General features: G+C 36.4%; 3 protein-coding genes and 1 long non-coding RNA gene across 4 annotated transcripts in view; 2 read left to right on the forward strand and 2 right to left on the reverse strand.

The window, feature by feature from the left end:
• Positions 1-666, forward strand: part of LOC113336092 (probable protein phosphatase 2C 9) — a 3,977-nt gene extending 3,311 nt beyond the window's left edge. The window contains exons 5-6 of the mRNA XM_026582081.1: positions 1-62; positions 148-666. The exon at positions 1-62 is cut by the window's left edge and continues 93 nt beyond it. Coding sequence (XP_026437866.1) covers positions 1-62; positions 148-288 — 203 coding nt within the window. The 3' untranslated portion in view covers positions 289-666. The remainder of the gene's footprint in view (positions 63-147) is intronic.
• Positions 667-14,952: 14,286 nt separating this feature from the next.
• Positions 14,953-16,416, reverse strand: LOC113336031 (aspartic proteinase CDR1-like). Its single transcript, XM_026582030.1, has one exon. The coding sequence runs from the start codon at positions 16,414-16,416 to the stop codon at positions 14,953-14,955; it is 1,464 nt and encodes a 487-aa protein (XP_026437815.1).
• A 6,175-nt stretch (positions 16,417-22,591) lies between these two features.
• On the reverse strand, positions 22,592-24,055 carry LOC113336032 (aspartic proteinase CDR1-like). The gene has a single exon (XM_026582031.1). The coding sequence runs from the start codon at positions 24,053-24,055 to the stop codon at positions 22,592-22,594; it is 1,464 nt and encodes a 487-aa protein (XP_026437816.1).
• A 3,637-nt stretch (positions 24,056-27,692) lies between these two features.
• Positions 27,693-29,088, forward strand: LOC113336018. The gene is made up of 3 exons (XR_003353596.1): positions 27,693-27,898; positions 28,100-28,276; positions 28,779-29,088. It is a non-coding gene; the product is annotated as an uncharacterized LOC113336018 (long non-coding RNA).
• The last annotated feature ends 43,001 nt before the right edge of the window (positions 29,089-72,089 follow it).

A 72,089-nucleotide genomic window follows, 5' to 3' on the forward strand; every position in this document is an offset into this window, starting at 1 on the left:
AACATGCAGATATCGACTCTGAAACAGATACTCTCATTCTTGCAAGTGACGGTCTTTGGAAGGTGCAACTTTTCTCTGAGATTTTGTGAATTTCATCTGAACCATGTTATAAATTTATATGAGTTTGATGTTCTATCTCTGATCCAGGTCATGAGTAATCAAGAGGCGGTCGATATTGCGAGAAATATCAAGGACCCGCAAAGGGCAGCAAAGCAACTAACTGTCGAAGCTCTGGAAAGAGACAGTAAAGATGATATATCTTGTGTTGTCGTGCGTTTTAAGGGTTAAGACAAGCTGCTAATAAACCCTAGTTCTTCGACTTATATATGTATTTGAGGATTTCATACTATGGGCATTCTAATTTACAAGACTGATACCTCGTGCGGATGAGACTTTCGTTGAAGCCCCAGATAAGTGTGGAATTTTAAAAGTCAAAATAGAAAAGAAAAAAACGAACCAAAATCAAAAACAGGTGACTATATTCTTCACCTCTGTAAATTCATAATTCTCTTCTTTTTTAGGTTGTGTGTTGTTTGATATTTGATTAATTTACCGGAGCATGGCTGCCAGGGGCATGATATTAAGTAATTTTTTTGTGCTAATTTGTATTTTTGTCATTTATTTGTGTTTAACTAAATGTTCCTGCAAAATTGTGCTTTCGAAGTATACCTGTATATTTATCAGAAAGAATTGCTCTTTAGAATGCTTTCTTATTCATGTTACATGATCCTTAAGAGGATGTATATATCTTGCGATTTCGAAAGGAAGTAGATTTCTTGTGCTGCTAATTGGTTGAGAAAAAAATTCCGTTCATAAAATAAGTGGTCAATTGATGCAATGTCTGTTGGAAAGTAAGTGGTCAATTGATGCAGTGTCTGTTGGAAAGTAAAATAAGTTGATACTAGTAGATTTTCGAAAATGACTGGAAAATTTTAAGCAGCTAGTGATCAAAAGAACTATAATTTTGGGCATACCAAAATCTTTCAAGGCATACTCAATAAAGACAAAAAGGTTTGTGAAATAACAAAATCAGATATCCCCTTAACCCAAATTTTTTTAAATTGCAAATCTGTCCTTTACGTATTAGTGTTAGTAATCTGGATTAGTGATAAAATATTTTGATTAGTGGTTAAGATATTTTCAGAATTACAAAGGTTGTTTAGATGATAAAATTTGTGGGAAAAAAATCAAAGTTTTAGTTAAGAAGGAGAGAAAGAGAAGGAGAAAGTGAGAAAATTTTATTCTTGATTCAATGGAGGATGAGGAGGGTCATAATTCATATAAAAAAAACTAGGAAAATACATATCAACTACAACAATGATTCCCAAATGGCTGATTTCTTAGATTATGAGAATGATTTTACACAAACTCAAACTCAAACTCAACTCAAACACAAACTCAAGATGATGATTTTTATGAGCCAAATCCAGATGATGAGCACATATACGAGGAACCCAATGCTTCTAATACTTCAGGTACACTTCTATCTTATGCTCAATCTCACTTCTATAGCTACAAATTATCAAAAGTTTGGATTTTTGCTTCATGGTTCGGCGAACCGGGTTGAGGTTCGACTCACATCTATGAGCCGAATCAACCAAATGATGAACGGTTCGGCTCACTGAATCTGTTTACAGCATGCGCCGAACCTATAATTTTCAATTCTCACCCTTTTGCTACACACTAGTTCGGCTTATATGAAAGTTTCATAGTAAGACGAACAACATCCAGCATAGCCCGAAATAAGAAAATTAATGGTTCGGCTTATATTGATAATAGCGTATAAGCCGAAACCTTTAATTGTTTAAGGTTCGGCACATAATTTCATTATCGTATGAGCCGAACATTAATTTGTTAATTTTTGGGTTAAAATGTTGAGTGTGGTTCGGCACATATTTAGAATATCGTATAAGCCGAAACTTGTAAATGTTCATGATTCGGCACATACTATGATTGTCGAATGAGCCGAACCTTGCTATTATAATTCTTTTCTAGTATTTAACCTTACTATTCTTTGTAGATCGTGGTTGGACCCATGGAAAATCAACCTGATCCAGTAGACATGATTCACTAGGATACCAAGGATCACTTCCAAAATGATTTGGTATGTAAGAACCTTTTGAGCACCTTAATGTTGTCGGAATACTCCAAAGTTTTTCTTACAAATTATTTGTTTTGGAATGAACGTGGACATGGAAAACTAAACTCGAAGTTGTTGATTGGCTTGAGGAACATGCGATGAAGGTAAATTGTGTACTAGTTAAAGGACAACAAAGTCGATGGGATCGGTTTGAAATGATTTGTGAGCGTAGTGGAACCGGCGCTAGCAAGGTTAAAAAGGGTACCGTATATGTTGGGAAGACCGGGAGAAAGAATAGGACGAAGACGAAGAAAAGAAATTGCTCTTTCATGATTGTTTTCAACCTCAAGAATAAGAACATGAAGAAAGAAGATCAATATTGGATAATGAATAAAGATATGGATTGTCATCATAACCACCCACGTCCCAAAGACCTTCACGGACATGCAAAAGTAGCGCGACTCAAACCCAACGAGATGCTAGAAGTGGATAAAATGACACGAGCACGTTTGCCACCTTCTAGGATTCTTAGCAAATTGAAGGCGGACAACAAGAATAACAAGTCGACTATGCAAACTATCTACAATGCAAGACAAAAGATTAGAAGACTCAATTTGCAAGGTAGGATGGTGATGCAACAAGTAATGTAGTTAGGGGTGAAGAATAACTACGCTTTCCAAAAGAAGTTGGATGACTTCGGTCAAGTCACACACCTTATCCTTTCCCACCCGGAATGCGCCCAATTGGCTCTATGTTTCCCACAAGTTATTATATTGGATTACACGTACAAGACTAATAAATATGAGATGTCGTTGATGAACATTGTGGGGCATACTTCGACAAAGGCACCGTTCACCGTGGCTTTTTGTTTCATGAAAAACGAGAAGAAAGAGAGTTATGTTTGGGGGTTAGAACAATTGAAGTCAATCTTCCGGGAGGGCTCTCTTCCTAAAGTGTTCGTTTCCGATCAAGATTCATCGTTGATGTATGCTATTAAGAAGGTATTTCCGGATGCATTCAATTTTCTTTGTACGTTTCACATATAGTGCAATGTGAGGAAAAAATGCCAACCGATAATTCAACAACTTAAGTTGAAAGAATTAGAGAATATTGCTAAGCTACCGTTGGAGACACGAGTAAAGAAAAAGAAGGAATTCTTGAAAGCATATAAACATAATGAGATGTTGTGGGCTTCTTTCCAAGGCAAATGAGAAGCTTTGATATGGTCAATCACCGAGGATGTCTATGAAGAAAATTTTAAAATGCTTATTAAGCATTGGAAGACCGCCTACCCCAATGTCATTACTTACTTGGTCAAAGATGTGTTGGAACCTAATAAAGAAAGGTTCGTGAGTTGTTTAACAAATCGGCACAAACACTTCGACAACCAAGCCACAAGTATGGTAGAGTCGGCTCATTATCGGTTGAAGAATAACCTTTTTGGTTGTGTTGACACTTTTTTCACGGTTTTTGATGCAATTGATGAATATTTCAAAAATGATGTTGTGAGAATTAAATCCGCGTTCGAGCATGACCTTATGTTTAGACACAAGAATTATGGTACTAATTGGCTACGAGAATTAACTTATTGAGTCTCCCATCTATGCATCGACTTGTTGATGATAGAAGTGGATTTGATTAAGACATTAGGCGCCATCTTGGAGGAAGAGTGTGTTTGTACAATGAAGACATCTATGGGACTTCCATGCTACAACGACCTACTTCGATACAAGGATGGTATCATATCATTTGAGGATATTGATCATTTTCGGAAATAATTAAGCTTCGATCCGCTCCCAATCGAAGACGACGAGGATGATCTAGAGATATGGGACACGACAAATGGGAAAAAATTGGCTGAGATGTATAGGAATATGTCCCGACCTCAAAAGGAATTCCTATGGGACAAATTTCGGTCAAGTATCCTTTCACCCAAGAAAATATTTTGGAACCGGAGATGAGTGAACCGAAAGGTAGGAAGAGTAAGAAAATGAATAATTTTCAAACTAAACAAGCCAACAAGGAACTATTTGCTAATAAAAGGGATCCGTTAGGCGTTGACTACCATGATGCAAGGTTTGAAAAGGAAAAGAAAGAAATTGAGAAGTTGATGAAGGAGGAAGAAATCAAAGTTCCAAAAAAACGAGGTCGTCCGAGTATTCAAAAAGCGGAAACAAGTAACAAAGAGGTGAATGATAATGATTGTCCGTCACAAGCAAAGGATAGTAAAGAGGATGTCAAGGGGAAGGATAAGATGTATCCTTCACAAACTAAGAACCAAACTAAGATAAAGGAGAAAAGGACCGTACATGAAATTGGTAGGATGAGAGGATCCAAAAAAGATAAGTCCGGTAAGTATATGAAGCCTATCAATTTTATATACGATAACTACTTGGAAGATCTATCGCCAATAATTCATGAGCATATTATAGCAATGGACGACGTGCAAGGTGATGCAAATTGTGGTTATTACGTAACGGCGGAACAACTTGGTCCTTTTATGGAAGGGAATAATCCGGTGCCCCCTGAAAATGAAGTGAACTATATTCGGAAACGATTGTTAAAAACCCTACGTAAAAACAAAGAATTCTATAAGACAATGATGAGAACAGGTCCAATAAAAGATGCAGGGGTGGCAGCGAAGTATGTTGCATTCGAACGTCGTTTGCATGGGGATTTTATCATTACCGAAGAACATTGGATGGCAATGCCCATTTGTGGGTTTTTAATAGCGGAGACATTCAATCACGTCGTACATTGTTTCGCATGGACGGGTAGTAGCTTTACTTACGCGCCTCAAACAAAACCTTGCAATGATGGTGTAAAGGATAAAAGACTTGTTCTTGGATTTGTTCAAAATTGTCATTTTATCGGACTCAAACTTAGACCTGATTGCCCATTACCACCCTTGATGAGTGCAGCCTTTTGGCATAGATTTGAAAATAATTTTGCGATGGATTGGTGTGCAAATTATGCGACGGAAATGGATCTTTGGAAATCTTTGCATGTGCAAGCTCCAAGTGGACAAGTAACTACGTTTTCAAGTGATGAGGATGAAGATGATAAGCAAGAGGTCAGTGAAGATGATGAGAATGAGGTCAGTGAAGAGGATGAGAAAGAGGTCGGTGAAGATGATGAGAAAGAGGTCAGTGAAGAGGATGAGATTCGTTTAGGATCTCCATAAAAAATGTTTCATGGATTTATCCGTTTATTTTGTGTCTTTTGATTTTCGTGTATGATGAGGATGATATTTTGACAAGAATTGCAGTTACATGTACCCATCAAAACGAAATAATTGAATGATTTACTTTTTAGTTACGGAACGTGTCGTTTTCTGCAAACTGGAACCATGAACACAGGAGGAGGTTCGGCTTATCACATAACGAGTAATATAAGCCTAACCTGACAAAAAAAAAACGAGTTTTTTTGTCAGGTTCGGCTTATAATAATATTTCACTGCAAGCCGAACCTAACAACAAAAAAAAAAACCAGAGTTTTTTTGTCAGGTTTGGTTTATAATAATATTTCACTGCAAGCCGAACCTAAAAACTTTAAAAAAAACAGAATTATTTTGTTAGGTTCGGCTTGTAGTATATTTTTAAAGAAAACCTAACCTTTCATGATTCATGAACACAAGAATTATTATATCATTCCAAATAGACTTTTCAAATTCATAGAAATTATGGATTACATCCTGCTACATAGTAGGCTTGCAATTAATTTCTAATATCCTAAACGGGTAATGAGAAACCTTCTAAGAATGTGGTAGTGATCTTTGTATTTGAAATTCTTTCTCTTACATCGTCGTCATTCCTCTAGAGATCAAACTTCAATCTCAGAGTTTGTGTCACCTTTGGGTCGATATCGACTCACAATCCGAACTAAAGCTATGAAGTCTGTGACTTTTTTCTTAATACTTTCAATTCTGCAAAACAAGTTCGCACTATCCCGGTTGTGAGCATTACCTGTTTCCACGCTGAAGGATTCATGAATTCTAACCAAGTAGTGCATACTCATCAGACCATTTACTCGTCGTTCTTCACCCTTCTTTGGATAGTATGCTATATAATTAGTGCAAAGAGATAAATCTTCTTCTAGATTAAACTTAGGAGTGCCATTTTTTGAGTATATGTGGTTAAGAATATGAAAAAACATGTAGGTATATATATAATATAGTTTTACAACGGCTATATCTTTCAAAAAAAGAGTCGTTCCTACATTTTCGTGAAAAAAGTAAAAGTTCGGCTTATAGAAATTTTAGAACATAAGCAGAACCTACATAAGTAACGGCTATTTTTTAAAAACATTTTACAGGTTCGGCTCACCATATTGGTGAGATTTAAGACGAACTATATACTGGATTACACCAATAATGATTTTTAAGGCTCGGCTTATAACTCAAATTATAGAGAAAGCCGAACCTGAAGGACAAATAAGTTGGCGCGTAACTAACATTACAGGATAAGCCGAACTATATAAATTCGGCGCATAACTCAAATTTCAGGATAAGCCGAACTTTATAAATTTCAGGTAGTAAGTAGCTAATTAACTGTTAAGCTATTCATTAAAACATGAACTTGAAGGTGTCCATAACCCAATCCCAGCACCATTAAAAACAAAGTTCAGCACCTAAAAGCAAAGGTGTTTACAACACCATAAAAGTGTACTTAAAACGTAAGAAAAGCATTAAAAGGAACTTGGAAATATAAAAGGGCATTTAACCACGACCCCTCTTCTTAGTTGCACGACCACCTCTTCTTCCACCTTGGTCTTCATCTTCCGACGCATCATTACCGGGTTGGCCGGTAGCACCACCTTGGCTTGTACCTTCACCAACTTGTCGAGACCTCTTAGTGGTATGCCTTTGTTCGGGTTCCTCGGGTCCTTATCCTTTGTTGATGATTGCAGCCCACTTGTTGATGAGGTATTTTTGTTCTTCCACGGTCATTGGTGTTTTGCAACCAAGTTTGGCTTTCATTTTTTTCAACATCTCCCTACCCGCAACAACCTATTTTTTCATTTGTCAACAACTTATAACTATGAGGTTGAAGACATTTTTACCATAACTAATATATGAAAATAGTATAAAGTGAAGTCATTCTTACCATCATCTTGAAAGCCTTGACTACATCTTCAGAAGTAGACTTGTTGGTGATCTTGATTGGCTTCGCCTTCCCCTTATCAGCTATCTTTTGCCTTTTCTTATTGATAATGAAGGGATGAGAAATTTGGTTATACCAATCCATATAGCCCTGATCCTCTTCACATGGATCATCAAGTAAAGGTGTTAACTTGGACGCATCTAATCTGTGATTGTTTAAATTACTCCAAAACTCAAGGGTGGGATCAAGATCATATTTTGGTTCCCAAGATGAAGTGGTGCTTTTCGTTCCCTTACCACTATTTGGTAACAACTTGAATTTCTCGTCAAATAAATGAACCTTTTGGACGCATCCTAATTGACGGAGTACTCGCCTAGGATCGTATATAACATAACCACCGGGATACCTCAGTGTCCCATGATACATACCTACCGACATATCCTCATCTTCAACAACTTCATATTTTTCATCTTCCTTCTCATATGGTTGAAAAGTGACATCATCAACACCAAGACGATCTAACGTCTCTCTCAAACTTGCCACCAACTTCTTTTTGTTCCTTTTCTTGGAGTCCTCGTACGCGTGTCGTGCTGCAGTTGGATCTGTATAGAAATAATAGACATCTTTCTCAAATACTTTGGCCAAGTTCAAAATTGGGAAATGGTCATATATCCACACCTACATCCAAAGAACCACATTAAAAAATCAAAGAAATTGAATTGATAGAAACGAGTTTTACTTGGAAACATCAAAGTAAGAATAAAGTTTGCAAACTCAGAGAACTTTTCGGCTTATATGGATCAAGTATTATAAGCCTAACCAAGTAAGTTCGGCTTAAAAGATCTTATGATTATAAGCCGAACCATACTCTAAACTCCCAAAAGTTACCTGGAGCAAAGTGAAGTTCCCTCCGATGTTTGTACTTGTCAACCTAGACGCGATGGAAAGTTGGTCCAGCAGGTAAGCGAGCGTAGCCGTTCCCCAAGCAAACTTGTTACAAGTTTGAAGATACTTTAGCAATTGGAGATAATTAGCATTTACCTTGTTTCCGGTAGTGTCGGGAAAGATGTCTCTACCAAGAGTATAAAGCAAGTAGGTAGTTCCGGTTTGTTTCACTTTGACGGGATCCATTACCAACTAACCTTGTTGAACTCTTTCCTTTGTGTTCTCAAACACCTTTTTCAAGTTAGTCAACTTGATCTTCTTATTCTTCTCATTTCTGCCACCTGGTATGCAAACGGTATCGACATCTTTAACTGATCGACAAAACTCCAACTCAATTTTGTGTGAACCCCAACCAAGACTTTCCTTGTACAAATTGTATAGCTCATCCCAACTCATGTCATAAAAACCATCATTCACACTTACACCCCTTTCTTTAATGCCTGTAATCTTACTAGCCTCATCAGGAGTGATTGTCATCTCTCCAAAAAGGTAATTGGAATGTGTAAGTTTCTGGACAAAAGCGCTTGGTAAAGGCAGAGGCTGAGACACTTTCATATTCCTTATGTACATAATTGATGATAGGCCATAAAGCACTGCATTGTACGTAAGCAATCACCTCAGGAACCTCTTCATCAAGACTCCATTCCGCTGCCCTCTGGTGTCTCAATACTCGGACTGCACGGTTGTGATCAGAAGTCTCATAAATTTTCTTCGCCCAAGAATCGGAATAACCAATCGACACATTTCCTCCATCTTCCGGAAGACCATGAGGCGAACCATCTGATCGAGGTGTAATTACGTCATCTTCATCAGGAATGTGTAAACCAGTGATCCGTCGATCATCATCGTCCTTCTCTTTCTCGGGTTCTGCCACCTTCTTACCTATCTTGTCTTTCTTGGGGTTTCCCTTGGGGTTGTGTTTCTTGATAAACTTCTTCATGTTCTTCTTGATTATCATCAACTTCTTCTTGTCATCCAACTCTTCCTTGTTCAGCTTCTTCTTCTAAAATGTCTCCTTTACCTCCCGCTCCCAATCTTTTCTTACCTCCTCCTCGAGGATCAGGAGTTTTAGAAGTAGAAGGTGTTACCTCCATCTTCTTCCTCTTATTAGCTGCATTAGGCCTGACACAAGTATGAAAGTAAGAAGTATGCTTTGAACAACAAAGTGATACAAAATATATGAAATATGGATTTGAAAAGCAAAAAACTTGTCAACCGATAAGAAGGCTCGGGTTACCCGAAATAACACATATGAGCCGAATCATGTCTTTAAATTTTTATTAGCTTACACAGAGAGTGGATCGGCTCATACCACAAAACAATTATAAGCCGATCCTATATATTCGGCTCACAACTGATACTTTCGAATAAGCCGAACCTATGATTATGAACTCAAACATGTATTCGGCGCAATATGATATCATATAAATAAGTCGATCTTATACACTTGTAAAATTTATGGAATTTTTACAATGATATTCGGCGCAACCCTAATACTGTCGAATAAGCCGAATCTAGACTTATGAATTGAAACATTTATTCGGTGCAAAATGGTGTTATAAAAATAAGACGATCCTACACATGAAGAGTTCATGAATTTCAAACAACATTAATCGGCGCAAAACTAATACAACCATACAAGCCGATCCTAAGCACATGCAAATATTCTGAAATTCAAACAACATTTATTCGACACAAAACTTATACTACCATACAAGACGATCCTACGCAGATGCAAAATTTATGAAATTCACAAAACATATTCGGCACAAAACTAACACCATCGAATAAGCCGATCCTAAATATAAGTCTCTGTGTCATTAAGTTCGGCACAAAACTAATACTACCATACAAGCCGATCCTACACACATGCAAAATTTCTGAAATTCACAAAACATATTTGACACAAAACTAACACCATCTAATAAGCCGATCCTAAATATAAGTATCTATGTCATTAAGTTCGGGATAAAACTAATACTACCATACAAGCCGATCCTACGCACATGCAAAATTTCTGAAATTCACAAAACATATTCGGCACAAAACTAACACCATCGAATAAGCCGATCATAAATATAATTCTCTGTGTCATTAAGTTCGGCACAAAACTAATACTACCATACAAGCCGATCCTACGCACATGAAAAATTTCTGAAATTCACAAAACATATTCGGCACAAAACTAACACCATCCAATAAGCCGATCCTAAATATAAGTCTCTGTGTCATTAAGTTCGGCTCCAAACGGATTTCAGATCTACGCCGACCCGTTCATATGAACTTTCAGGGTTCAGTTTCAAGAACATCTCGGCTCACATCTAAGATTTTTTTTGCGCCGAACTATACACTGTCACCGCCGCAGAAACATGATTTTGACGAATTAAATCGACCAAACCAATCAAAAACTTCAAATACGAGATGGGCTTGTAGAACTAACCTTCTTATTCTCATTTCTGGAGTTGGTTCTTCTTCAATCTCATCTTCCGGTTGATTTTGTGGTTGATTTTGAGTTTGTTCTTCACTCCCTAAATCTTCTTCTTGGTCAATAGGTTGTTCAATCGATCGATTTGAACGAGATACTGCCTCATATAGATGAGTTTAATCGTCGATTAAATTTTCACGAATCGACGATTAAATTTCCGCGATAATATGATGAAAAAAAAAGGAAGAAGAAGAAGGGTTCGGCTGCTGTGGAGGAGGAAGAAGAAGGGGTTATGAAGCTGATTTTAGGTTTATTGATTATAGGTTTTGTATTATGGTTAGGGATAGATTAGTAATTTAAAGGATTTAAGGGCATATAGGTAATTGAACTACCCCATAGGGTACTCCTTATAAGGTCACCCAAGTTAGGACTAGTGCTTTGTATACCTAGGAAGATTTAGATATGCCCAAAATCAGGATTCGATCAAAATGTGAGTGATCACAATCTGGGCCATGGTAATACTTTTAGGCCCACGATATGTAGCCCAGCAGTTTGTAATTTCAAAGTTCTAAGTTCTAACGACCAAGTAACGAGTCTATGAGAATCTATGATTGAGTTTGTGACAATAAGTACCAAAAAAAAATCAACTTGCATCATTAAATTCAAATTAGTATAGTTTTTAATTCCGTATGAATTTTGCTTAGAAAATATCAAAAGGATATAAAAGGATTTGTATAATTGTGTATTCCGGTCGTTCTGATTATTATTGTTAAACTGTCTACTTATTTTTACATTACGACTTATTTAAGTCTAAATTAAATGTCAAGCATAATTATTGAATAAACATTTCTTGAAACTTGATAAGTAAAATATCCAATGAAAAAAGCCAGACCCTTCTGTAGATGAGATATTTTCCTCTAAATTTTGATTGCAGTTTCACTTGCATAATTCTTACGGAAAATGGGTCATTTGTCCAAAAAAATTTAAAACATGGTTCAAATGGACGAGTAAAAAATAGTATGGGTGAAATGGACACAAAAAAAAATAGCAAGGATGAAACTGGCTTCATCGCGGCTTAAACTTAAAAAATAGCAAGGATGAAACTGGATGCATCCTGATATAAATTAAAAATAAGAAAAAATATTTGAAAATGGGTAGGTAGGATGAAACTGGTTACATCCTGGCTATTTTTATATTTTTGTCCATTTGAACAGTATCTTTTAAATCTTTGTCCATTTAAACAGTATCAAAATGTACAAGACTTTTTCACCCAAGAATTGTTGATTTTGGTCTATTTAGCCAATTTTGTGTATTCGGAAAATGGGGAAAAATTTTCCGGCTGCTAGCAGGTAGGTCCGGAAGGGATAGCAGGACAAGTGGGGCTTTGGGGTAACAAGGGTGGGGACAATCAAATATATCTTTTATTTTAGGAGTTCCTTGTATAGTAAATAATTATTGGGGACCTACGTATAATTTACAAAAAATATAAGGGAAAAAATAGGTTAATTAGTACTTAAATAGTCATACTCCTTTTGTCCTAATTTGAGTGCATCTTTTGTTTGCATTTTTTCAGTTTTTCTATACATATTATTAATTTTTGATTATAATTGAATATATTTTTTTTATAAAATATAAATTCTTGATTATTACAGAATCATTTTCTTCTATAAAATATTAATTTTATATAGTCGATTGAATTTTTTCTTAGAAAATCAAAATTTTAATTTACTTATAATAAATTGATTCCGTCTAAGAAATTACATACATAGTCTTATTTTCTGTTTAGAAAAACATATATAATTTACTGTATTTTTGTTAGCATACATGATGTTTTGGTGAGTATTTTAGATTTGGGTTATAAATATTTTTCTATATCCATACGTTTAGTTGGTTGTCTGCCAATATAAGATTACTAAACAATATGAAATTAATACTTGTCGTTAACGAATTTTTTTTTAAAGCGGACTTAGGCCGCCTAGTTTGATTTATGTACCAACCTTGTATACAAAAAATTATTCGCTGCATACTAAAGCATTTTGAAAAAGCTTATTTTGAAGCTCTTAAAAACAAATGTGATAATGATAATGACTCACACTGGTAAAATGATATGAATGTAACCAAGTTACTGTTTAATATTCTTTTTAGCGTGGGCAAAACATAATATATTGACTTTGGGCAAAAAATTCCTAGAAACGGCCCTGATACTACCAACGAGTGATGATGTTCACTGGTTATGATGATTTTATAAGTTATAACCTTGCATGCATACAAAGAATCTCATGACCGGAAAATAGCCCATAAATTAAGAAATTGATTATGCATTACAAAAACCTCAAAAGTATATTCCAATATCTTTCTCATTCATGCATGATACTAAAAATTCTTATTGTTACACTAATGGGATTTTTGTATAACACTGGGGGTGTGCAAGACACTACATATTTATCAGCCATGGAAGTCTGAATGAAGGAGAAGTTCAAGAGCAGAGCTACAAATAACAAAGCTGCAAGGACGGTCTTCAAGGTGCCCATATTCTTGAATGTATATATTTCTTTCTTAGGTTGTAAAGGTTGAATGAGAATGTTAGAATGTGAGTTATAAGAGCTTCTCCAATGGCATGTGTGTGGAGATAAATATCAAAATCCACCTAGGATGACCTATTTTCTCTAAAAACGTTTTCCAACCCGGATGTCATTAATCAATGTATGCATGACTTTAGGTAGAAAATGTCAAGGGAAATTCTAGTTTTCCACATTTCCCTTACATTGTCTACCATCCTAGTCAGTTTTTTTTTAAATAAAAATATATTTTATTTACTAAAATTAATTCCAATATAATGAATAACCATTTTAGCCCTAATAAAATTTTAAAATTACTAAACATAAAATTTACATTTAATAAGAAAATGATCACAAACAACACCATTGGAGATGAATGACTTTTTTCACCTAAACTTAAGAAAAAATGGAATAAAAATGTTTTGCTTGTGTTGCCACATAGAAAATACATACAACAACCATTGGAGAAGCTCTAAAGAGATGTGGTTCAGGACCTTCAGGTTTTTATAGTTAGAGACTGGTGAAAAAAATCTACAACATTAATTTCAAAATAAGCATAATTTCCTTCTATTGTAAATATCTCTTATTACTTCTGAATTTTGTCTTGTATTCTCAAAAATCAAAATGATATAAAAAACTATCCCATAAATACAAAAAAATGATATATTTATAAAACTTTTATACTCTTGAAGAGGATTCTTAGCCTTGTATAATTCAATTACAAAATTTATTGTTTATTCCCTTTTCTTCTTCCGCATTCTTGCCTCTGTATTATTACGCTGCCAACTAAATTTTATTTTTATTTATCTAGTTATTTAAAACTGTAGCTACTTATTCCATTTTATAAAAGTTGTCATCGGAGCATATGCAGCGATGGAAATTCACATAATAGAGACTTGGGCAGTTCATGAAGGTTTACGTCTTACCGCTACAGCAGAACTTAGAGTTGTTCTCATGGGAACCGATGCAACAATTGCTGTGCGCTCAATCAACACAGTTGCTGCAGCCTATTCGATCTGCTCAACGAATGCAGGATTAACTACCATAATTACCTAAAAGAGTCGTCAAGAGTACTTAAAGTTGTAAAGTTCCTTGCAAGGTGGACCAAGAGTGGACAACTACAAGGAAGCTTGTAAAGTTGCTTTCTTGATGGACCATTTCTCGTGTACTGCAATATGACTCATTAGTTTGCATCATTTAGTGATTTTTGGTTTTCCTCCACCGATTTTTCAGCTTTCCCCGACATCTCAAAATTGACTTCCATTTTGAATAGTTTAATGACACTGTGAAATACTCACAAATTAACAATCTTGTAACGGTACCACAGATTTGAGGATACAAATTTATACAACCACGATATTTTAGAAATGTGCATGTATATGCGTGCTCTTTAGAATGCTTTCTCGAATAATTCACATTACATGATCCTTAAGAAAAGGCAGGTGTCTCGTGTTTCTAAAACCAAATAGATTTCTTGTCGAGCTAATTGGTTGAGAAAATAGCATGATTATAAAAAGATACATCTTTTTTAGCTTTCCTTTGTTTAACAAAATTACATGTCTCGCTACACTTCATGTAACGAAGGTTTTATGTGTAACCTCATAAGTGAGACTGAGGTTGGAACTTTTACAACAATCATGGAAAGATTTTACACATTGATTAAAGAATAGAATTCAAAACCTATGATCCACGGAATTCATGGATATTCATACCCCGCTCCTAAACCGAAGAATGATAACATCATATTTTATTAAGATCTAAATGAATGATGGTAGCAATCGGGGACACACTTATTTCATTTATATGTGAAGAACCTAGGTATTAGCTGAATTTCTTTGTCTTTTATGAACCCAATTGGCATTCCTCTTTAGCAAATAAGAGCGACCCTTCCCCAACATCATGTACGATCCTTTTGCGAGCCTGTTGCATTGCTCCAAAAACGACATCAAATGGACCTACAATTGGCACTCGAAGAATACCTAAACAAAAATCATTAGCGGTGATGGAAAAGATAGTATCCGGTTGGTCGAGTAAAAAAGTAGCACCTTCAAAGTGAAATGTCATTGTTGGATATTTAAAATCAGGTATACTAGGTTTTCTAAAACACAAATTTAAATAGCTTCGAGATGCTGCTGGAACAAGACTAATGCCTTGGTTGACCAGAAAATATCCCACAATCCCTTGCGCAACTCTATCAAAGTGAGGTCCGTACATTGTGGTTATTGGAGAACCAGAGTCTATCAAACAACCGCCTCTTCTATTATTCGCCTGAAACTCGAAATCCCTTGGGTGAAATCCGAGTCTATTCCCACCTACGCTAATATCTTCTAATATCAAGTAATAAAAATATGGGTTATCACGATAAGAAACTAAAGGAGTTGTATATACTTGTTGACCTCCACCTCCAATTCTTGCGTCTGCACCAAACCTTAAGTACGTGCTTGGAGCCGTACCATTAGTATATGGCATCAGGCAGTGTGCAAATTTATTTCCTCCAGCAGGACCTAACTGATTTAGAAAGGACCGAGGTCCTGCATTTAGACCAAGTATTCCTGCTATAACATCAGGGTTCCCACTTCTATAACCAGAACCAATAAGTGGATCGAAATTCCGTTGATTAAATCCACAGCCCATGATGATATCAAAAGGTTGAAGGCCACCGTTATCTGAATTTACAGTGAATTTTTCTTTAGCCAAAACACCAATAGAAGATGAGCTACTCGCGTATTGTGCTTGGTAAGTACATGTTTCGTTGACACATCTTTCTGGGAGTGGGACGCAAAGAGGGTGACGTTCCCCTCTTTGTATATTACAACGAAGAGGTTCATATGTACTTGAAGATGTTGCAGGATATAAGGGTTCCTGTTGACGAAAGTAAGATACACCGCCTTCACATTGAGTCCATACAAGTTCACTAGCAGTATCAACCATTAAATAATAATTCTTGAAAGGTTGTGGTAAGTTAAAAGTACCTATTCCAACCAATGCAACATAAAATGATCCAACTTCGTAAGCTAGTGGTAAACGTGCAATATCAGTGTTTATCGAGTTTGTTGTTTTGTTGAAACTTGATATTTGTAATCCAATGTAGCGTGCTCGATCTTTCGATTGTTGGACGAGTCTTTGCAATCTTTCATCTTGTGTTAAATGATCGCCTGGATATAGAGGTGATTCTACAGAGTCTCTATGAATGATCTTCATGCTAAACCCACTTGGATTAACTGCAATGACTAAGTTTAGGAGTAGAGAAACATGAGAAATTGTTAGAAGAATGATAAGGGTTAAGGAATTTTGTGTTCCACACATTTTTTAATTGTTTCAATTATAATGAAATAATCTTATAAGACATTATGTTTTCATCTTTTCCAACAGACCATTTTATTGTTAAAGAAATTCAATTGAATTGATTATAAAATCTTTGGATTAAGTGTACACATATCAGCAATACAAAAATGGTATAAAATAAAAGTGGACCATTATTAATGCAATTAATTAGTGAATATCAGACTGAAGAAAACGATTTGGAAATCAGGATTCAAAACAGGAAAAAAAATAAAGTTCACGCATAATCCCTAAGCTTCCGTTCCCGGATTAATGTCGAGTATGTACACAATCTTCAGCAGGTGAAAACATTTGATCTTAAAATTTCACCCATAAAATCCAAAATCTTATAACACTGGGCTAACTATAAAAGTCGTGCTCTCCAAAATGCAACTCTTTTGTCAAAAATCCATCAAGAACAGAAAACTGTAACCAAAATGTAAATCAGGGCGTTCTTAAAACACCAAAATTTCATAACAATAAAATATTACTGTGAAACAACATATTGTGCATTTTCTATGTAGCCAAGACTGTAACCAAATGCAAACTTGGTTTTGTTTGTTAAAGGATACATCTATCCTCACTCATTCAAAGCAGTAACTACAGTTGTATCCTTCTAAGCTATAGTGTCATATTATGTCGACATTCTAATATGTCTGTCAATTTTGTATTTTTGGTATACAATCTTGCAATATCTTCTGTAATAATAGTCGTATACGGCTCTTTATATTGAATGAGAATCCACAATATCAAGTGTGGAACATTTCACCAAAACATCTTGTCCTAGCTTGGTATCGAGTCTAAAGATCCAATACTCACGCTTCTTTTCTTTCACCATGGCTGAAACTTCAACACTTCATCAAATACACATCAACCATCTGATTAGTGTCAAACTCAATGACAACAACTATCTCCTATGGGTGACACAATTCAAACCTCTTCTCAAAGGTTACAAATTACAAGGTTTTGTTGATGGTACAATGGAAAAACCAGCAAAAACCATACCTGCTACTGAAGAAGGTGCACAACCAACTCCTAATCCTGCTTATGCAAAATATGAGGAACAAGACCAAATACTCTTAGGGTGGATTATTTCCTCTTCATCTGAAGGTGTATTAGGTCGAGTTGCAGATGTCTCAACATCACAAGCTATATGGGAAGCCCTTCGAAGGAGATATGCACCAAAAACCAAAGCTCATCAAATGAACCTGAAAAGACAACTACACAGTCTTCGCAAAGGTAACAACTCAATGCAGGATTATTTCTCGAAAACTAAGCGACTTTTTGATGCACTTGCAGCATCTGGAAAACCTCTCTCTGAAGAAGATATGCAGGAATCAATTCTAGCTGGACTAGATCAGGCTTATGACTCCATTGTCACAGCCTTAAGCACTGTCGACAAGATCGACATGGATACTTTTCAAGCTCATCTGCTTTCATTTGATCTCCGTCTTGAACAACAGTTATCCGTATTGCAACAACCGCTAGCCAATGTTGTTGCCTCATCAAACTCCAGACCATTTCAGAAGCAAGATCAAAGGAGATATCCAAACAATCGTCCACAAAATCAATCCAACCGTCAGCCTAGAAACATGTATCAAGGTGAAGATCCTTGTGAGATCTGCAAACGCAAGAATCATGATGCTCGATTCTGCAGGTTTCGTAACAAAGTAGACAACAACAACAAACATCCAGCTGCATACTTGGCTCTCCCTGGTGGTCCTGCTGATAACAACTAGGTGACTCATACAGGTGCAACTCATCACCTGACTGCAAATCTCAACAATCTCAACATTCGGCATGACTACGATGGCACTGAACAAGTGCGCATAGGAAATGGTGAGGCTCTCCATATCGAAAATATTGGTAATGCTTCATTTTCTCATAATAACAGATCCTTTCAGTTAAACAATATTCTCCATGTCCCTCAAATAAAGACCAACTTACTTTCGGTCTCTAAATTCTGATAATAACGTTTTCTTTGAATTCTATGCAACTTCTTTTGTTGTGAAGAAAATCCAGTCGGGGACAACCCTGTTGCAAGGCAGACTTAAGAATGGGCTCTATGTCTTAGATGTTGTTCGAGAGATTCAACATACAACACCAGCTGCTCTACTATCCAATACAGTCCCTCTATGGCATCAAAGATTGGGTCACCCAATGCTTCGCACTGTTTTTAGGATGATTAAAAATCTTTCCCTTCCTGTTTAAAATAAGAAGTTTGATTATTGTCACTCTTGTCATATGAGCAAGAGTCATAAACTTTCATTTCCTAATAGTAGTACAATTATTGATGAACCATTGAGTTTAATTGTTGCTGATTTATGGGTTTCACCACATGTTTCAAAAGATGGTTTTAGATATTATCTTCTTCTTCTAGATGTTTACTCACACTATACTTGGATTTATCCACTAGTTAGAAAATGAGATGCCTTTCCCATCTTTATTCAATTCAAAAAGCTGATAGAAAATCAAACAGATCATAAACTCAAGGTTTTTCAATCTGAAAATGGTGGAGAGTTTAGGAAGTTTACTTCTTTCCTTAATAATTCTGGTGTTATACATAGATTTTCGTGTCCTCACACATCTGCTCAAAGTGGCATTGCTGAAAGACGCATTAGACATATCACTGAGTCCGGATTAGCTCTCTTGTTTCATGCCTCCATGACAAAATCATAATGGGTAGAAGCTTTCTCAACTGCATGTTATCTTATTAACACACTACCTGCATCCCAACATGAAGCTAAATCTCCACTCCAACTCCGATACAACAAAAAACCTGGCTGCTCCTTTCTAAAGGTTTTTGGCTGTTTATGTTACCCATGCCTTCGCCCATATGTCTCTAATAAGATTGAACCAAGATCATTACCGTGTGTATTCATTGGTTACAGTGGCGCGCACAAAGGATATCTACGTTTACATGTACCTACAGGAAGGTTGTATGTCTCTCGACACGTCAAGTTCGTAGAAACAAGATTTCCATTTGCTGCCAAGCAACAGGTATGTATCACTAAACCCATTTCCAGGCCATCCACAAAAATATTTGCATCACCCACTTTTTCTGATTCATCTCATGAGAATATTGTTTCTCAACCATCCTCTCCCCTGCCACATATTCCACCAATGTCGCCTGATATGGATATTTTGCAGTCACCACCTCTATCTCCAAATATGGATAATGTGCAGCCAACTAAAACACAGCAGCACCAGAATCTACTACAACAATCCCTTCTGCAGAGACAACCACTTCAGCAGCACCACAACCATCTATGTTGCAGTAGGCTCCATTAGCTCCACCAGCTCCACCTGCACCACCTACACAACATCATATGATCACTAGAGCTAGACTTGGTATCAAAAAACCAGTCAACAAGCTTTGTCTTACAGCAACAAAGTATCTACTTGCAGAGACATCACTCACCACTCCATCGTCTTATACAGAAGCATCGAAAAATCCAATATGGATACCTCCCATGGATGATGAGATTAATGCTCATATTCGTAATGGTACGTGTAGCTACGTACCACATTTACCATGGATGAATTTGATTGGCTCGAAATGGGTTTTTAAGGTTAAACAGAAAGAAGATGGTACAATTGACAGACCAAAAGCTCGACTAGTAGCTAAAGGATTCAATCAAAGAGAAGGTTTTGATTATGATGAAACCTTCAGTCATGTGATTAAACCAAGCACTATCAGACTTGTCTTTTCCATTGCTGTGGAAAATGGTTGGTCCTTGCGATAATTAGATGTTCAGAATGCTTTCCTTCATGGTGTTCTGACAGAAGATGTTTATATGAAGCAGCCAGTTGGTTATATTCATCCTGACTTTCCAACTCACGTTTGCAAGTTGAACAAGTCAATCTACGGCCTCAAGCAAGCGCCACGCACTTGCTTTTCAAGGTTTAGCATGTACCTAGTTGAGCTGGGTTTCAAAGGATCTGTTGCAGACAATTCACTATTTATCAAGAAGAATTCAGATGGAGTAATTTATGTCTTAATATATGTTGATGACATTATCATTATAGGTTCCAATTTTTCTCTTATTACAAACCTAGTATCTGCTCTGAATTCTGTTTTTGCAATCATAGATTTAGGTGGCCTCAGCTACTTCTTGGGGATAGAAGTTATTAAGCAAAAAGATTCAGTTTTATTGAGTCAACAAAAATACATCACTGAGCTGCATAAACGGACCAAGATGGATGCTGCGAAACCAGTTGCTACTCCCTTGGCTGTGAACACTAAAATCATCAGATTGGGTACACAAAGATTTGAGGATCCAACGCTTTATAGAAGTGTCTGTGGAGCATTGTAGTATCTACATCTCACTCGGCCTGATATTGCTGTCGCAGTAAACAAAGTGTGCCAGTTCATGCAATACCCTTACATCGAGCATTGGGAGCTAATCAAACACATACTCAGGTATCTCAAACACACAGTTCTGGTTTGGTTTTGCGAAAATCTTCAGATATCAGTCTTCATGCTTACTCTGACTCTGATTGGGTTGGAAGTCTCGATGATCGCCGATTCACTAGTGGATACTGCATCTATTTTGGCAACAATCTTGTATCTTGGAGCGCAAGGAAACAAAAAATTGTTTCCAAGTCGAGCACTGAAGCAGAATATAGAGGCATAGCCATAGCAACTTCTGAACTAATCTGGCTTCAATCTTTGCTAAAAGAACTTGGTGTTGAAGTAAGAGCTCCGTCAATCTGGTGTGACAATTTAGGGGCTACATATCTCACTGCCAATCCAGTTTTTCATGCTCGTATGAAGCACATAGAAATTGATTACCACTTTGTGCGTGAAAGAGTATCAAACAAGCAGCTTCTTGTACGGTTCATCTCGACTAAAGACCAAGTTGCTGACATCTTCACTAAGGGTTTGTCAGTACCAAGGTTTCTTTATCTCAGGAACAAGTTGAACATTCAACAACTCATGTTCAAATTGAGGTAGGATGTTAAGGATACATCTATCCTCACTCATTCAAAGCAGTAACTACAGTTGTATCCTTCTAAGCTATAGCTGTCATATTATGTCGACATTCTAATGTCTGTCAATCTTGTATTTTTGGTATACAATCTTGCAATATCTTCTGTCATAATAGCCGTATACGGCTCTTTATATTGAATGAGAATCCACAATATCAAGTGTGGAACATTTCATCAAAACATCTTGTCCTAGCTTTGTTTACTGATTTTTGCGTCATGCTCATGCAAGACTACATAAGCGAAAATCAGTAACTTCATTGACCTAAATTGTCCATATGTACTGAATGGTAGGATTGTAATCATTAAACGCTTAAATCAAGAAGTTGTATTTCTTGTGATTAAAATGTGGAGATGTGAGTATATCACCAATCTTTTTCTCCGTTTTCCTACGATAATTTTTCCCAAAATGTCTCAAAATTCACTTTCATTTTGAGGAGAAAGAAAAATATCTTTCTGGACTCGCTATTGTTGAACAAATTACACATTTCACGTATGTTTTTATTTTATATTTATAACCTCCACGGGGTTCTACCAACGTACTGGTCAAGACTTTTGCAACAACTTTCCCATCAAGAATCTTCTGATCCATATTTTCACTATCATGTTTGGATGATACAAGAGATCCTTATCCTTTTATACTTCGATTATTGAATTTATTGTTAATTTCCTTTCCCATTCTTGCCTTGTGTATTAATGTGTTGCGAAAATGTGGGATATATGTCTAACAAACTGGGAAAGTATCCATCCATCTATTTAAAACCGTATCTACTTATTCCACTATATGAAAACTGTTATTAGAAGGCAAATCAATTTGCAACAGTAATTTCTGATTTCAATCTTGTATTCTTGATGGAGCATTTCTCGTGTTCCTCCGCTAATTTTTTCAGTCTTCTCGAACGTCTCAAAATTCACTTTCATTTTGAAGGGTCTAATGAACAGATTTGCAGATAAAAGTTTACACAACAACAATACTTTGGAAATGTACCATTAAATATTTAACGGAGAACTGAGGTTTCCCAAGTCTGAAATTCTTGGAAATATTTTACACATTGATTTAAGAATGTAGAATCCGGAACCTTTGACCCAGGACATTCATAGCCTGAATCGGGGACACACTTATTTCAGTTATTTCTGACAACCTAGCTATTAGCTGGATTGCGTCGTCCCTTTATGAGCCCAGTTGGCATTCCTCTTTAGCAAATGAGAGTGAGCCTCCCCCAACATCATGTACGATCCTTTTACGAGCTTGTTGCATTGCTCCAAAAATGACATCAAATGGCACTCGCTCTGGTTGCGGAATAATACCTAGACAAAAATCATTAGCGGTGATGGAAAAAATAGTATCTGGTTCGTCGAGTAAAAAATTAGCACCTTCAAAGTGAAATGTCATTGTTGGATATTTAAAATCAGGCTCACTAGGTTTTCTAAAACACAATTGTAAATAACTGCGACGTGCTGCCGGAACAAGTTGAATGCCTTCGTGAACCAGAAAATATCTCACCACCTCTTGCGCAACTCTATCAAAGTGAGGTCCGTACATGGTGGTTATTGGAGAACCTGAATCCATGAAACAACCGCCTTTTCTAATATTCGCCTTATACTCGAAATCCCTTGGGTGAAATCCGAGGCTATTCCCACCTACACTAATATCTTGTAATATCACGTAATAGAAATTTGGGTTAGCAGGATAAGAAACTAAGGGAGTTGTGGATACTTGTTGACCTTCACCTCCAAAATTCGCGTCTGAACCAAACCTTAAGAACGTGCTTGGAGCCGTTCCATAAGTATATGGCATCAGGCAGTGTGCAAATTTTCTTTCTCCGGCAGGACCTAATTGAGTTAGAAAAGACCTAGGTCCTGCATTTAGACCAAGTATTCCTGTTATAACATCAGGGTTCCCACTTCTATAACCAACACCAACAAGTCGATCGAAATCCTTCTGAACAAAGCCACAACCCATGATAATATTATCGAAAGATTGAAGGGCACCGTTATCTGAATTTACAGTGAATTTTTCTTTAGCCAATACTCCTAAGGAAGATGAGCCACTTGCGTATTGTGCTAAGTAAGTACATTTGCCATAATCACATCTTTCGGGGACGCAAAGTGGGTGACGTTCCCCTGTATCTTTATTACAAAGAAGAGGTTCATATGTACTTGAAGATTTTGAAGGATAATAAGGTTCGTCTTGATGAAAATAGGAGTCACCACCTTCGCATTGAGTCCATATAAACTCACTAGCGGTATCAACCATTAAATAGTAATTTTTGAAAGTTTGTAGTAACTTACTAAAAGTACCTATTCCTACCAATGCAACATAGAACGATCCAACTTCGTATTCTAGAGGTAAGCGTGCAACATCGGGGTTTATCGAGTTTGTTGTTTTGTTGAAACTTGATATTTGTAATCCAATGTAGCGTGCTCGATCTTTGGATTGTTGCACGAGTCTTTCTAATCTTTCTTCTTGTGTCAAATGATCGCCTGGATATAGAGGTGATTCTATAGAGTCTCTATGAATAATCTTCATACTAAACCCGCTAGGATTAACTGCAATGACAGAATTTAGTAGCAGGGACACATGAGAAATTGTTAGAAGAATGAAAAGGGTTAGGGCATTTTCTATTCCACCCATATTTTTTTATTGCTTCAATTACAATGAAATAATCAGATAAGACATTGCGTTTTCATCTTTTCGAGCAAACCATTTTATTATTAAAGAAATTCAATTGAATTAATTATAAAATCTTTGGATTAATTGTACAAATATCAGCAATACAAATATGGTATAAAATCTTTCTCAGCAATACAAAAATGGTATAAAATAAAGGACGACCAAATATTAATGCAATTAATTAGAGAATCCTATTAAATTGGAGAAAACGATTTGCGTCATATATAGCTTACAACTTTTATGTGGAATGGAATGATCCATGTTATTCATAGCCTGAATCATTCCATGCCTTCAAAAAGTAAAATATTCAGGGGTTCTCCTGGTCAAGATTTTTGCAAAAAGTTTCGCATACTGATTTGATAATTCAATCGTGATTTATGGCGCCCAGTGCACCGAGTGTGAGCCGGCACAACGAAAGCAAAAAACCTGTTAAACACCTCGTCACCCGACAAGCATTTAGAGTGATATTTTTTTTTTTTTGACTTTCACTGAGTTTTCTCAGCCGTACATCTGAATCGACGGATTAGATTAAATACAAATCTTTTAGGTTTATTTCTTTGGATATGCTTGTGCTGTCAGAAACAGATTAAGTTTCGTCCTCTTCTTGAAAAGAAGAAGAAGAGAAAACGAAAAGGAATGCAGTACAAATGAGGAATTAGAATTTTCTAAAATCAAATCTGCAATAGTTTTTCATATTTTGTGGTAGCAACATTTAGTGAGCAAATAGTAGTCAGTACATAATTTTGCATAAACATGTTTATCTTCTTGGTCTTTTTTAATGTTTTTTTCTTTCTTTCTGCTCTTTCCCTCGCTATTTTTAGTTTGCAGAAAATGTGTCGTGGCTGTAAATTAATGACAAATCTTGAGTGATTTATCACTTTGAAATTTAAGGCCATGAATTGAAGGATTTGAAATGGGTAAAGGAAAAAAAAAACGGCTGAAGATGTTATAGCTTCGGGGAGACAATGATTAACATTTTTGTCAGGTCTTGTAGTTGTTTCCCAGTTGCAGGGACTATCTAATGGAGGCTTAATTGGAATCATTGCAAATGTAATGTCATTAAGAACCATAAAGTATATTCTCAAATGTCGTATGCACAGTTATCAAATGTTAGTTCCATAACTTGGAGTAGCTTGACTTCAGGAAAAAAAAATAACTTAAGCATTGGAAAAACAAAGGTCCCTTGACTATCAGTTGTTGAAATAGAACTGAAATAGAAAAACAAACAACTAAAGCACTATAAAGACAGATTCCCTTGACGATCAGTTAGTGCAACTCTTCTCTGTTTGTCTATAACTTGAAGTAATTTCATCTAGATATCTTCCACCATCTATCTGGTCATGTAGTACTGCAGCTCCCATGGTTTAATTGTGATTCCTTCGCAGTAAAAATTAAATCCTGATGAGTAATAAGTTTTCTCACATAGAGAGATTGAACGATAGGAGAAGACTTAAATTACAAACAAGATTACACTTTACCATCAGTTCCATATAAGAAAAAGGTTTTGCATTACCGAACTCCCTCGGCGCGATCGTATTAGCCTACGTAAGAACCGCGATAATATGTTTAGAGTCTAAATAAGAACTTAACTTATAAAACAAAATAAAAAAATTATTGATTAAACTACTTACAGTGGGTGCGACATACGGAGCCCAAGCTCTGCCAATATACAGTTCGGAATTATTATTTCTCATATGCGACACATGAGGCAAGATCATATAATTCCAATGGGGATAGCTCATGTATGCTCCACCCGCATGGGATACATACTCCTCTCCCACATGCGGTACATGAGGCGGGGTCATACGTTGTTCATGAGGGGTGCTTAAAAGTGTTCCATGTGTGCATCTTCTTTCTCTTGAGCCTATTCCTCCTCTTGATCCCCTTCCGAAATGTAACTTTCGCGCATCTTGATTACTGACTGGTCATTAGCATCAAGGCGATGTCTAACATCTGGAGGGATATCTCGGTAACAAGGCATCATTCGAGACATTTCAGAACTAACAATGTGATTATGCGCAACATGGAATGTCGAAATCTCCCATTTTTTATCTGGGGTTAAACGTGCAGTTAATCCAGCTTTGCACTCACACCTGTTAGTCTTGTTTTGTTTAGCTGGGTTTCTATTCACACTAGGTTTCACATGCTTATTACAACAGTAAGAAACACTTCTAACAATGCCTGATGGATCCTTGCGCTGGGTTCTTTTCCTGACTGCAAATCCCGTCTCCTTTCCGTATCTTTTATAAGCTAATTCTATCTCAGATATGGAATTAAAATTTTTACCTACATAGATGTCATTGTCTCCATATCTACAATCTTCATCATTCCCATCATTTTCATCACCCTCGTCGTCCTCAGAATCGCTTAATTTGAAATCCACATCGTCATCGATCTTATTAGTCCCATCAAATTCATCACCCTCTTCATCCTCATCTTCACTTAATTTGAAATCCACATCGTTATCTACCTTACATTCTCATCATCATCTGTAATGTGACACAATTCAAGCTGTTCACTTCCCACTACCATGTACAACAAACTAACCAGAAAACATCCATGGTAAGAGCACAACATACTAAATAAGATATACATAAAGCATGGTAATCATTGATTTTTCAACTACTGTAATCAATTGTCAATATACATGAGTATGCATGTACTCTATCTAATATATTTATAATACAGTCAATGTATTATTAGAGCATCCCATTTGTATGGATAATCACATGGAAGTCTCAACAACTCAACCCTAGATCATATAAACATTATTGACAAGAAAATCGGTATCCAAGATGATAAAAAGAAAAAACTCAAAGACGTAAATATATATGATCAAATTTCTTACCTCTCTGTACTATCCAAATCGAGTGGTTAACCTCATGAATCTTGTAAAACTGATTGTTTTCCTTGAGAGAAAAGATGGAAATGGAGCGACCTTTAGGTCTCTGTGTTTAGGAGGTATATTTACTAGATTTTGAGATTTGGGCGGTATATTACTGGATTTGAGAAATTTCGTATATCAAATATATGCCATAGATTCAGATGTACGGCTGAGAATACACAGTGAAAGTCAAAAAGGATTTTTACTCTTAACTGCTTGTCGGGTGACGTGGTGTTTAGAGATTTTTAACTTCTGATGTGCCAGCTCATACTGGGTGCACTAGATGCAGATTTATGGGCGCCATAAATCATTATCGTTGATAATTTAGAATCATGTGATCCATGTTATTCATAGCTTGGACCATTATTCAATGCCTTCGAAAAGAAAAGAAGAAAATAGAAATTGACATTTAGTCCAAAAGTTACTGGACTTGGGACATTTTAGTCCACTCATCTCAGGTCTAGTACACAGTGGTCCAAAATTTCCCCGCATTAACAATTTAATCCAAACTTTGGACGAGTTAGTCCAAATTTCAGCTGATCCACAAAATACCACCATTTAATCTTACCTTAATTACCCTTCTCAGCTTTACCATTTAATCTTATTTTTTTGGATCTCAATTTTTTTTGGAGAGAGAAACAAAAACAGAGGCGGTTGTTGTTCTTCCACAGAAATTTGTTCTTCAGATTACTGCTCTTATCCTTTGATTTTATGTAATTTGATTGATTTCCCCTACTTCTTATTCAATTTTCTAGATCCGAATAAACTGTTATTATCGAACAATTACTAACCCATGAAAAATGGGGCGATATGGATGTAGATGAGAACGATGATGACAATTATTATCGAACAACAACATCAATTTTATATTCTTGGGGTCCCGATGATACTAAGGATAAGAAAGAAATTCATACCCTGTTGTAAGTATTACTGTTTTATATCTTTAATTTGTGTATGTATGGTGTTTGTTCATGGTTCCGTTAGATTGATTTGTGTATGTGCAATCTCACGTGAACTAATTATGACGACAACACCATTTTTTATCAGTCTTAATGGTCAATTATACCATTTCTTACTTGCAACTAGATTATTGATACTTCAAAAAATCTTGTTTATGGTAGGAAAAGCTAGATTTGTACGAAGAGAAACTACAACGGTTTATGGTGTAAGATTTATTAAATAGGTTTTAAGGAGCAAAAGAATATGTTAGAGGTACATTGTCATGTCAAATATACCAATGGATCAGTGGGATCCCTTTCGAATCATCAAAGAACAAATGTTTCCCTAACAACAACAAGGTATGGTCTGTCCGTGAATAATTTGGTTTCATAATTTTGTATGCTCTGTTTTTATTAAGGAGGTGGGTACTGCCTTTGGATTTTACCAACCATTTATTAAAGAAATGGTTGAATTAGGAAACCATTTCTTTTGCAAAATATCTTGTGCAGAATTTTGTTCTACACTGGCCAAATTGATCACGTAATTAAAACTGGGAAAAAGGAGTAACATGATTTTGACTGTCTTAAGTTAACCAATTGAATTGCAAGATGCTGCTTCATGGCACTACTGGACCAACATTAGATAAGTATGTCCACATATCATTTATTCCATTCTAACTGAAATGTGTCCACATATCATTTTTTAAAGTATGTCCCGCTGGCTTGGTAGAATTGAAAGTTTATGCCACTTATGATGCCACTTGGTGGAATTAACAGCTTCTATCAACTCGTTAAGCATCTAACTGAAGTTTTGCACTCTACACTTCCTTTTTTCTCTCATGTGTTTGTTCTCCCATTGCAGATTTGGTTTCATCGACGAGTTCAAATGTTTGGGTTTAGTTTTATGTCTTTTGATACAATTTTGGTCCTATTATTCTTATCAAACTGCTTATAGATAAACTTATGCCTACGAAGAAGGAAGATAGTTCTTTCGGTATTAAGTTTCAATCAAGAAGCCTTTGTCGAGCTTTTGGATGAAAAATGTGCCAAACTCCTGTGGGTATCTCGAATTAATCCATTAAGATTTTACTAAATTCTATTTCGCTTTATGCATTTATAGCACAGTTTGATTTTAACACCAACGGAGATGAATGTTCTAATAAATTAAAAGATTTTTCTCGGAGGAACAATCAATTTTTATTTTTATTTTAAAGAAAATGGGGTTAAAATTGAACCTTTATTTATCATTATATGTAATGTCCTTAATTTTTGAGAGAAAGTTGTTCCGGGGTGTATATACTTTTGCTACCTGATTGGAGAAATGATTCCAATACTCTTGTCAATTGTCAGATGAATTTACAAGTGTTTGCTTACCTGTTTATGACTAGGTTAATATGTCAAACATTTTTTTCGTTAACATCTGATTTGAGTTTGCATCTTTTGTTTTTAAACACTTATCATTTTAAACACTTGCTTTACTCGTTTGTGTAGATTTTTTTTATTTGTTTTTTTGAATTATTAATGTGTACATATTTAGAGAGACTATCAAATGTTAGAGAGACCACTAGTTCAAGTTCTTATCTCAATCTACAAATACTTTAAACACTTGCTTTACTAGTTTGTACACATTTTGTTTTTGAATTATCAATGTGTACATATTTGTACACATGTTGATTATTTAGGTGTACATAGTTTTACACGTGTTATTCATTTTGATGTCTAAGAAATTAGGGGAAACACTAATGTGTACGTTATGTTATTTGTCCACGTGTTGATAATATAGGTGTACATAGTTGTATTTGTGCAAAAATTAGAAACCAAAAATTAGGGAAATCACTAATGTGTACAAGTGTTGGATTTTTTATAGGTGCATACGTAGTTGTACACCATTGTGCTATCTCAATAATATATGCATGTTTTGTGGTATAAATGTTGGATTTTTATAGGAGTGTACATTGTTGTACACCATTGTGTTCTCTCATGATTTTATGGCCTTGGATTTGGTTGATTTTTATAGGTATGTACATAGTTTGTACACCACTGTACAATCTCAATATATATATGACTTGTTTTGTAGGTATGATTGTTTAATTTGTTAGATTTTTTTCATCCATTGTACGCTACCTCAATAAAAAATGCATGTTTTGGGTATAAATGATGGATTTTTATAAGTGTGTACATAGTTGTACATCATTGTCCTCTTTAAATATTTTTTGGATTTTTTTGGGTATGGTATGTTGGATTTATTTGGTTATTGTAGGCGTAAACATAGTTGTACACAATTGTACAATCTCAATAATATATATGACTTGTTTTGTAGGTATAGATGTTGGATTTTTTAACTTTTTTATAGGGGTCTACATAGTTGTACACCACTGTGCTATGTCAATAATATATGCATGTTTTATAGGTATAAATGATGGATTTTTGTAAGCGGTTACACCAATATGCTCTCTCATGATTTTATGGCCTTTTTTGTGGGTATGTATGTTGAATTTGTTGGATTTTTATAGGTGTGTACACCATTGTACAACCTCAATAATATATATGACCTGTTGTGTGGGTATGCTGTTGGATCAGTTGAATTTTAGGTGTGTACATAGTTGTACATCATTGTGCTATCTCAATAATATATGGTCGGTTTTGTAGGTGTGTACATAATTGTACATCATTGTGCTCTCTCAAAAATATAAGAAAACTAATTCTTGATGAAACCCTAAGTTGTTTTTCGGCATCATGAGATGATTTTAATAGCACGCTTGTTATGTATTTAGGTACTTTTCGAGGGAGCTTAAGAAAGTGGAGAAGAATAATAATGAGGTATCTTTCAAAAATATTCCTACATGAGCAAAATACTCATTGTTTGTTCGTGCTTCACTTTTTTATCTTGTTTCAAGCCCAATTTATTTACATAATAATTATAATTATGAATTGAAAATAAATGGACCATCTCTCTGCCATTGTGTGTCCTCAGATAGTGAGCTCACAAATTTATGCAGTTCTGAAGCAAGATTGCACTAATATCACTGCTGCTCTCTTTTCTAATATTCCATATTGGGATCACATACACATCGAGGAGAGTGTGTGTAAGTGATATATCATACCCTGATGCACCTTTGGCATCAATTTTTTTTATCGTTTTATGCATCTAATTTAGGGACTCACAAGCTCAAAATGGTAGAGCGTCCAAATCTATCACAAGGTTTGTGGAGGTTGATGGTTCAAATCCATCTGAGTTTTCATGTTATGTTTATACAATAGATAGTTGTGTACATACTAGAGCACCTATGTAAATTCAATGAAATAGATTAGTTTGTAGGTGAATATGGTTGTTTGTTCCATGCTTCGTATGGGTGTACATATATGTGCACCGGTGTATTTTCCATGAAATATAGGTCCATGTGTGGGTATGAATGGTCGATTTTATATATGAATGTTCTTTAGGGGTGTACATATTGGTGCACTTGTGTTGTTCCAATGAAAAAGTAGGTTTACGTGTGGTTATAAATAAACGGTTTCATGCATGTTTTTCAGGGGTGTACATATTGATGCACCAGTGTATTTTCCATGAAAAAGTAGGTGTGAGAGTGGATATGAATGACCAATTCATTGAAAAACTGAATGCATAAACTTTTGAAAATTTTGTGCAGGTGCGCTTTTTTTGTACACATCAAATAATGAAGTGAAAATTATATAGTCATACGGGTACTCTTTTTGTAGCTATCGAAAAAAGTTTTCCGAATATATAAAGTTTGTGAATTTTAGACAAGCGGATCGAAAGATAAATCGTTTTTAAATTATTTTTAAATTGGTGACGTCATCATAAGTCACTATGGACTAAACTTAAGATATTTGGACTAAATTGTAATATGAAGGGTTATTAGTGTACTTTCCATATTTCAAATAAATAAAGGACTAATTTGTACCTAGTTGAATGGGTGTGGACTAACTAGTATATTTGGATGAAATTTTGGACTAAACCGTATTTTTCTCAAGAAAAAAAGGTGAAAACTCAAAGTTTGTCCTGCTAGCTAGGTGTAGTAATAATGGACCTAATGGTTATCCAGTCTCTTAATTTTTGCGGGGAATCGAACCCCGTGAATCTCGCATGCGAAGCGAGCGCTCTACCATATGAGCTACACCCCCAAGGCATGCGTTTCTGTTTGGAGTTTTTTACCAAACAAATAGTGTTACACGATCTTTATGTGAAGTATATTTCTTACGTAACAAATCGGTTGAGCAAAACACCAAACCACAAGGAAATTGTGTTTTGTTCTGAGTTTCACCATTCTAACAAAAGTACATGCACGCTCGGACATTTTATGTTTGCCTTTAAATTTGGCAACTGCTGTAATGTTTTTTGGTTTGGCTACAGTTGCACATTTTGCTTGTATTATTTTCTTGGTATATTTCCTCATGGTTTCCGTGATCACTATTAGGCCTGGCCCGGGTTTGGTATGCAATTTTTTTAAGTCCAAGAAAATGATGAATGTCATAATCTCCCATGTCACTAATGAAGAGACTCGACAACATAACTAGACTTTTCTTTTTTTTTTTTCTTCATAATTGACAACAATTATCCTTGATATATATCACCAATTTTTTTCTTTTACAAACCAAGAAATCATATAAATTTTGAATCAGATTTTATTAAACCCATACGTTGCAAGCCTTTACAACAGTATCCCTTGTCAATAAAAACCTTGTTCTTGGACAGTAAAAGATTTCCCGACTCAATAACTAACTTAACCCCTTGTTTATGAATAAGGCCTCTAGAAATTAAGTTTCTCGTTATATTTGGAACATGCCAGACATTAACCAAAGCAATAACTTCTCCAGAAGTGAACTTCAGGTCAACATTTCCATCCAACAACACTGACGATGCTGCCATGCAATTTATATTCAAGCAGAAATATCAAGAATTGCTCTATTGATTTCTATTTACGGTCCAGGAGTGCCCTTTTGATTTCCAGGTAACATTTTTTTTTTGAAGGAAGTACATTTTGTGTGTCTTTGGAATGGGAGTACGAGTACTTATTGGATAACTAGCTAGTTCGTTGAGAATATGTGATGTAGGACATCTACCTGTTTTCAATGGATCAACTGTCCCTATTGATCCAATAGTTTCGTATCAATTATGACAGTTGATCCCTTTATGTTGTATCAACTGTCACAGTTGATCCCCTTCCGCAGTATCAACTGTCATGGTTGATCCTTTACTTTTACTTTGATTTACTTGTGCTACAAGTTTAGAACTTCTTCTTTTAGAGTTTCCTTATTTTTATTCTTTTAGAGTTTTTCTATTTTTAGTTTCTTTTCATTCCTATATAAATAGGCTTATTAAGTTCTTGTAACACACATTATTATTATCAAGTTATAATTAAAACAACTCTTTCAAAGCTATCTATCCTTCTCATCTCCAAACCCTATTGTTCTTCTGTTTTCTCATCATTTTCTTCCCTTCTCAACACCTGTTATCTCCGTATTGCCTTCTTCTCCTATCGTTCTACACTAGTTGGTATCATTCGACAGAGTTTTTAGATTTTTATCTAGAAACAGATCCTAGCAACGTTTCCGCAACTCAAAACCCTAAAACTTTTTCAGTACAGTTTTAATGGCTGATCTTGAAGAGATTCTGAAGTCCTTTAATACTTTTGAGACTAAATTTACTGAACTTACAACTTACGTTACTTCTCTAGAAAATAAGCTTGACACTAAGATTGATTTAGTTACAAGTTCGTTGAAAACAAGACTTGATATGCATGGAGAGTGTATAGACAAAATTTGGAAACATGTTGGTCTCGGTGACTTGCAGATGCCTAAGTTAACTGATGATACAGAAGATGAAGCAAAGCAAACTGGAAAAAAAGAGGATGATAAAGGAGAAGGAGAAAAGGCAGATGGTGAAACTCCTAAAGCAAAAAAAACATCCTTTTGTTCAATCTACTCATGTTCCTGAGGAAATTTCTCAATTTCTTAAATTCACAAAATAGTTTGAGAGCTTTCTTAATAGTCCTTATAAGAAACCTGCAACTTTGAATCTCCACAGTGATAAAGATGAAGATCAAATTGAAGCCGAAGAAGAAAAAAAGTGGGAAGATGACAAAAGGTTAAAATCCAGCATTAATCCTTATGGAACTTTAACAGAATACAAGTTAAAAGCTGATATTCCCAATTTTCATGGTGGGTTACAAATAGAGGAATTGTTGGATTGGTTTTATGAAGTAGAATCTTTCTTTAATTTCATGGAAGTACCTGATTCTTCTAAAGTAAAATTAGTTGCTTATAAGCTAAAAGGTGGAGCTGCAGCTTGGTGGGATAAGATCTGTGAAGATCGACGTAACTTTCACAAACCTCCAATACGTACTTGGAAGAGAATGAGAGATTTATTAAGAGATAAGTTTCTCCCTCATGAATATATGCAACAATTGTTTATCAAGATTCAACACTGTCGACAAGGAGCTAGACTTGTCGAAGAATAGGTAGATGAATTTTATAGCTTGGTTGCACGTAACCAGTTGAATGAAACTGAGGTGCAATTGGTTGCTCGTTTTATCGACGGTCTAAACAACTTAATTCAGCAAGGGATGACACAATCAGTGTTTACCATGGTTGAGGCGATTCAACAAGCTATTAAGGTGGAAAGGCGAGTACTTAATACTACCAGACAAGCGACCCCACGCCAAGCTCGTTATCAGAATTATTATAAAGCTGCCAGGCCATATAATTCTTATTCTGGTAATCAAGGTGAAAGGGGATCAACTGTCCCTGTTGATCCACAGGAATTCAGTTATGGTCCATCTTATCAACCACAACAGCAACCCGTGAGTTTTTCTTTTGCTCAACCAAATACACCTCCAACTACTACACCTATTTTACCATCCCCCGTTGCACCTCAATCTATCCAACAACAAGTTAAACCAACAAGTGTCAGATTTTCTAATAGAATGCAACAACAGTTTCCACCTCCTAATAAGGCTCCTAACATTTATTCAAAATTTCGTGGAGATAAATGCAATAAATGTAACCAACCTGGTCATTCTTCAGCTGACTGTAGACGCTTCAATGGTTTCATTGGAGATCATCAGGTACAAATTGACTCAAAATATGATGACGTTTTTACTGAAGATACAAGTGAAGAAGTTGAAGATATTGATTTACATGAGAGTTATGGTGATCACTTTGTTGGAATGATTCGACCACTCATGCTTATTGAACCATGTTATTCTCAAAGACATAGTATTTTCAAAACCAAGTGCTTTATAGGTGGAAAATCCCGTGACATGATCATTGACAGTGGCAGTGTTGAAAATTACATTGCATCTGTTGTTGTAGAGAAAATGGGATTACCAACTACACCACATCTTGCTTCTTATTCTGTAGGATGGGTGAATAGTTCTTCTACTCAGATAATTACTCATCAGCGTGTTATCGAATTTTCTTTTGTTGGGTATAAAGAATTTGTGCTTTGTGATGTTATCGATATGACTGTAACTCATCTTCTTCTTGGAAGACCATGGCAATATGATGTTAGAGCAGTTCATAACTGTTTTGAGAATACTTACACTTTTAAAAAGATGGTAAAAGAGTGACTTTATTTCCTTCCAAGTCTTCTTTAGCAATTCAAGAACGTAGTGATTGCAAGACTACTGCATTGATGGCTACTATCTCTCACTCTTTACATTCATCTCACACTTTGAGTTCTCATGAAGACACCAAACCTATGGTAACAATTCCTATTCAGGTACAACCTTTATTATCAAAATTTAAAGCATTATTTCCTGAAGAATTACCTGTGAGTTTACCACCTTTTAGAGATGTTCAGCATTGCATTGATTTTATACCTGGAGCTGTTTTACCTAATCAAGATCATTATCGCCTGAGTCCAACTTAACATGAAATATTACAAGGTCAGGTTAATGATTTATTAACTAAGGGATTAATTAGACCTAGTAATAGTCCTTGTGCATGTCCTGCTTTTCTGGTGCCTAAAAAAGATAATGGATGGAGAATGTGTATCGATTGCAGAGCTTTGAACCGTATCACCATTCCTTATAGGTTTCCTATTCCACGTATTGAAGATATGAATGATCTTTTAGCAGGGTCTATCATTTTTACTAAACTTGATCTTCGCAGTGGTTATCATCAGATTAGAATCAGAGTGGGTGATGAATGGAAAACTGCTTTTAAAACAAGAGAGGGGTTATATGAATGGCTAGTTATGCCTTTTGGTCTGTCTAATGCTCCTAGTACCTTTATGAGACTCATGAATCAATTTTTGAAACCTTTTCTGAGTAAGTTTGTCATTGTATACTTTGATGACATATTAATTTTCAGCAAAAGTGCGAAAGAGCATATTCATCATCTTTCTCAGGTATTCAAGGTTTTATACGACAATTCTTTGTTTGTGAACCTGAAGAAATGCACATTTATGTCATCGAAAGTTACCTTCTTGGGATATGTTATTTCTTCCAAGGTTATTCATGTGGATCCTTCTAAATTTCAAGCTATTATGGATTGGCTTATTCCTACTTCTATCAAAGAAGTGAGAAGTTTTCATGGATTGGCTTCCTTTTATAGGCGTTTTGTAAGAAATTTCAGCTCCATTGCTGCACCTCTTACTGATTGTTTGAAGAAGGAAAAGTTCATTTGGACTGAAGAATCCGATAAGAGTTTTAATGCTCTTAAAGAAAAACTATGTTCAGCTCCTATACTTGCACTGCCTGACTTTTCCAAGCCTTTTCAGGTTGATTGCGATGCTTCTATTATTGGAATTGGAGCAGTTTTGTCTCAGGAAGGACATCCAGTTGCTTACCATAGTGAAAAGAATTCTGATACTCAAAAAAAGTGGTATACATATGAATTGGAATTGCTTGCTCTTGTACAAGCTCTTAAACAATGACATACTTATTTGGTTCATCAAGAGTTTGTGATTAATACTAATAATCATGCTTTGAAATATCTCCAGACTTCATCTAAGGTTCACCGTATGCATGATAGATGGTTATCCACAATTAATAAGTACACTTTTTCTGTCAAACATAAAAGTGGAAAGCTTTATCAAGTTGCAGATGCTCTGAGTAGACGGCGACATCTTTTAGCAACCATTAGAAATGAAAGTTTTGCTTTTGATTATATCAAAGAGATTTATGCTGAGGATGATGATTTCAAGTTACTTTGGGAACAATGCAGTTCTTTGGCTCATGGAGTTGATGATTTTATTATTCAAGACGGCTTTTTATTTAAAGGTAATCGTCTTTGCATTCCTAATGGGTCTTTACGTCTTCATTTAATACGTGAACTGCATGGAAGTGGACTTGGTGGCCATTTTGGCAGAGATAAAACTATTGGACTAGTAGAGGAACGTTATTATTGGCCTTCACTTATGGGTGATATACAAAAATACGTTATGAAATGCATGGTTTGCCAGCAAGCTAAGGGTACTATTCAAAACACTGGACTTTACACTCCTTTACCAATTCCATAAGCTCTATGGGTGGACATTAGCATGGACTTCATTCTTGGTTTACCTATAAAAGCTAGAGGTAATGATTCAGTGATGGTTGTTGTAGATAGATACTCCAAGATGGCTCATTTTATAGCCTGCAAAAAATCTACAGATGCTTCAAATGTTGCATCCTTATTTTTCAGAGAGATAGTTCAATTGCATGGAATTCCTAAATCTATTACTTTTGATAGAGATACAAAATTTCTAAGCTATTTTTGGAATAAAACTATGGATGCATTTGGGAACTAGTTTGCAATTCAGCGCTACTTCACATCCACAAACAGATGGGAAGACTGAAGTTGTCAATCGTTCTTTGGGAAATTTGATTCGAGCTAAAAGTATTGATAACAACAAACAGTGGGATATTTTGTTGCCTCACATGGAGTTTGCATTCAACACTTCCATAAACAGATCTACAGGTAAAACTCCTTTTGAAATTGTTTATTCAAAAGTTCATAATCAAGTATTAGACCTGGTTGTACTTCCTAAGTTACATAAATCCAATGTCAAAGATGATAATCTGTTGGAGCAAGCTTCTCAAATACATCATGAGGTCAAAACAAAACTTGAAAAATCTACTGCTAAATACAAAGACGCTGCAGATAAGCATAGAAGATTAAAAACTTTTCAAGAGGGTGAGCTGGTTATGATTCATCTACGCAAGGAAAGATTTCCAGTTGGTACCTATAACAAGACTAAGATGAAGAAGTACGGCCCTTTCAAAATTTTGAAGAAAATCAGTGGCAATGCATATGTCATTGATCTACCCAAGGAATGGAACATTTCTAATGTGTTCAATGTTCAAGAGATTTTCACCTTTTATGGTGATAATGATCTATTATTTGTTTCAAGCAACTGAGAGGAGAGTTTTTCTCAAGAAGGGGGGACTGATGTAGGACATCTACCTGTTTTCAGTGGATCATCTGTCCCTGTTGATCCAATAGTTCTGTATCAACTATGACCGTTGATCCCTTTATGATATATCAAATGTCACAGTTAATCCCCTTACGCAGTATCAACTGTCATGGTTGATCCTTTACTTTTACTTTGATTTACTTGTGTTACAAGTTTATAACTTCTTCTTTTAGAGTTTCCTTATTTTTATTCTTTTAGATTTTTTCTATTTTTAGTTTCTTTTCATGCCTATATAAACAGGCTTATTAAGTTCTTGTAACACACATTATTATTATCAAGTTATAATTAAAACAACTCTTTCAGAGCTATCTATCCTTATCATCTCCAAACCCTATTGTTCTTCTATTTTCTCATCCTTTTATTCCCTTCTCAACACCTGCAATCTCCGTATTGCCTTCTTCTCCTATCGTTCTACACTAATATGCCTCGTGAAATCTCATCCGATCAATAAATAAACACATGCACGCCCATGTATTACACACTTTTTTTCTTTTTTTGAAAGGTAACACAAATAAAACTAAAAGGAGGAGAGCAAGAGAAAGAACGAGAGAGGAACAGAAAACAACATTGATGAAAACTTAAGGAACGTTTTTTTAGATAACTGAAAATTTTATTTAAATAGGAGGAAGCCCAATATGCTCCTCTAGAAGAGTATCAATACAGCCAGTTACATTTGTTTTTAGAACTGAAAGTTTTTCTCTTCGCAATGATTTTCATCTTTTTTAACATGAGAAATTCTAACGTAAAAAAAAGAAGACAATAAGATTGTCTCGACTCAATAACTGACATCCATTTTGAATAAGCCTCTACAATAGTATCCTTTGCCAATCAAAACATCTTTCTTGGACAATATAATTTCATCCGACTCAATAACCAACTTAACCCCTTCCTTATTCAGAAGACCTCCAGAAATAAGATTCACCCCGTCTGGAATATGAATGACGTTTTCCAAAGTAAGAACTTCTCCTGAAGTGAATTTCATGTCAATATTCTCAATTCCAACAACATTGGCAGCAACACCATTGACCATTTTGATTCGTGATGTGGTGGACTCTTTGTAAGTCCGAAATTGAGACTTATCATTGCACATATGCATGCACCCGTGTCATACCACCATCCTTCCATTACTTTACCTGAATTGACTTTCTTTTCAACCTGGATTTCTGTGTAAATATTGAAGCAAACTAAAAATCAAACCAAATCCATTGACAGCACATCCTCTTAGTTCGAGAATAAGAATTTTTCATGGCCGAATAAAAAACAACCAAAATTTATCAAATTCAAGTTTTATACAGTAGTAGAAGAATCCCGTAAATTCCATGTCAATTCATAGATTACAGAAGTGCAAGTATAATGGTTGAGATTTCCCAACTGATCCGAAAAATAATTCTTGATGTTGAGCATGAATTGATTCAACACTCAACACTCATCTAGAGTTTGGCCTTTGTCGGAATTGTTATGCGTAATGTATGACAATGACATTGATTAGTCTATTTCTGAAACTTATGTTGAAAAATGGGATCAAATAGAGGATGAAATAAACAGAAAAGAAATTGTTGTACTCCTGACTTTCAAGGCTCGAATAGATTTCATTTTTCCAACAGTTTTAGACGATTATTTCTACCCTCTCAATATCAATTGGCGATTGCAACAAGTATGTGAAATAATGCCTTCAGGATACAATGAAATCCTTACAACAAAGAAATTTGATTCAAGGTCTGCACCCCTTGACCCAACCAAGAACACACGAGAGATGTTTCTGATGATGCTTTAGAAAGAGAGAAAACAAGTTGAATTGATTGTAAAGAATGAGAGAACGTCATCGCTACTTATAGTGATATTCATGCATGTTGGTTATGTCGTTTCATCACCAACAGATGCTTCCAAAAGCCATTAATGGTGACTTATGGGAAGAGACGAGTCTGTTCAAGTTTGAAAGGAAACTTCTAGGTTTTCCAAAGTAAAACCAGAAAAAATTTCCACGATCACCCTAAACTCTGCGTAGCGGCAAACAATATTGAAAATATCTAACATTCTCCCCCTATTTTCAAAATTGAAAAAACACAAAAACAAAGTAAAAAAACTTTTAAATCAGAGTGGCTGCATCACACAAGTGACTACCTTCGTACCCGAGTGGGATCAAGCCAACGTAGTTCAAGCTATATTGAGACTAAACATCATCGTTGAAATCAACACATAAATGATAGGTATCTTTTGGATTTGAACCTTCACTTAGTGTAAGAAATTCAAAGCCTTATCAAGGTTCTATGGTGAAACTAGTCTTGAACCAAGTACCCCTTGTGATAAAACCGGAATCTCCACACATATTGATTTCAAAAAATCATGTGTTCTGTAGCTTAGCGCGTTAATGGACATGTGATGAGTGATAAAAAGTGCATATTTCTATATATTTTTCTTGGCAATTAACTCATCTTTTGTGTTCTAATTCTCCATTTTAACCCATATTCTGTATTTTCATTGTTTTCAAGAATAAATACTTTTCTTAATTAATTTTGCATTTTTAGGTACTAAATAAAGCCTGGTTAACTCACAGAGTGAAAAGAGCAAAGAAACGACAAAGACTCCCGCAGAAAGGCAGCGAAAAATGATGTTTGCAAGAGCCGGACCAACTAGAAGTGGGCTTGGAAGGAAGAATTTGTTCTTAAAGAAGAAGCGGGCTCAGAATTGTCTAAGCCCAAACTCTAACCTAAGTCCAAGACCAAGCCCAAAGCCTGCCTAATATCGTAGCCGTCAGATTGGATCCACAGATGCATCCAACGGTCGCTTCATCACAGTGCATCAAACTATGAAGCTCCTGTCAAACATCATAGCACCTAACTCTCATCTGGAACGTCAGAATTGTTGTATCTAGAATCCAACGGTCGCTCAAGATCTGCCTCCGTCTCGCCGTTAGATCGATCTATCATCTTCGCATCCAACGTCTCATCCTTGCTGCGCATCAACATTTGATACACCCGCTCAACACCCGAGTACCAAACACCTATACCCCGTACCAAACAACCCCTTCTCATATTCTCCATCCAACCCATATTCTTCTCCGTCTGCAACTCCACTGCCTCTTCTCAACCACCACCACAACCACCATCTCTTCGTCGCCAACCACCACCAAAAGCCATCATGGTTATCACCTACTAATGCCTACCTATTTCCCCCTTCTTTCTAGCCAGCTATCATACCAATTTCTCTCCTATGGTTTCAGAGACAGGAAAGAAGAGAAATTGATAAAATAGCTCAAGCTAAAGGAGCAGTTGGAACAGGAGATGGAGAAGGAAGAGCAGAGGAAGGATGGGTCGAAGACATGGGAACGAATCATCCCATAAAATTAGGTAAATCAATAACCCTAATTTCTGCTGTTTTTGGGGATTTGGGGAAAACTTGTGTAGAACCCTAATTGAAGCTTGTAACTATAAATATGATGTGTGGGTGTGTGTTAGAAGTTATGCCTGGACTAGCCAGTGCACCACCAAGAGGACTGGACTAGCCAGTTCCTCAATTGTTCATGTTCTGTTTTTGTTTCACTTTCAAATTCAGTTTTATTTTCACATATTCATCATGTTTTAATTTATCACTTGCTAAGGTTGAGATGAAGCTTCCATGCTAATGCTAGTTGGTTAATGTGTAGACAATGTTCTTGTGTTCTGAAACTGTGTAGGACAGTTATAATTTAAGCATTTCATCACATTGCTCTCACGGTGTATGTCAAGCATACATTGTAATTAGGATAACCCTGTGATTGATGGTGCTGCAGCTCATGATTAATGTTTATTGTTCAAACCTTATACTAGTTGTGCTCTAATCATACAGTTAGTGTTATGGAAGAACATTTTAGCTGTAATTAGATTATCCTTTAGGAAGGTTTAATCATCTAAGTGGCTTATCTGCGGGTAGTTGTAGTGTGAGAGCCCCAATTACTACTAGGACTAGACTTAACTTAGTGACCCTAAATCCTTCTCTTAAAACCACCTCTTTGATAAGCAGCAGGCTTGAACCTCCATTGCTATCTAGATAGTTAGCTGAGGCTAGAATCTCACTAATATCTAAACAAGGGGCAAGAACATGAGTTAGCATTGAAAATTGACTTAGCATAGGTTAGAGGTGGAATCAAAAGCCTTAGTGATTAAGCCTAAAGTCACTGTTTCTTTCCCTCACTTCCTCACTGCCTCACTGCCACTGTTACCTTTGCTTCATTGTCTTTATTTTACTTCACTGCCTTGCCTTTGGCTACTGCCTTTGTTCTCTGTTAAGCTTAGAAAACAGTTTAGGAAACTTCAACTTACACACCCTAGTTCCTGTGGATTCGACCCGTATTTGCACAAGCTACAATCGACACCGTGCACTTGCGGTATTAGTTTGTATGTCTTTTTAGAAACCTACCAAGTTTTTGGCGCCGCTGCCGGGGACTTGGTGCTGTTGTGTTGAAGGTGTTCTTTGTTGTTCTTTGGCTGTTATAAATTAGTGTAACTTATTATAATCTTCTGTAACTTAGCTGTAATTTAGTGTAGTTTAGTATACCTGTTTGTAGCTTAGTGTAATTTTTTTAGCTGTAACTTAGTCTATCACTGTAAGCATCTGCATATTAGTGTAATCATCTGCATCTTAGTGTAAGCATTGCATCCATATTGCATCTGCATCTTGCATCTGTAGCTTTTCTTCTTTGCATTCTTGCATGCCTTGTAACATACCTGCAACTTTGCAAAGTGTCTGTGGCTTTGTTCATTACCTGTAGCTTTTCCCTGCCCTATAAGCATGATGCCATGTAGCCTAGCATCTGTAGCCTCATGATAATGCATCTACAGCTGCAAACTGCACTGCTTTATGCAGTTTTCCATTTTTTCCTGCCTTCTCTGTGTACTGATCACACACAATGAGTGTCAGGTGTTGCTACAGCCAGCCTCTGGTGCTGCTTCTGTTTGTTTTCTTGCTACGGAAGCTGGCTGTTACCTGCTTCTTCTCCATGCTACTGCTGCTGACAACTTCGGCTACTTGCTGCTGCTACTGCCTGCTAATATGAGCCTCTGGTGCTCTTGCTGCTGGTGGTGAGCATCTGCTGCTACTTTCTTATGCTGCTACTACTTTCTCCTTCTATGCTGCTGCTGGAGAGAACCAAGCCCAACTGGGATGTGCAACTAAGAGCCCAACTGGGCTCCCCTTTTCAAAGTGTAAGCCTAAACTAAAAGTAGAAATTCTGAAAGTGTAATTATTCTGGGCTTGTAACAAATTCTGTTTCTGAAAATTTTGATAACCCATTTCTAAAACTCACTTCTGGGCCTGTTTCTACTCTGGGCTTGACCCAAACAAAAAATTGAAAAACATTTTCAAGCTCCGATGGGCCTAAGCTCTTGGCTATTCTGTTAGCCCAACACCAAATTGAAACTGAACTTCTGGGCTCCTGAACCCAAACTGTGGGCTTATCCCAATTGTTTTTGGGATTGTTTAACTTTGTAGTGGGCTTATTTGAACTGTTTGTGGGCTTGTTTAAATTTTCTTTGGGCTTATTGAAATCAAACTCTGGGCCAAGTTTAACTGAATTCTGGGCCTCATCCCACAAAAATAAAAAAACCAAATGTTTCTAAACCAAAAATGTGGGCTGTCTCCGACAAAACCAAATTTTTCACAAAAAGTCCAATCTCATTAAAAACCAAATTTTCTTGTATAGAATCTAGTAGATAGTTTCTTAGTTAAATCTTTTGTTTCTTTTGTACATATTTTGCTAATCCAATATGATCTCGGCTGACATATGTTGAATTCTTTCCTTGAATAACGGAGTTCTAATCTTGCTTTCGCCGAAATCGGGTATTCTCTTTTCTTTTTCTCTACTCAGCATGATCCTCTTCATATGTTGTATTATAATTCTTTACATTTTTTGAAACATTGAGGACAATGTTTAGTTTAGGTTTGGGGGTATAGAGTAGATACCACGATAACATGTTATAATTGAAAACAGACCTCCCTCTTTTTGAAAAAATTTAAAAATTCCAAAAAAAATTGAAAAATAAAAAATCATAAAAATGGAGCTCATTTACCTTGAAATGTTGACTCTTGTGCATGTATGTAAACATAAGGATTCCTAGTCTAGATATTTAGGCACCCTGATTCTAGCACAATTCACATGTGATAAGAAACTTGCACACGCACAATCTACCAATACATGTATAGCCTCGATCTTCAAGGTGTTTGATAGGAAGTTAGATTTCCAATCACTTTAGAATACTGAATGAGACTTGACTAGCTTGTTCTTTGGTTGGCTGGGATAGAAGTTGGAGGATACGTTAAGAAAAGCAACCATAGAATTTGACCGGATGCATTCGATAAGGGCCACCTCTTGCTAAGAGTCATGTAATTATGTTTTTCTTTTTTGTTCATGTATCAAAAGTGTCACTATGTTGTAAAGATCAAAGTTATTTCTTAAAAAAAAAAAAAAAAAAAAAAAAAAAAAAAATCAAGTATTCCATGTTTTGTCATGTTAAAGAAAATATTCTCTCTTGTTCCAAAAATAAAAGAGAGTAATCAATGTAAATAAGAGTCATGTAAAGAGTCATCTTTTTGTTGTAAATAGTTTTGTAATAAGCAAGGAGGGTGCAGCCATCGATGTATAACGCGGGTAAACTGAAATATCACCAACTCATTGGGTGAACATTCACAATTCTCGTAAAGCCGGACAGCTAGCTTGGCTTAGAACTCGGTTCTTAGCCTAAAAACTATCTCTTGGTGATTAGTAGTCATGACTTCAGGTCATTCTAGAAACATGTGTAGATACACTTTACACTCTTATCACGTGTCTTTAGTTGTCATCAGTGCTAGGATTGTGCCTTTGATAGCTAGATTGACATCTCCATTTTGTTGTGAGCTTCTACTGTCTTGCACATGTCACATTTCATGGAATATGAGCTTATATTTTGTCCTAGAACTTTGTAGGTACGTTCTAAGCAAACCTTCACGAGACTTCACTCGTCCACTAGGGACACTTAGTGGTTTAAAAGGCTTAGTGCATACGCTAAATGCATTCGAGAAACCAGCGACAGTGGTATAGGTAGGATTTCCTTAGTTTTGTTTTACTTGAGGACAAGTAAAATTCAGGTTTGGGGGTATTTGATGAGTGCTAAAAAGTGCATATTTCTATATATTTTTCATGGAAATTAACTCATCTTTTGTGTTCTAATTCTCCATTTTAACCCATATTCTGTATTTTCATTGTTTTCAATAATAAATACTTTTCTTAATTAATTTTGCATTTTTAGGTACTAAATAAAGCCTGTTAACTCACGGAGTGAAAAGAGCAAAGAAATGACAAAGACTCCCGTAGAAAGGCAGCGAAGAATGATGTTTGCAAGAGCCGGACCAACTAGAAGTGGGCTTGGAAGGAAGAATTTGTTCTTAAAGAAGAAGCGGGATCAGAATTGTCTAAGCCCAAACTCCAACCTAAGTCCAAGACCAAGCCCAAAGCCTGCCTAAGCTCGTAGCCGTCAGATTGGATCCACAGATGCATCCAACGGTCGCTTCATCACAGTGCATCAAACTCTGAAGATCCTGTCAAACATCATAGCACCTAACTCTCATCTGGAACGTCAGAATTGTTGTATCTAGAATCCAACGGTCGCTCAAGATCTGCCTCCGTCTCGCCGTTAGATCGATCCATCATCTTCGCATCCAACGTCTCATCCTTGCTGCGCATCAACATTTGCTACACCCGCTCAACACCCGAGTACCAAACACCTATACCCCGTACCAAACAACCCCTTCTCATATTCTCCATCCAACCCATATTCTTCCCCGTCTGCAACTCCAATGCCTCTTCTCAACCACCACCACAACCACCATCTCTTCGTCGCCAACCACCACCAAAATCCATCATGGTTATCACCTACTAATGCCTACCTATTTCCCCCTTCTTTCTAGCCAGCTATCATACCAATTTCTCTCCTAGGGTTTCAGAGACAGGAAAGAAGAGAAATTGATAAAATAGCTCGAGCTAGAGGAGCAGTTGGAACAGGAGATGGAGAAGGAAGAGCAGAGGAAGGATGGGTCGAAGACATGGGAACGAATCATCCCATAAAATTAGGTAAATCAATAACCCTAATTTCTGCTGTTTTTGGGGATTTGGGGAAAACTTGTGTAGAACCCTAATTGAAGCTTGTAACTATAAATATGATGTGTGGGTGTGTGTTAGAAGTTATGCCTGGACTAGCCAGTGCTTCACCCAAGAGGACTGGAATAGCCAGTGCCTCAAGGGTTAGTTTTTATTTTAAATTATGTTGTAAATTTCAATTGTTTTTATCCTATCCATGCTTTGATCTTGTTGTGCTTGAATTGTCTAGGATTGAATATCCTTATAGGTTGTTAAAACACTAAGCAAGCTTCTCTGCGGGTAGTTGCAGTGTGAGAGCCCCAACTATCACAAGGTTTAGAATTCATCTTAGTGCCTTTATCCTCCTTTCTAGACCAACCCTTAGATGAACAGACGGCTTTGAACCTCAACTGTCATCTAGTTATTCAGAAATCCTAGAAGCTGACTGATAACTAACAAGGGACAAGAACATAGCTGGAGGACCTGCCTTTGTTTCTTTATCACTGCCCTTGGCTCACAGCCTTGGTTTGTTTATCTTTGTTTCAATGTTTCTTATTCACTGCCACTGAATTTCACTTTCTTTGTTCTCTGTCACTGTTACCTCATTGCTTTAGTTACTTCCTTGTTAATTTAGATAACTAGCTTAAAAACTTCAACTATACACCCTAGTCTCTGTGGTTCGACCCTGCCTTGCACACTCACTACAACAGACCCTGTGCACTTGCAGGTATCATTTCTGTGACTCTTTTAGAGAGCCACCACCATGCGCTTATATCCTGGATTCATGAGTCTTCTTTAGAGAACGGTCTTCTTCTCTTAGGAAACGACCTGATTTCCATACTCATATAGGTAAGTCTCCAAGGTGTTTCTGCGATACACCTGTAAGTAATTATAGACTTATTAAGGATTTATATCAATCCGGTTTTCTTGCAGAAACCAGCACTAATTAGAAATGGGAAGTTTTATATTAGTGCTCCATAATCTCTATCCATAACTTGTTGGTACCACATTGAACCTTTTTTATCTTTTTCAAAACATAGGTTGGGTTTCTGTTATGGGAGATCAATCTTCCTTCACAGACCTTAGTCCCATTTCTTTACATTTTATTGAAACCACTGAATTTGGTAGACTTTTCGTAAATGGGTATGCCAAGTTTTTCTTTGATTCAATAAAGTTAACCGTAACTACTCCTCTCTTGTCTAGACTTTCCATTATAAGTCTTATTAGAGACATTATAGATTGTAGCTTGATTATCATAATTAATCAAGATTCCTGGAGATGGCTTCTTCCAAAATGGAATATGCATAAGTAGATTTCTAAGTCATTTTGCCTCCTTACATGCATCAGTTAAGGCTATCAATTCTGACAACATTGTTGAATCAGAAATACAAGTCTGCTTCTTGGAACTCCAAGACACAGCAGCACCCCCTAATGTAAAAATCCATCCAGACGTCGACTTGGACTTGGATTCTACGTTGTTCCAGTTAGCATCGTTGTACCCTTCCAATACAGCGGGATAGCCTTGGTAATGCAAACCAAAATCAATTGTTCCTTTCAAATAAGCCATAACTCTTGAAACTGCCTGACAGTGTTCAACTCCTGGATTACTTGAGAAACGAAATAACAATCACACGGCTTGGGATATGTCCGGTCTTGTGCAATGCATAGCATACATAAGACTTCCAATAACACTGGAATATTCAAGTTGTGCATGAGTACGACCAGTGTTCTTCATTAACTTGATAGTATGGTCTAAAGGAGTAGGTGTTGGATTGTCATCAAAGTGACCATACTTCTTGAGAAATTTCTCAATATAATGAGATTGGGTTAAGGCCAACTCATTCCCCTTTCTTAGGATCTTAATTCCCAAGATTACATCAGCCTATCCTAAATCCTTCATATCAAATTTAGAACTAAGAAACTTCTTTGTTTCTTCCACAACAGACATGTCAGATCCAAAGATAAGCATATCATCAACATATAAGCAAAAAATTACACATCCATAACTATCATGCTTACTATAGATAAATTCGTCAGCATCATTCACAACAAAACCAAATGACAAAGCTAATTTATCAAACTTCTCATGCCATTGCATGAGAGCCTGCTTCAAGCCATAAAGAGATTTAACCAACTTGCAAACCTTCTTTTCTTGGCCTGGAAATATGAAACCTTCAGGTTGTTCCATATATATCTCTTCTTCTAAATCACCATTTAGAAAAACAGTTAATGTTCATAGGAATTGAACTTAATTAGCGTAAGACACGCCCGATTGACGTCTCGTGGTAGGCCCGAATTAAATTAACATTTTAACATAAGCGCAACCTGAGCGCAACGTCGGATTAACGTCTCGTAGTAGGCCTGAATTGGATTAACATTTTAACATAAGCGCAAACTGAGCGCAACGTCGGATTAACGTCTTGTAGTAAGCCCGAATTGAATTAACATTTTAACATAAGCGCAAACTGAGCGCAACGTCGGATTAACGTCTCGTAGTAGGCCCGAATTGATTTAACGTTTTAACATAAGCGCAAACTGAGCGCCGCATATCAATTTCGTTTCATAAATCATGTTATCACTTTCGACTAACAAATCATGTATAATTAGAATCGAATAGACTTTGACATTCCATGCTTTTTCAAAGCTAGGAATCTAGGACGACACCTTTGATTCTACCAAAGATCTTGCTGTAATAATTAAGTCACCTAATACCCAAATCATGGTTAATCAACAACTAAATAAGATATTAGAAAATCAACAAAAATTAGAAAACCCAAGATTACCTTTGAATTTAGGTGATGCAACTAACTTCTTTAAATCAGCACTAAGAGAATCCATTAATGATTTCAATTTTTCCAAAGAATCATCTCCATTCATGGTGTTGCTACATGTATCGTTGTTAGATGTTGTTTCTTCGGAAGTCAAGGCCAATGATTTCAACTTCGAACCCGAAGAACCATCTCCATTCATAGTGCTGCAGCATGTATCGTTGTTAGATGTTGTTTCTTCGGAAGTTGAGGCCAATGGTTTCAACTTCGAATCCGAAGAGCCATCTTCATTCATAGTGCTGCAGCATGTTGTTTCTTCAGAAGTTGAGGCCATTGTAAAGGATCTGAAAGAATTCTCCTTCTTCACTAACGTGGTTCGTCAAGTTGTGCCTACATCCAAGAGCAACCGAGAGATATTTTATTAACCTAAAATTCCATATCTCCTTAGGGTTTAGGGTTTAAGATACACTATATTTGTGCCCGTGCTACGCACCGGGTATTTTTTTTCTAAAATTGGTGTGCGTTGGGCTTCCTCCGCCCCGTGCCGATGTATTTTTGATTTGGTACATTAAATTGGTGGAGAACCTGTGCAGATTTTATTTATTTTTTCTTTAAACTTGGTGTGCGAGTGTACGCGCGGCTTTGCCCCGCCCCGCCCCGTGATAATGTTTTTGATTTGGTGTGCGCGGGATTTCGCCCCGCCCCGCCCCGTGGCAATGTATTTTTGGTTTGGTGTGCGTTGGGCTTCGTTCCGTCCCGCAGCGATGCATTTTTGATTTGATGTGCACGGGGCTTTACCGCGCCCCATGGCGATGTATTTTTGATTTGACGTGCGCGGGGATTCCCCCGCCCCGTGGCAATGCATTTTTGATTAAGTGTGCGCGGAGCTTCCCCGCCCGTGGTGATGAAATTTTGATTTGGTGTGTCGGGGCAAATACATTAAATAGGTAGAGAATATGCGCAGAGTTTATTTATTTTTTCCTTTTATTTTTGCAGAAAATATGTGGATTTTTCCCTTTATATATTAATTTGGAAAATAGAGTCCTAATTTTTTTTTTCCTTTTATTTTTGTAGAAAGTATGTGAATTCTTTTCCCTTTATATATTAATTCGGAAAAAAAAAAGATTTCTAGTATAGTCGTTACCCGATTTCCAAATTGAATTTGGACTTCCATAAAATTCCAAACACGGTAAGTTAGGTTTTTCCTTTTAAATTTGTAATTTTTTAAACCAATCATACCTTGCCAAGTGTCCTTACCTAGATATTGAATTTGGTTTCCTTTGTTTAATCTTTTTCCTATTCTTTTTAAACCAACCATATGTTGCCAAGTGTCCTCACCAAAACTCTCGTTTCACAAAACTCAAAAAGGGCCTATTTCGTCCAATAGGAAGCGAGGGTTTCCTTACCGTTTAACGTGGGAGTTTTATTTGTCTAAGCCTTTAAGTCTTTAGATGTATTTATATAATTTATGTAACCCTAATTCTGATGTAAACTTGATATGCAAGCAACGTGGGGAACAAGATTTCTAGAATCTCCTTTCACGGGCTAACGGGCTTGATTACAAACATGAATAGATCACAAAGTTAGTATACTTAGCCTCTGAGTATCCTAACAAATTTTCCTTATCGATCAAGTCCTAAAACAAAATACACAGGGAAAAAAAAGTATGTTCCGCGACCAAAAGACTTGGTTCCAAGTCCATCCAAAGACCATTAAGTTACATCACCAAGGTAATTCCCGGGACAACAACCTTGCTTCCATATGTCGTCCACCTGTAGGAGAGGGATCATTCCATGAGGCAAAACAAGTAGCCGAAAGTCGAGGCAAGTGGATGATAGCCAATTTGGAACTCACTGATGAGTTTAGTACACAAATGCTTAACCGGGATACATGGTCGAACAAAGCAGTGGCTGAAGTTATATCCGCCAACTTAAGTTATCACCTGGCAAGCATATGATGATACTATTGAATCCTTCCTCTTATTTAGAAACATAAATTACTAAATTTGGACTTATCAAGCGTTGGAATCACAAGTTGGGCCTAGTTAAACTTTCAGGCCCATCCAGTAGTTGACTCACTACTGTCTACGAACTCGATTCGTACTGGTCTATAATTTCAAAATAAGGCGTTGAAAAAGAGGGATAATTTTTTGACGTGATTACTAATGGATATGGACATGAGGTTGAATCTTCCGAAAAAAACGATTCAGTCCAAAATCCCACTAAATAGAACAGTTTAGTCCAGACCTAATTGACTAGGTACAGTTTAATCCAAAAATTGTATAAAGACGCTGCTGACTTCCACACGTGTTTCATAAAGCACACGTGCAGCGAGTGGGGACGGTTTTGTAACTGACGCATTCTACCTGGAAAGGACACGTCAGCAATTTTAAATAATATAAAAAGTAATTAAAAACAATTTATCTTTTAAACCGCTCGTCCAAAATCGACAAACTTTATATATTTGGAAAGCATTTTCCGAGAACTACAAAAAGAGTATCCATATGACTATATAATTTTCATTTTTAAAAAATTTTAATTTACATTTGTGTGTGCAATTATGTATACCGCTGCAAAGATCCAAAAAACTCCAAAATCCATGATAGCTAGACTGCCACGCTAGTCCGCACAGACTGAGAAAAATATCAACCATGCCAAGCACCAGTTGGATAACATCCATAATAGCCGGACTGCATTGAGGACGAAACAATAAATATAATAAAATCGCAGCTTGAAAAGAAAGTGATTATCCTTTCACCAACATCAACGTAAGAAAAGAAAGCAAAAAAAAACGATCAAAATAAAAACTTAGTTTATGGTCAGAGACACAATCCATGTGAACATTACCACACAACCTTAATATGGCTTCAAAATATCCAGTACAGTGATTCATTGCACTTTACTGAAAAGGAGATTACTAACATGCACAACAGATCAGTCATACTCACACCCAGACCTACTTTTTCATGTGAAGCATATTGGTGCATCAATGTATTCATCCATGTGAAACATTCCTAAAATCAATCCTTCAAAGCCACAAAAAAAACTACTTTTTCATTGAAAATATACTGGTGCACCAATGTGCACACCCCTGCAAAACATGCATAAAATCGGTCATTCATATTCACTCTTTGGCACACTTTTTCATGGGAATTATACAGGCGCAGCAATGTGTACATCCCTGCAAAACATGTAGAAAAACGATCATTCATAACCACACACAAACCTACTTTTACATGGGAATGACAAAGGTGCACCAATACGTACACCGCTTCAAAACATGCATAAAGATGATCATTCACAACCACACACAAACCTATTTTTTCATGGGAATTACTTCCTACAGAAGAACCAATATGTACACCGTTGTAAAACAAGGGAAACCTATTTTTTCATAAGATTTACACAGGTGCGCCAATATGTACACCCCTGTAAAACATGCATACACCAATTATTCATATTAACAATCAACAAGTGTACAACTATATACACATTAACTATCTACATGTGTATAATTATGTACACATTAAGAATCAATATGTTATTTCATTAAACGAATGTTGTACTTATCAAATTCAACAAAGAAAGCCTAAAGCACACAATCATATTATCATTTAGGACCAATATTAAGGTAGGAATCATCAAGGGAACCAAAATATACAACTAGAACAAATACCTTGCAACGTGTTGCATCATCTTGGGCTGCAAGCATAGCAACAGTAGTTGGGAACTCATATTTATCATCTTGTACAATTATATACACGCCTACAAAATGATCCGGTCTTTCCATGTCCCCCTGAGTTAACACAACATATCATATTAAAGATGTAAACAAAAAATAACAATTAAATCTAAAATAAAATATTCTTGTATAGTAAGAAGCATGTTTACAACTATGTACACATTAACAATTAACACGTGTACGATTATGTACACATTAATATGTGTACAACTATGTACACATATTGTCTACACGTCTATCCAAAGCATATATACCCAAATGATCCTATCTTTCCATGTCTCTCCCAACTATCATTGGCGGCCAAAGAGAACTTACAACTAATGTTCATGCGGACAAAATAATAATAATTTGAAGGGCTAAACAGTAAAAAGCTTCAAGACAAGTAACAAAGATTTTTAAAAGGAGTTAATGTTAATGTGTACATACTTTTAGTTTACGAACATAACTGAAGAGTGGTCAAAATATAGAGATTTATTAACACAAACCTAAATGTAAAAAAAAAAAAAACCACCCAAGATCTAGGTTTTACTCACATCAAAAGATAGAAGTTGAAGCCACAACAGAAATGCAAGCTTAAAGTGATAGTACATGGGACACCTGGAAACAAATAAAAATTTACATAAGCCTGAGTTTCATGCCTCTAAATCATTTCTACTCTAGTTATTTACCCGAGCATAAGTCTCATACTGCACATAGTTTCCACTTCTCTTGGACTATTATGTACACATCAATAAGTGTACAATTATGTACACTTTAAGAATCAACGTGTACAACTAAGCGCACATTAAGAATTGATAAAAACATTGGATCATAATTTAAAATTTTATAATACCAAAACAAATTCAACTAAATGTATCCAAAAGCAAAAAAATATATAGCAAACCCCTTGAATGTCATAACTAATATGAACTAAGAACCAAAAACAAATAAAACTAAGAACCAACTAAACTGGTGCACTAAAAAGTACATTGTGTAAAATTGGTGTAAAATTAAATACACCTTGTACAGTGAATACAAGTTGGACGCCCAAACCTAATAGAAACTGATAGAATATGGCATGCACCGACGTTGATAGACTTTTAGGCTTATATTGATGGATAATCATCAATAACTAGACGTTGTCTGGATTCTTATCTCAACAACATTTGTTAAGGTTTCAAACTACTCCTAGCAACATAACTAATATGAACTAAGAACCAAAAACAAATAAAAAAATCATTCACTAGTACTGGCTAATGCAGACGTTAAAATTGTAAAATGGTGCATCTTCTTGGGCACCTTTTATATTGCAGTACGGTAAGGCCATCAATTATACCAGCATCTTGAGTGAGATTTCATATTAAAATGTGAAGTAGTCACACATTTTTATTAGCGAGACTCGAAACCAGGGCGTTAAGCGAAGTTTTTCGGTGATGAAATCATAAAACAATATCTCAAATACTGGATCATGGATCCTAGTAATGGCTCACATAGTGTACAAACAATCAGATTTATATATATATAATTCAAAAAACTTCAAATACATAACAAAATTACTTGTACAATTATATAAAAAAATCATTCCCTATATGCATCCAAAACATATAATACAGATAAACTAAGATTGTTGGTTAAAAGAGATATCGGTATTGAAATCTCAACTTGAATCACTTTTTGACCATAAAGAACCAGTGCAATCATTTCTAATAAAACGAACCTAATGTAGTAATTATGCTTAGGTTATGTTATTTTCAGTCACTATCCATGTATCAGTTTATGAAATCCGGATTTAAATAATCAAATCACTTGTATATCTTCCACTGTTTTAACTAAATCAATCCACCACAAATTTAATTGGCATCGAATCGCTCTGAATGCAACTTGTGTGTGATTGAATTATACCAAAATTCAGAATCTAGATCCAAATTACTTTTACAAATCAACAAAAATATACCTTCTCATCTTTGAAATTTTTTAGATGGAGAGTAAAATTAAAATGAAATCGATTTTCTCTTAAATTTGGGATCTTTGTAAACAGATCCAACCAAAAAAATGAAGAAAAAGTAAAAAAAAAATCAATCAAATAAATATAAAATGGAAAGATCAAAACTTTAACCTGTATTACTTAAAAACACTAATCGTAATCGTCTCTGTGCTCCGCTTCCATCTCTCTTCAGAAAAAAAATCTAAGATGTCAAAAATCAATTTCCGAACACAGAAAGGGTAATAAGGGTAGTAAGAAAAAGTTTATCTTCTGGATCGGCAGAAATTTGGAGTAACTCGTCCAAATTTTGGACCAAACTGTCTGTCCGGGGAATTTTTGGACTAAGGATTACTAGGCTTGGAAGGAGTGGACTAAAGCGTACGAATCCTAGTAATTTTGGGACTAAAAGTCAATTTCTACTTGAATCATAACTCGACATATGGTACTTGGTTGTTGACCGGGCATGAATTCACAACACAAGACAAATATTGTTATTGTAAAACCAATCTTCACGGCTGAACATCAGTTTCTAAATTTTTGATTTGGTAACTCATTTGGCTTCTAGGTATATGTGCATATTGTGTATCCCAAAGATTGTGTTTTAGTAAACAGAAGCTCTTCACATAATTTCTCAACAAGGCACTAGCTTCTAACCTGTTTTCAGCCGTATGCAAATTGTAGGTCTTGATAATCTTTGGCGAGTGAATGATAAAAGATTGTAGGAACAGACGGCTAGCGTTTTAGAACTAACATTTTTTTCTTATTTATAAAAGTGATGATGTTTTTATTTTAAATCTTGCTCTCCATTTTCTGACTGCGTGGATAACTTTTCAGTTTTCTCCAACTTCTCAGAAGTTACCTTCATTTAATTAAGGTAAAGAGTTTAATCATCATTTTTGTAGAATAGACACAAACGACCACCATCTTGTAATACTGACAGAAGCAATGATTTACCCACCAAATGCAACCGCATTCTAGGAGTATCCTATTTATAGACATGCATTGTTCCCGGGAATTCTTTCTTAAATAATACATGACATTTTAAATTTCAAAAGAAGTATCTTTCTTGTGTATCCAAGTTCAGAGAAAACAACTAATACTTCTGTATAAAGAAGTCATGGTGTTTAAACTTTCCCTTGTTCAACATAAATACAAGCATGCTCAAGCTTCATGTTTGTTTAACCACTTTAGCAACCCGTGGCTTTAGATTGTCATGATGATGGAAATTCATATTACTACTATTAGGTACCCTTATAGCTGTAACTTTGGATGGTCATCTACGCTTCTATTTTCTTTTTTAAAGATCAACCGTTTCCGTTATTTAGTTAAATTTCGGACATTTAAAGCATTTCTTCTGCGTAAAAAGAAGTGAATTTTACTCTAGACACCATTCTTTTGATTTTTAGAATATTGGTTTTCAGTAATCTTTTGTGGTCCAAATTAGATTTTTTCTCCTGTATTTGACAATTCTTGCTTGCAATTTTAGCTCTAGAAAATATTAGCGAAAGGACTAAGGAGGATCGACAATTTTTTTTTCCTTTCGGTCAACATTTTCCTACACCTTTCATTTACATCGTGAAAAATCTATCACATGCGTCATTGACCAAGGTACTACAAACTAAGGTTTTGGAGAAACCACGATTGCAAATACGTTAAATTGAGTGGTTTTGCTTGATCCATGTAGTGACTGACAGTCATTCCCTCATTGTAAATTTTGATTTGGAAATTCGCCTCTTAGATACATGGGACTATCGCGTAGTAACCCAAAGATAAGCATCTCTTCTCGTCAATTGTGAACAAGGAATTAGCTTCTCATCAATTCTTTATCAAAAGCTTCAATAGCAATCCCTTCGGGGTAAGTTCGACACCTTCAGTGATAGTGCTTGAGCAGGTGGGATGGTTTTTGATCCCAGAGTACTAATCGAGTGTTAGATGATTTTTCAGCTTTCCCCAGTGTCTCAAAACTATCTTTATTTTGGAGAACTAATGACGCACAAACAATATTGTAAACTGTAATACTGTCATTCTCAAACGTATACTAATTTATTTATAGTTATGAATTACTCTTGATTTTTCTTCTCAAACATCTGATTTCTATTTGAATAAGTATTCAATACTTTTAATATATCTTAAATCTTTTGTATTAGGAGTTCTCATTAAATATATTTTCTACTATTCTTTGGTGATGGTGTGTACGAATTTCTGTCAATTGTTGTTGATATTTTATTAATATAATTAGTCTAGGAGTTTTTTGTGGCCCCAAGTATGTCGCAAGTACTGTTGATTTTGATCTTGAAATTCGCCACCTAAATACATATGCATATCATATCTCTTGGTTATTAGAATTCTGATATTACGTTTTCTTTTTTAGTTTTCTCCAACGTCTCGGAAGCTACTCCATTTTAGGATAAGGAGTTTAATCATGATTTTTGTGGAATAATACACAAACAGCCATCATCTCGAAACAGTATGAAAGATTTGCACACAATATTTTTTATCCAACCACAGCATTTTAGAAGTATTCATATACTTATTACATGCATTGCTCTTTAGAAATCTTTCTCGAATAATACATGTTACGTGACTTTTTAAGAGAAGTATAATGACATAAAATACACAAGTCATGGTGTTTAAACTTTCACTTGTTCAACAAAAATACACGCATGCTAAAGCTTCACGTTTGCTTAACCACTTTTATGTACTCTCGGCTTTAAATTTACATGGTGATCTACTCTCCTAGTTTTGATAGCTTTCATTGTTTTCTTTGGTTCCGTTACACACTTTACATTGATGTTTCGCCTGAGATTTACTACATTTAAACGCATACAAGCTGGTCTAAAGCCGTCCAAAGTACGTAATTTATATTTGAACTTTGAACACTGCATTTCTTATGTTTAAGAATAAAATAATATTGAAATCGACTACATTCTTCTCTAAATGTCATTCCTTCGATGGCTTCGTTCTTTAGATTATTGGTATTCCCTATTCGGCATGTTTTGGCATTGTAAATCAGATTCTTCTGTAATCACTATTACGTCATTTATAGTCACTATTAGACCCATGTTTATTCAGATGGAAGAAATGCGACGGATTTGGTTCAAAATTCCGGTGTTCGTGGCGGCACAGTCATGGTGGATTAGGGTTCAGGTGAACTGTGGATACTTTTATATGGGGGGCTCTTCTTGGGCTAATTCTATTGGGGCTCTATTTGAGCTAATTCTATTGGGGCTTTTTACGTGGGCTCTCACAACTTTTTGGGGATCTTCTTGGGCTAGTTCTATGGGGGCTTTGTACGTGGGCTCTCAAAACTTTTTGTGAGTTGCATTTCTTTGCAATGTAATTTTTATCTTTTACATTAGCTTATCTGGGCTTTTCACACTCTCAAGTGAGAAGCATTCCTTTGGGGTTTGTACTTTGTACTTACTATTTCCATTAATAAAATCATTTCTTTACCGAGCAAAAAAAAAGTAAGCAAATATTGGCAGCAGTGACATTTCAAACTTCTACGAAAACTTGCAGTTATTTCAGATCTATAAAATCACACTAAATTTTTGGCTTATTAAACAGTTGTAATGTATGATAACAGAAATTGCTTCAAAAAAAAAAAATAAAAAAATTACATAAATGTGTAAAATCACAAGCTGGGTCGTATCTACAAACTTGGCAGAAAATCCCACGGTATACTTCAAGCATCTATGATCTATTCTTAAAACTTGATGATGCATATATCTCATTGCACTTGGCGGGGGAGAACTCTAACTACTTACTAAAAATTAAAAATTAATAAATGTTGCGCACAAGGGTTGTTAGATATATATTAAGCATTTCTTCTGTATAAAAGAAAAGTACTAGTGGAATCAAACGACCCAAGAAAAACGAAAAACAACGCATGCATCTGAACCAACAACTAAAGATCAAACAGCTAAACATGATTGTTATAAAGTGAGTTCAATCAAGACTCTTAAGTGTTTGAATTATAACAGGAAAGTGAAGTATTTATTCTAGAAGAAACTAGAATGTTTCGTAGGATTTGCTTGTGTAGGAAGTCTTTAGTTTGCTTGCTTAGTACGTAGTCTTTTGCTAGGAAGTTTGATATTTTTGGAAGTCTTTAGGATAAGTATAAGCTTTGAGTCCTTGAGTTTTGTAAGTTTTAGTACGTATTCTAATAGAATTACTTTGCTTCAGTTTGTTCTTGTTTCAAGTATTTTATCAGTTTTTGCTTAGCTGCATTGTTCTTAATCAGTAGAGAGGAAGATTTGGGTCCAACAATTGGCATCTAGAGCCAGTAGATCGTGGATTGTTAGGGTTGTTAAGAAGATGACATCAAACATGAGTTCGATCAAGGTACTAGTCTTTGATGGCAAGAATTTTGAGCATTGGAGAATACAGATGGAAAATATATTTATGTTTCAAGAAGTATGGGATATTGTCGACAAGGTGTTTGTGGATGAAAATTGATTCTACTGATTTTGTTAATTTTGGGTGTATGGATGAGAAACGAATCTAAACCCTAAACAATGCACTGCACGGGAGTTCTTTTGATTCGAGAGATCAATATGTACAATCCTGTCCTAAACCAAGAAATGGTCGTTCCAAGCTTGCTTTGGTCACAAAGTGGAGGAGAAAGGTTGGTCTTAGGGAGGGAAGCAAAGAGAGTGTTGAGACCAGAATGGTTAATTCTGAAGATGTGGCTTGTTTTACGACTTGAATCAGAAAGTGGAACTGGCTTGCAGAGTGAAAAGCTATCAGTTCTTGGTGATTTCTGGATACTATGTTGTTGCCGACCAAAAAACTTGTTTTTGGTGGAAATAAGTGAAGCCTATTTATACAAGTCATATTGAAACGTACCCTGGTCTCGTAGGAAGTGGAGGCGATTGAGTGGTTGAAGAATGGAGTAACGTATAACCGTCAGAAACCCATGCTTCCATGATGAAGGAAGTGGATCCGTTTACACACGTTACTTCTTGCCGCCATTAATTGTCCTACTTCATGCATGACACTTTCTTCTAACGGGCGTATTGCACGCCGCACGCTGTAAACCGCCAGACCAATACCTGATGAGTATCCCCCAGTTTGTGACATATTTGATGTCTCGAGTGTTTTTGTGGAAAACATGTAGCATTTTTCTACGTGTCGCAGGTTAAAATCAAGAGGTTTGTCGTAGGAAAATAGCATGTGATGTTATTAGGCTCGTCTTGGCGGTCGCTTAAAACTTGCCACGAGTCTGTTAGTTCGGTGGATAACTTCGATGGTTGAGATCGCATCTCATGAGGAAGGGTAGTCGTTGATTATGGCTACCTTGTGTTGGCGCCTGATAATGGCGCAGTGGCGTCTTGGTGTACGCCAGCGGCAATGTGGCATGGCTCGTGCATGCCGGTGGCACGGTGGTGTAAGTGGCGCCTGGCGTAGCCATGGCCACTGGATTCAGGCAGTTGGTCGCTTGAAGCTTACCACAAGTCTGTCAGTTCAGTGGCGAACTTGGATGGCTGAAATTACATCTCATGAGGAAAGGTAGTCGTTTATTATGACTACCTTGTGTTGGCGCCTGATAATGACGCAGCGGCGTCTTGGTGTACGCCAGTGGCAATGTGGCATGGCTGGCATGACTTGTGCATGACGGTGGCACATTGGTGTAAGTGGCGCCTGGCGTAGCCATGACCACTAGATTTAGGCAGTTGGTCGCCTGAAGCTTGCCACAAGTCTGTCAGTTCAGTGGCGAATTTTGATGGCTGAGATTGCATCTCATGAGGAATGGTAGCCGTTGATTATGGCTATCTTGTGTTGGCGCCTGATAATGGCGAAGTGGAGTCTTGGTGTACGCCAGTGGCAATGTGTCATGGTTGGCATGGCTCGTGTATGCCGGTGACACGGTGGTGTAAGTGGCGCCTGGCGTAGCCTTGGCCACTAGATTTAGGCAGTTGGTCGCCTGAGCTTGCCACAAATCTGTCAGTTCAATGACGAACTTGGATGGCTGAGATTTCATCTCATGATGAAGGATGGCCATTGATCATGATCACATCTTGTTATGTAGCAAAGTGGCGTCATTGGCGTAGTAAGAACTTGACATATGATACTTGGTTGTTGACCCGACATGAATTCACAACACAAGACAAATATTGTTATTGTGAAATCAATCTTCACGGTTGAACATCAATTTCTAAATTTTGGTTTGGTATCTCATTTGGCTTCTAGGTACATGTACATATTGTGTATCCCAAAGATTGTGTTTTAGTAAACAAAAGCTCATCTCATAATTTCTGAACAAGGCACTAGCTTCTAACCAGTTTTCTGCCATATGCAAATTGTAGTTCTGGATAATCCTTGGCGAGTTAATAATAAAAGATTGCACGAACAAACGACTAAGGTTTTAGTACTGAACAATTTTTCTTATGTATAAAAGTGATTATTTTAATTTTAAATCTAGGTCTCCATTCTTTAACTGTGTTGGTAGTTTTTCAGCTTTCTCCAACTTCTCATGAGCTATCTTCATTTTAAGGTAAAGAGTTTAATCATGAGTTTTGTGGAATAGACACAAGCGACAACCATCTTGTAATACTGACGGAATCAAAGATTTACCCACCAAAATTTATGCAGCGGCCGCATTCTAGGAGTATCCTATTTTATAGACATGCATTGCTCTTAAGATTATTTCTCAATTAATACATGACATTCTTACTCAAAAAAAAATAAAAATACATGACATTTAAAAATTTTACTCAAAAAAAAAAATAATACTTGACATTTAGAATTTTGGAAATTTCTAAAAAAATGTATCTTTGTTGTATATCCAAGTTGAGAGAAAACAACTAATACTTTCTGTACAAAGAAGTCATGGATGGTTTTAAACTTTGGCTTGTTCAGCATAACTACATGCATATGTTCAAGCTTCATGTTTGTTTAACCACTTTAGGTACTCGTGGCTTTAAATTTTCATGATGATCTACAGTCCTATTTTTGCTAGCTTTGGCTGTTAGTTACGCACTTTACTACAACTTGGCGCTTGGACTAGCTGGTCTAGAGTAGGGGGTCATGGAATTCGTATAACTACTATTGGGCACTGTTTAGTTGTAACTTTCGATGGTCACCTACGCTTCTATTTTCTTTTTTCAAAGATCTACTGTTTGCGTTATTTAGTTAAATTTCGGACATTTAAAGCATTTCTTCTGTACAAAAAGAGGTCATTTTTTACTTTAGACACCATTCTTTTGATTTTTAATATATTAGTTTTAGGTAATTTTTTGTGGTATAAATAAGATTTTTTCTCCTGCATTTGACAATTCTTGCTTGCAATCTTAGTTCTGGGAAATGTTAACGAAAGGGCTAAGGAGGATCGACAAATTTTTCCTTTGCAGTCAACATTTTCTTCGGAAAATGGAAAATGGGTCATTTGTCCAAATATTTTTTTAAAACATGGTCCAAATATTTTTTTTAAACATGGTCCAAATGGACGAGTAAAAATTAGTATGGGTGAAATGGACACCAAAAAAATAGCAAGGATGAAACTGGATGCATCCTGATATAAATTAAAAATAAAAAAATATATTTGAAAATGGATAGGATGAAACTGTTTACATACTGTCTATTTTTACATTTTTGTCCATTTAAACAGTATCAACATCTGAATGTCCTTGTTATCCAGGAATTATTGATTTTAGTCTTTTTAACCAATTTTGTGCATTTTCTTACACTTTTCATTTAGATAGTAAAAAATCCATCACATGCGTCATTGACCAAGGTACTTCAAACTAAGGTTTTGGAGAAACCACGATTGAAATTTGCAAATACGTTAAATTGAGTGGTTTTGCTTGATCCATGTAGTGACGGACAGTCACACACTCATTGTAAATTTTGATTTGGAAATTCGCCTCTTAGATACATGGGCCTATTGTGTAACCCACAGATAAGAAGCTCTTCTCATCAATTCTTTATCAAATGCTTCAACAGCAATCCTTTCCGTGTAAGTTTGCTGACACCGTCATGTCTAATGCTTGAGCAGGTGGGATGGTTCTTAATGGCAAAATACTTCTCGAGTGTCAGGATGATTTTTCAGTTTTCCCCGGTGTCTCAAAACTATCTTTATCTTGGAGAATTAATGACGCACAAACACTGTTGTAGGTTGTAACAGTATCATTGTCGGACGTACACTAATTTTTTTTTCTTTTTTTTTTAAGCAGACGTACACTAATCTATTTATAGTTATGACTTACTCTTGATTTTTTTCTTCTCAAATAGTCCATGTTACGTTTTTTGCTTTCTATTTGAAGCATTTCTTTTATTACATGATCCTTGAGGAAGTACATTTCTTGTGTAGCTAATTGGTTAAAAAATAAATCATGAAAAAGTTGTCTTGTCCAAACGTTCACACTCTTGGCTAAACCTTTCAATAGTTATCTACGCTCCTGTTGATAATAGCTTTACGTTGGTGCTTTACCTAAATAGTGTTTGAGTTTAGTATTTCCGCAAAAAAAAAAAAAAAATTGCTACTATTATTTTCATGCTATCTCACGTAACGAGAGATATTTTTCTTTATAAAACTTAAACAATAATAAAATTGGTGCTAATATTTTATGGATATGCTCGTTTTACGAAACTCTACCTACTGGGCTGATACCAGCTCTATTACAGGCTAATATCAGTCCATCGATCCAATCGTCAGGATCGCCAGGATATTTTTGTCCTATATGGACTGGTATCAGCCCTTAGTAGAGCTGGTATCATCCCATATAAATCATGACAAAAATGAGCATGTTTCGAAATTCGTAACTCCACCATTTAGTACTATAAAAATCAACCATCAAGAATTAACGAATTTTGAACCGTTAAAATTAAAATTGATAGATGGTGAAGTTTGGCATTTCAGAATGTGCTCTTTTTTGTGGATATGTATAGCTTTGTAAAACTAGCATGTCCCCAAAATAGTAGCGCCAATATGCTACCGGTTAAGTATTACTAAAAAAAATGTTTTCCAAAGCATGAAATAATGTAAATTTGAAAGTTTGAATGGATCCTTCCTCATCGAGAATTTGTTAAAGCAAGACAACTAATGAAGATTGCAGTTCAATAAAATAAGAAGGGGGAGAGGCCTTCTTATTCATCCTAGTTGCTGAAATTTTCTCAAAGCTAAAGAAGAATGCAGTTCAATTAAATATGATCTCAGGGTCTTCAGTTGGCTCAATTCAAGTCTCTCATCTTCAATATGCTGATGATATTCTAGTTTTTTCTCGATGGAAAGGAGGAAGAAGCAGAAAATCTGGTTTTAATACTTCAAATTTTTGAAGCTATTACAGGGGTGAGGGTAAACTTTAACAAAAGCTCTGACATAAGCATAGGAGCTGAACACAAAATAGAAGATATTGCAAGAACCCTAAATTGAGAAATTGTTTCTTTTCTCTAGAGAATCTCCAAGACCATTTTGATAGTAAGGCTTTGTTTGTAAGCTTTAGGTTTCTGATTCCAAGTCCACCCTTATTTTTAGTTGTACAAACTCTCTCCCAAGCAAACCCAATTAATCTTTCCAGAATCAACAGTTGAACCCCATAGAAAATTCCTCATTATCTGGTCAAGCTTCTTCTCCACACTTACAGGCATTGGAAAGATTGACATATAGTATATGGAAAGACTTGATAGTGAAGTCTTTATTAAAATAACTCTACCTGCTTTAGTGAAGAATCTCCTTTTCCATGGAGCAAGCATACAAACAATCTCGTAATTGTATTTGTAGTCATTTACCCCAAAAATATATTCAGACAAATACAGAATCAGTTATTACCCCAGACGATGAAAAATCATTAATTAAGTATTTTCCTTCTTGACGCGGCCACTTATGGTCGAAAAAACACAAAATTTCACCCTGTCTCAAAATGTGACTTGGTTGCTGGAGTTACGTGTAAGTAGGAATGTAGGATTGTTAGGCCTGAAGACTACAATGAAACTGCTTTGCTCGCACACAATGAAGTTAGTATTCTGCTGAGTTTTATGATATGTTCACCTTTAGAAAGCTTGGCAAAAGGCGAAGAAATAAGAAATAAAAAATGAAAACCTGGGAAATTTCATCCATATTCAGAAGGAAAATGTGAGACGTTACAGTTCATTTGATTGGGTAAAGATGGACTCATTCTTCTGTTAAAAAGACTCGAGAAGAGGTTAGCTCAATTCTTGAAATTTCCTCCGGTGATGCTTCAGTTTTCACCAACCTCTCAGATCCAATAATACAGAAACAAATAACTACCATCTTGGAATTGGTAACTTGTTATCCGAGTGTAATTGCGAACTTGTGAGAACATTTCCATTGCTTGTATAGAGATTTCCATGACCAAATTTATACAACCATAATATCTTAAATACGTACCAATCTATTTATTCGTATGAAGTGTTCTTTTGATCTTCATCTCCAAAAAATGCTTTTTACATGATTCTTCAAAGGAAGCAGTAAGTAACTCTTTGTGTTCTTGAAAAACAAATTTCCTATGGCCTGAATCATGCTTTAAATTTGTGCTTGTGGTTGTTAGATCTCAATGGGATATAGTTGCACTTTGAAGGCCCATAATATGCAGCGCCATGCACCAGCAGTCATTGTTGCTTCTGCGGGTCTATGACTTGAGTACAACCATGAGTACTAAATTCAAACTGCATCGTTTAATTGGAAATAAGCACACTTCTCTTCTGCAGCGTCTTTCCATCCCTAAATTCTCTCTTATATGTTTTGATAAATGATAAAACTAGCACAGTAGTCGAAGAAAATGATGAACTTGTAAAACTAGTGCTTTTTTTTTTGCTAGGTTAGTGCGTTCTCCTTTAACTACTGTCTGATTAATTTCTTTGTTCTTATCACATTCATGTCTACCATATAAATGGCATGCAGTGGCGGAGACAACCCATTGCGAGCGTTCGCAGTTGCTCATCCTGCTAGACTGGATCTGAAACCTAATAATTTTAAGATATTGGCTCATTTATGCCTCGTTGTCTGCCAAAATCTGATTCGCATCCCATAGCAAGATATTGGCTCAACACCCTATTAGGGATTACATATTCGAGCTAAGTCCAAGATACTGAGAACGTACTCGGTGATAAAGCCGGGGTGAAATTTTTGCATGCACGTTTTCTGAAATTAGATAAAGTGAAAAAAGAAAAGAAAAAAAAACGATAATAGGAAATCCAAAATTATCTTCTTCTTTCTTTGAAATGAAAAGGTAAGAAAAATAAATAAAATTAAAAATATGAACTTACTTGAACCGTGACAGGTAAAATACAAAGAACTTTACCTATAAGAAAAAGTACAAAGAATTTTACCGTAAACACCAAACGAAGTACGATTACTTTCCAATTAGCATCAAATTTATGAAGGTTATTATGTATGCTCGAATACAATCTCTGAATCTGTATGTGCACATTTCATCATCCACCACGTGTACAGGAAGAGACACGTGGAAAGCATGCAAAGCGAGATATCAAAACATGATAACAAGCAGTCATAACCTAGGGGAGCATCTCATCAGAAAATATCACCGGTCAGCAGATCTGATGGCAAAGAGGAGCACCAGATAATACCCCTCGGGTGTTAGTACATCCTATCCCAAGGAAGATCCAAGATCAACGGCTGAGAGAGAGTTTGACCGATACGGATGTGACCAGACTAAGAGACACTTGTCTGACACGAGCGGACGTCCAAATGCCCGCATTAAATACCAAGAGATATACACGCGTCAATCAGCTCGTGGAATAAGCGAGGATAGCTCTTCGTATTCAAGCTTAGACCGCAGCATATACCGAAGACCTCTGAGTAATGGGCACACAACACAAGAAGATAAGGTTGCAATGGCATCTCAGAAGTAGGACCCACGTTTCAACCCTATAAATACCTATCTCCACTAAAAGAGAAGGGGTCGACCAATCCACAACCCTTAGAAGAGAGCATAAGAGAGAGAAATAGGAAGAGTAAGTAAATTCCCTGATTCCGCAGACTAATGTATACTCAAAATTCATTCGTCTTTGTAAACATTCAATACATGGTGAAACACCAACCCCCGTGGATGTAGGCCTTAATGCTGAACCACGTAAATCTCAATCTTATTTATATTTCAGCACTTTTATATTCATCGCATATCCTTTATGATTCGTATTTATGTTCGTATTCGTAGTCTTACTCTTCATACGATCATTTTCCTGATATTATTCGATTAGGCAGTGATGAGCCTGAGGGATTTGAGTCGATGAACCGATAGTATCATCTATTTTATGCATGTTCCATTCAATTAAAGAGTTTTTAGTATGTGCGAACATTGTTTGTGAACACGTATTAGCCCTCGTGATTTATGTGTTCACAATCTGGCGCTAGAAATAGGGACTTTGTCCCGGTAAAAGATTTATCTTATCCTGTGATTTCACCTTAAACGCGCATTATGGTTGTGCTCTATTATTTTTAGCAGCACTTATCTGTTTATTAGCAAATTAATAGTAAGGCTTCAGCGTTCTTTCAAAACCTTTTTTATTCTGGGCTTACGGTCTTTATCTTCAGGGACACCATTTCAAAGCAGACAAATCCACGGCTATCTATCACAGATTTGCACGTGCGACGTATTTTAAACTACGTAAAAGACTTAATAATCAGATTCACGAGTTTTCGCTACGGATCTGCCTTTTCAAAAGATTTCCTTTTTATTTTATCTTCACTGCGGATATAGATCCATGATTGTTTGTCAGAGGATTTGTATTGCGAAAACAAGACCGTTGAAGTCTTTATGTTTTTTCTTTCATTAAGGCCCTTGGGAAACTCTTTTCTTTCTTAAGGTAAACACTTTTTATTCCATACATTTTTCGGGTACGAATGACACTAACCCGATCCACGTGGATATCTCTGGTTCTCTTTATTTGAAATTCCCCTATGCAGAAAGGACCCAAGATGGAAAAGACACTAGAGGCAGAAAAAACCAAAGCCTCATTAAAGGAAACACCGAGGACTACCCCGGTCATGACCCGAAGTAAGCAGAAAGGAGACAAAGCTCAGACAGCTAATCAGAGGCAGGATGCTGTGGAAATCACCTCACCTATGAACACTAACTCCATTGCAGCCGCGACTCTCAAAGCAGCAGCGACGAAGAGCAATGCGACTGTTGCGGCCCTCCAGGCTGCAGAAGCTAACAAAATTTTGGTTACAAACAAAGTCCATCAACAAAGAGAAGGGGTGGCAGAATCTATGACACATCAGCCCGCACACCCGCCAGCCTTCGGAATGCCGTCAACGAACGGTCAGAATCAAACTATACCAGTGGTTTTAGCACCGCGGGTGGAAACTCAACCGAGGGGACCAAACTTGGAGATACCAACAATCGAAGCTGATCCTCTACCACCCTTAATACACACAGTAGATGAAGGGGGCCCCATGGACGTAGGGGTACAAGAAGGAACTCCCAATCAGGGGTCTAACCAGTCCCATCGACTGATGGCAGAGCTCGAAGAATTGAAGAAGACCCAGCAGGTCTACGCAGATGTCGTAGCTCTGCTGGCCAGAGAGAATCAAGACTTAAAAGATCGGTTTTCCCAAAGCACGAAGACCAGCCAACAACTGGACGAAGCAAATTCTAAGGCACCAGATCCCAATCTAGACCGAAGAATCATCCTAGCAAAATCCGCTAGGGGAAGCAGTGCATCTGATCTGGATTATGCCGCTGAAGACTCAGATTATTATGAAAGTGAGAACCGAAGAAAGAAACGCTCAACTGAGCACGAGAACGTGGGACATTACCGCGCGATGGAAGAGCTGTGTGATGAGATGATGGCTGAGATCAGGCAGTTAAAAGACAAACAAGGCGGAGGAAGGCTAGAAGAGGTGATGAAAGAGGCTAACTCCACTCCCCTAACTCATCGCCTGGCAAATACCCCCATTCCGCTGAAGTTCCCTGTCCCAACTTTTGAATGCTATGACGGATCCAGTGATCCCGCAGAACATATCCGGTATTATAATCGTATCTTAGCACGATGTAGTCAAAACGACGTCGTCCTCTGTAGGTATTTCCCATCAAGTCTGAAGGGGTCGGCTTTGTCTTGGTTTGACAACCTGCCACCTGACTCCATCAATTCCTACGATCAACTCGCAGAGAAATTCTTGAGAACCTACATGTACAACAAAGATGTCAACACCGGAATGGATAAACTCTTTTCACTGGCAATTGGTTACAAGGAGAATACAAGGGACTACGCCAACAGATGGCATAAGATCTTCCAAGCTATAGGGAGTGTAGATCCCGTAGTAAGCATCAACTGCTACAAATGGGGATTAGACCGAATGAGTCCACTGTTTGTCGAGATCCACGGAAGCGTACCTAAGACAAAAGGAGATCTTCGAATAATTATTGAGAAGTATGCTCGTCCTGAAGAAATCCAGCGTGAGAACCCGAGGGCACAAACGAAAAGTGATAGGCACATTTTTGTGTCTTATATAAACTCAATTGTATATATTATTAATGCTCGATTTTATATTTATTATGGCTTTTTATGTCCCTGTAGGTATTTTTGGAGAAATAAGATTTTGCGGCGAAATTGGCTAAAAAAGTGGTTTTTGCGCTCGTGGGAGAAAATTACTATACGGACTCTCACTTTGGATAAGGGTAACCTAATTACTAAGGGGTGACCCATTTCCAGGCATCTGTTAAATGGAGACCAGCCACAGATAAGGGGGAGGTCACTTTCTTCCCAAATTCAATTAAAAAAATTGGCGGGAAAATTTTGTTCACGTCTGCATGATTTTTGGGTGATTATTCGATCGAGTTCCAGAGCGATTCAATGGCTCAAATTGATTGGGTTTACTCCCTAGGCCTAAACAGGCCTGGTGAAGTCTTTTGTTTGAACCCAAATTGGCTAGAATAGCCGGAAAAAGAAATAGAAGTCAAGTTATACACGGTTTGCTGTAGGACTTAGTTTTGGAATTCCAGGAAGACTAAAGGTAAGAAACTCTTCCCAAAGATACATATCTATCTAAGGAAGAGTTTGAGATAAGTTGGAAAGCTCAGAAACGCGTGGAACAATTTTGGGAAGAGATTATTGCCGTAACTTCCAAGGAAGGAAAGAAGAGATTTCGAGGAGTTTTGGGGAGATTAAATCGCTCTGTTGACTATATATAAGTTGCTGGGAGTTCAAGGAAGAAGGTCGGACAGTTTGGGGAAAGTTTAGAACACCACAGAGTCGAGAAATCGAAGTTTCAGGAAGTCGAGTTCTGTTGCTGCTGCTGAAGAACACGAAGAACATTAGACCCTTCAGAGCAGTCTTTTATTCAACAACATATATTTTCTATCGTTCCTGTAACAGTCTGCAACAATTATTACTGTTAGTATTTCTCTGTAACAGTGCTTTCTGTGACAGTGCGTTTTGTAACAATTACAACTGTTACAAACACGCTGCTTCATACCTTCTCTTCTATTTAATCAACTTTTGGGCAAAAAACATGTATTTTGAGCACCTAAATAATATGAGGAGCGAAACCCCATTGATGAGGCGACGGAGGAAGCCATTTTTCCAATTATTAGGTGGTAAATTCTATTTAATTTAATTTTTGCAATTCTTTTATGATTATTTGCACTGAACTGAAATTGAATATATGGTTCTGATTAAGTGGTTGTGTTCTCAATTGATGGGTCATGCTTAGGTTAAGTCTTTTGATGGTCCATGCTTTCGATTTACAACTATTGTTTTGAGAATCTATTTGTCTAGGCGAAAATATTAGAATCACTTTAAACGTAAAGAGTTGCATAAATATTGACTAGATTAAATCACATAAAAATTGAAGATTGGTGGAATCCTGAGTCTCAGTGCTTTTTTATAATCTTGAATATAATTTATTTTTAATTTTTCTATTTTAATTTGGGTCTAAAATCGAGTCTACACAATCCGAGTTGAACGAACTTTACTACCACTTAAAAACTACATCAATTGTTGGCGCCGCCGACGCGGATTTGTATTAGGTTTTAGGTTTTAGATTTATTTTATTTCTTTTAGAATTTTTGTTCTCTTTTACGCCGTTGGTATTTTTCGATTCTTTTCAGATTGGAGCGAAGCTACAAGGAAAGAAAAAGTACTATAAAAGGAAAGCATCGTCAAAGAAGGAAAGAAAAGAGGAATCCAAAAGGAGTGAAGAAGAAGATTTTGTATATAGTTATTTTGTTTTATTTTTAGAAACTGTAAATAGGGTTTTATTTTTTGTAATTTTACTTTTTATTTTTGGACACTTTTTGGACTTTATTTTTGGACTGGGACATTATTATATTTAAACCCTACGGAAGGGTTGGTTTAAATAAAAACTGTGTGCAGAGAAGGACGGTGATTACGATATCTCCTCGGCCCCTCGGGTTCGTACATGACATGGGAGTCGTGGACCGAGTCGACTTCAGCGGTTCTTCGCCCGTCTGGTACGGGAGGTAAGTTTTCGAAACACCCGCGAATCCCCTGTCAGCGGGTTTACTGTATTCCTTCGTTTGCATATATGCTGAGGACTTGAAAACGGCTGCTTTAATTTCCTAGTAAAGGGCAAGGACTGGCCATACAAGATAAGGGTTCGGATTTCATCACCGTTCTTTTCTTGCCCTCCTTAGGAAAACGAAACCAAACGCGAACCTAAGCCTAAAATTTTGACTAGAACGAGACCGATAGGATAACGAGCTTAATAGGAAAGTCGTTAGAAAAATATTGGTTACTCTTTTGAGCATACTTCGAAGTTCATGATGGTTTCTGTGAGTTGAATGCGTGACTGCGCCGCCTTGTAACCGGTGAGGCCTTGGGTATCAAAGCTCCACTGAGCTTCCCTCGCCTCGATTCAACTTATTTTGACTCGGATTGATTCCAGAGGGGTTTGCTCAGATAGTAACGAGTTCCTTTTCGAAAGAATAGAAGCTGGTCTAGAAACAATCTAAGTGGAACCATCATGCTTTTTGTTTGCTAGAAAATTAGGTTTGATTTGGTTGAGTCAGCCTTGTTTTGTGATTTCATAGAATTCCAAATATCCCGATAGTGCCAGAAATGGCAACTTTAAATGCTTTGTTGAACCCTACTAGGACTACTCGTCCCTCCTGTATCAGGTTAGCTGAAACTGAAGCAAATTATGAACTTAAGCCTGGGACCCTACAGATATTCCCAATCTTTTTAGGGAAAGAAAATGAAAACCCATACTTCCATGTTAGGGACTTTGAGGAAATTTGTAGTACCCT

This window comes from Papaver somniferum, unplaced genomic scaffold (genome assembly GCF_003573695.1).
Source record: "Papaver somniferum cultivar HN1 unplaced genomic scaffold, ASM357369v1 unplaced-scaffold_150, whole genome shotgun sequence".
NCBI lineage: Eukaryota > Viridiplantae > Streptophyta > Magnoliopsida > Ranunculales > Papaveraceae > Papaver > Papaver somniferum.

What these genes read in the sequence shown, in the direction of transcription:
- LOC113336031 (XM_026582030.1), bottom strand. Translation starts at nt 16,416, where the DNA reads ATGTGTGGAACACAAAATTCCTTAACCCTTATCATTCTTCTAACAATT.
- LOC113336032 (XM_026582031.1), bottom strand. Translation starts at nt 24,055, where the DNA reads ATGGGTGGAATAGAAAATGCCCTAACCCTTTTCATTCTTCTAACAATT.